Genomic DNA, 72,089 nt, shown 5'->3' on the forward strand with positions numbered 1-72,089 from the left:
TGCGCGTGTGCTGTTTCACCAAGACAACGCACCCGCACACCGAGCTAACGTTACGCAACAGTTTCTTCGTGATAACAACTTTGAAGTGATTTCTCATGCTCCCTACTCACCAGATCTGGCTCCTAGTGACTCTTGGCTTTTTCCAACAATGAAAGACACTCTCTGTGGCCGCACATTCACCAGCCGTGCTGCTATTGCCTCAGCGATTTTCCAGTGGTCAAAACAGACTCCTAAAGAAGCCTTCGCCGCTGCCATGGAATCATGGCGTCAGCTTTGTGAAAAATGTGTACATCTGCAGGGCGATTACGTCGAGAAGTAACACCAGTTTCATCGATCCTCGGGTGAGTAGTTAATTAGAAAAAAAATCAGTGGCCTTAGAACTTGAATGCACCTCGTATAGAGGTACCTGCGTGCGGAATTAGCATATTTAATAAAAATGAATAGGAGTGTGAGCAGGCAGAATTTACGAAGATTAATCATAAATATTAATTTTTTAGAAGCAGTATACCTTTGGACCGCGGTTATTCAAATAAATTTACGAATTACATATATTCATAAGAAAAGGAAATGCACTGATATGACACAAGTCATGGGACAGCGATGTGCACATTTGGAGATGTCAGTAGTATCGCTTATTGTTAGACAAGGTATGAAAGGGCACTGCATTGGCGGAGCTGTCATTTGTATTTAGGTGATTCACGTGAAAAGAGTTTCGACGTGATTGTGGCGGCACCACGGAAATTAACAGACTTTGCATGAGGAATGGTAGTTGGAGCTAGACATAGGACATTCCATTTCGGAATCCCGTTGGGGAATTCAGTATTCCGAGATCCACAGTGTTTTACAGCGTGCCGAGTATACCAAATTGCAGGAATTGCCTCTCACCACGAAGAGCACAGTGGTCGGCAGCCTTCACTTAACAACCGAGAGCAGCGACGTTTGCGTAAATTCGTCAGTGCTAACAGACGAGCAACACTGCGTGAAATAACTGCAGAAATCTACGTGTCACGTACGACGAACATATCCGTTATGAGAGTGCGGCAAAACATCGCGTTAATGGCAGCAGGAAGCCGACACGAGAGATGTTGCTAACAGGATGACATCGTCTGCAGCACCTCTCCTGGGCTCGTGACCATATCGGTTGGAGCATAGACGACTGGAAAACAATGGCCTGGTCAGGTGAGTCCCGGATTCAGTCGGTAAGAGCTGATGGAAAGGTTAGAGTGTGACGCAGACTCCGCGGAACCATGGACTCAGGTTCTCAGCAAACACTCTCCAAGCTGGTGGTGGCTCCATGATGGTGTGGGCTGTGTTTACTTGGAATGGATTGGATCCTCTGGTCCTACTAAACTGATTATTAACTGGAAATGGTTATGTTCGGCTATTTGGAGACGATTTGCAGCCATTAATGGACTTAACGTTCTCAAACAACGATAGAATTTTTATGGATGACAACGCACCACGTCTCGGGCCACAATTGCTGCGAAGAGCGTTCTGGACAGTTCGAGATAAAGATTTAGCCACCCAGATCGCTCGACATCAATCCCATCGAACATTTATGGTATGTAATCGAGATGGTAGTTCGGGCACAATTCTGCATAGGCAACACTTCTACAATGATGGACGGCTGCAGCGGCAGCATGGCTGAATATTTCTGCAGGGGACTGCCAACGACTTGTTGAATACATGCTACGTCGAGCTGGTGCATTATGCTGGGAAAAAAGAGGCCTGACACGATATTAGGAGGTATCCCCTGACTTTTGTCACCTCAGTATATATAAAATTGCACTTCTGTTCGGCATTACTGTATATAATAAAAATGATCAGAAGCGCCAGCACGAAGAATTTAAGGAAGTAAGTCATAAATATTTATTTTTAGAAGCAAAATACCTTTGGTCTACCGTTATCCAAACAGATTTACGAACTATATTTATTCATAAGTAAAGGAAATAATAATTTACCCATTGTTGTTATTGTTGTGGTCTTCAGTCCTGAGATTGGTTTGATGCAGCTCTCCATGCTACTCTATCCTGTGCAAGCTTCTTCATCTCCCAGTACTTACTACAACCTACATCCTTCTGAATCTGTTTAGCGCCGGCCGCGGTGGTCTAGCGATTCTAGGCGCTCAGTCCGGAACCGCGCGACTGCTACGGTCGCAGGTTCGAATCCTGCCTCGGGCATGGATCTGTGTGATGTCCTTAGGTTAGTTAGGTTTAAGTAGTTCTAAGTTCTAGGGAACTGATGACCTCAGATGTTAAGTCCCATAGTGCTCAGAGCCATTTGAACAATTTTTTCTGTTTAGCGTATTCATCTCTTGGTCGCCCTCTACGATTTTTACCCTCCATGCTGCCCTCCAATGCTAAATTTGTGATTCCTTGATGCCTCAGAACATGTCCTACCAACCGGTCCCATCTTCTTCTCAAGTTGTGCCACAAACTCCTCTTCTCCCCAATCCTATTCAATACCTCCTCATTAGTTATGTGATCTATCCATCAAATCTTCAGCATTCTTCTGTAGCACCACATTTCAAAAGCTTCTATTCTCTTCTTGTCTAAACTATTTATCGTCCATGTTTCACTTCCATACATGGCTACACTCCATACAAATACTTTCAGAAACGACTTCCTGACATTTAAATCTATGCTCGATGTTAACAAATTTCTCTTCTTCAGAAACGCTTTCGTTGGCATTGCCAGTCTACATTTTATATCCTCTCTACTTCGACCATCATCAGATATTTTGCTCCCCAAATAGCAAAACTCCTTTACTACTTTAAGTGTCTCATTTCCTAATCTAATTCCCTCAGCATCACCCGACTTAATTCGACTACATTCCATTATCCTTGTTTTGCTTTTGTTGATGTTCATCTTATACCCTCCTTTCAAGAGACTGTCCATTCCGTTCAACTGCTCTTCCAAGTCCTTTGCTGCCTCTGACAGAATTACAATGTCATCGGCGAACCTCAAAGTTTTCATTTCTTCTCCATGGAGTTTAATACCTACTCCGAAGTTTTCTTTTGTTTCCTTTAGTGCTTGCTCAATATACAGATTGAATAGCATCGGGGAGAGGCTACAACCCTGTCTCACTCCCTTCCCAACCACTGCTTCCCTTTCATGTCCCTCGACTCTTATAACTGCCATCTGCCTTCTGTACAAATTGCAAATAGCCTTTCGCTCCCTGTATTTTACCCCTGCCACCACTGGGTAAAGCTTTTGACAATGTTGACTCTCTTCCAAATTCTAAAGGTGGCAGGAGTAAAATACAGGGAGCGAAAGGCTATTTACAATTTGTAGATAAACCAGATGGCAGTTATAAGAGTCGAGGGACATGAAAGGGAAGCAGTGGTTGGGAAGGGAGTGAGACAGGGTTGTAGCCTCTCCCCATTGTTATTCAATCTGTATATTGAGCAAGCAGTAAAGGAAACAAAAGAAAAATTCGGAGTGGGTATTAAAATCAATGGAGAAGAAATAAAAACTTTGATGTTCGCCGATGACATTGTAATTCTGTCAGATACAGCAAAGGACTTGGAAGAACAGTTGAACGGAATGGACACTGTCTTGAAAGGAGGATATAAGATGAACATCAACAAAAGCAAAACGAGGATAATGGAATGTAGTCGAATTAGTCGGGTGATGCTGCGGGAATTAGATTAGGAAATGGGGCACTTAAAGTAGTAAAGGAGTTTTGCTATTTGGGGAGCAAAATAACTGATGATGGTCGAAGTAGAGAGGATATAAAATGTAGACTGGCAATGCCAAGGAAAGCGTTTCTGAAGAAGAGAAATTTGTTAACATCGATTATAGATATAAGTGTCAGGAAGTCGTTTCTGAAAGTATTTGTATGGAGTGTAGCCATGTATGGAAGTGAAACATGGACGATAAATAGTTTGGACAAGAAGAGAATAGAAGTTTTCGAAATGTGGTGCTACAGAAGAATGCTGAAGATTAGATGGGTAGATCACATAACTAATGAGGAGGTATTGAATAGGATTGGGGAGAAGAGGAGTTTGTGGCACAACTTGACTTGGTAGGACATGTTCTGAGGCATCAAGGAATCACAAATTTAGCATTGGAGGGCAGTGTGGAGGGTAAAAATCGTAGAGGGAGACCAAGAGATGAATACACTAAGCAGATTCAGAAGGATGTAGGTTGCAATAGGTACTGGGAGATGGATAAACTTGCACAAGATAGGGAAGCATGGAGAGCTGCATCAAACCAGTCTCAGGACTGAAGACCACAACAACAACAACCTTCAGTATTTGAATTTTGTAGTTGCTAATGGGTAAATTAATTCTTTCAATTTAGCCATTAGCAACTACAAAATTCTCAGGGTCATTTCCAGGCACTTTAAGTCGTGGTTGGTATGAGACAAACAGAACTGGCGGGTGGATGCAGATGAGAGCTGTAGTGCTTTTTATTGGCTATGGGCGCGGAGGAGGGCGCTTCGACGGTTGGCGCCTATCAGTAGCGGCACGTAGGCGGCGGCAGAAGCTGGGTGTCCCGCATCGGCGTCTCGGCGGGCGGCGCTCGGCATCCAAGAGTCATCGCTCGCATATCGCCAAGAGGTCTCCAATGATACGGCAAATGTATTTTCTCCCTGCTCGATTACCAAGGCGATCTCTTTGTGTGCTACAGAGCTACTTTATGTCCCTGACAGTAACCACACATTCGATTGGCTGGCTCATATTCTTCTTCTACCCAAGCACATTATCGTTCACTATCATTGTTAAACATTTTAGTACCGCCCACAATTTCTATATTCTCACGGTAGGAAAGGAGGACCACACACAGACTTTATAGTGACTAGAGCTCCTTGACTGGGCAAGGCCCACGTCGCCCGTTAAGAATAGGTATTTTGTGTCCATTCATTTGTTCTCCACCTTCTCTTCCTCCTATTTCTTCTTCTTCCTGAAACTTTCCTGATTAAGTAGGTCGTTCACAAAGCCCCTTCCAAGATTCTCTTTGTCCCACAGTCTATCATTTAACATCCCCCATTGCAGACCTGTTCGACTCAGTCATTCTTCACGTGGTCTCTCCATTTTGTTCGTGGTCCTCCAATTGATCTACGTCCAGATTCTGTCCATTCTAGGTCTCTTCTGGAGGTCTTTCCAGTCCCATTCTTTTAATGTGACTGAAACTTTTAAGCCCATTACTCCCCATAGTGTCTTTTAGGGGCTTGATCTGCAGGGTGTTTCACATTATTTCATTCCTTATCCTATCCCTTCTCCTCTTACCGAGCGCGCCTCATAGAACGTGCATCTCTGTTGCTTGTATTCTGCTCGGATCTTTCTCTGATCAAGAGGACCAAATTGGCATCTTGTACATCACGACATTTGCTCTTGCAGGTATATTCAAATTTCTAATTATATCCGACACACAATAATAAAATTTCCTACAATTTTCTATTCTCTCCGAAATTCCATCCTTGATGTTTCCATTCTTGGTTAATTTACTTCCTAGGTACTTGAAAACATCAACTTCTTTCGTAATTTTTCCATTGCAAGTTACAGTCTTCATTTTCTGCTTTTTTCTGCTAATTTCATTACATCTTTTTTGTTAATCTTGTGTCCATAAGTGCTTCTTCGATTACTCTGTGCCAGGTGTGTAGCTGTTCTTCCAGTTCCTGCTCATTTTCTTCCCAAATCATCACGTCATCTGCAAATACTATGATTTCCGTATCATCTGCTGTTGACCCTTGTCGAACTTTCCTAATAATGTTGTTGATGACTATATATTAAATCTCCTTCCACTTCACTGCGTTTTTCCCGCACTCCACTGGGCAACAGAGTACACGCAGACGCTAAAAGGCATTTGCAGTAAGCATTCTTTCCCTTAGCAAAGTGCATATCGTCATAGTTTCACATTACCGTGCCATGTTCTGCAGATGAATTCAATAGTCCCTCGTCTGGAACACTGCAAAAGTCTTATTTCCAGTTTTAGAAGATGTTTACGACCCTTCCAGTCTCTTCAAGAGCACAGAAAAATAATGTGTCGGAAGATATCTGCTCTGTCCGTCGGTGCCTGCCTGCCTCCCACACGGTGGGTAGTGATTCCGGAACGATCCACTGTTGTGCTTAGTCCACCTCGTCTCCACTCGTTCTGCAGCCCGTGCACTAGAGCCAACTGCTTGGGCGATATGTTGGTATAATGCTTCAAAGTCCCTGATACCAATTGTTTACCTTTATCGAAGTCCGAAAGATGGAAATAAATTGCACGTGCACCACATCTGGACATGCTGTGTTGAGATCTCCACCAGAAGACTTGCAATAACGTCAGAGGCACCCCATAGCAATCATATACTCACGCCATTCTTTATCGCATGACTGTGATATTTACAGATCTACATCTAACAATATAATAATTCCAGTTCCAAAGAAAGCAAGTGCTGAGAGATATGAATATTATCGAACGGCCAGCTTAATAAGTCACAGTTACAAAATACTAACACAAATTCTGTACAGAAGAATTGAAGAATTGGTAGAAGCTGGCGTTAGTTTGGGTCCCAGAGAAACGTAAGAACTCACAAGGCAATACTGACACTACGACTTCTCATAGAAGATACGTTAAGGAAAGGTAAACCACATTTATAGCATTTGTAGACTTAGAGAAAGCTTTCGACAATGTTGGCTGGAATACCCTCTTTCAAATCCTAAAGATGGCAGAGATAAAATACGGGGAGCGAAAGGCTATTTACAATTTGTACAGAAACCAGATGGCAGTTATAAGAGTAGAGGGTTACATGAAAGGGAAGCAGTGGTTGAGAAGGGAGTGAGACAGGGTTGAAGCCAATCCCCGATGTTATTCAATCTGTATATCGAACTAACAGTAAAGGAAACAAAAGAAAAAAAATTGGAGTAAGAACAATATCTAGGGAGAGGAAATAAAAACTTGGCGAATTGCCGATGACATTTTAATTCTGTCAGAGACGGCAGAGGATGGAATGGACAGTGTCTTGAAAGGAGGATAGAAGATGAACATCAACAAAAGCAAAACAAGGATAATGGACTGTAGTTGAATTAAACCAGGTGAGCTTAAGGGCATTACATTAGGAAATAAGACACTTAAAGAAGTAGATCAGTTTTCTATTCGGCCAGCAAAATAACTGATGATGGTCGAAGTAGAAAGACTGGAAGTGTCAAGAAAAGCGTTTCTGAAAAACAGAAATTTGTTAACTTCGGGTATAGATTTAAGTGCCAGGAAGTCTTTTCTGAAAGTATTTGTATGGAATGTAGCCATGTATGGAAGCGAAAAATGGACGATAAGCAATTTTAGAATAGAAGCTTTTGGAATGTGGTGCTACAGAAGAATTCTGAACCTGTCTTCGGACTGAAGACCACAGCAACACCACATCTAAAACATACTCCGCAAGCCACCTAATGGTGCGCTGCGGAGGGTACTTCTGGTACCATTAACTTATGCCCCTTACCTTGTTCCATTCGTGAACATCACGTGAAAAGAACGACTGTCGGTAAGCCTCTGTATTGGCTGTAGTTCCTCGAATTCTCTCGTCGTTTCTTTGCGCAAGATGTGTGCGGGAGGAAGTACCATGTTGTCGGCTCTTCCTGGAATGTGCTCTTCCGAAGTTTCGTTAGTAAACTTCTCCATGATGCGCAACGCCTCTCTTGTAACGAGTGACAATGGAATTTATTGAGAATCTCTGCAACGCTCTCATGCCAACTAAACGCTAACGTGCCGTTCTTCAGTGGATCTTCTCAGTCTCTTCTATTAGTCCTACCTGGTGAAAATCCCACATTGTCGAACAATACTCAAGAACCGGTCGACCAAGCACATTGTAAGCCGCTTCCTTCGTGGATGAGTTCCATTTCCTACGAATCTGCCCGGCATCTGCCTTTCCTCTTATTTGTTTTTTGTGGTCATTCTGGATAGTTGCTCCTAGATATTTTATGATAGATATTGTTTCTAGCAATTTGCCAGCAATTGTACTTGTACAATTACGGATTTCTTTTCCCATGTGTGCGCAGTATGTAACATTTATTTACGCTCAGGATCAACTGCCAGAGCCTGCACCATTCGCCAATCCTCTGCAGGTCATTCTGCAAATCTATACTCTCTTCTGGCGTTGCTACTTTGCTATAGACAACCGCATCATCTGCGAACAGTCTCAAAGGGCATCCGACGATTTCTACTAGATCATTTATATAAATTGTAATCGAGATATCCTGCAGAGATGAGAATAATGGATTGTCGGCTTGGCAGCGTTCGGTTAAGGTTTTCATCGCCTAATACTTTCTGGTTCTCTCAGAGTGTAACAGATTCTTTTTTAGGTTTCCTTACTTTCCATCGGTAAAAACGGAACCATTGTAGGATCACTTTATTGTCTGTCTGTCTGTTCTACTGTTAAGACTCCTTCAAGTATGGGTATAGGTATCAAGTTGAAATTAACGCCACATACCAAGGTCTGCGTGTCCTGGGCTGCGTAAGGAGTGTAAGCTTTTAAGTCAATGCAATCAACAGCTACAACCATTTATGTCATAGGCCGATGTTTCGATACTCGCAAATTCACTCATCAAAACCTACGTGGTACTTCCAGTTGAACTAAAAATTTGACAAGAATTAAGGTTTCACAGCAGAGGAAAAGGAAAAAAAAAGTCCCAAAAATTATTAATTTGTAATTATATCACATAAAAATATTTTGCAGTGAATACATGATGTCTCGTGGGGCGATCACTCTGCTTTTAAAATAATTGAAAAGCCACGATCGCTTCAATATTGTTTACTAGATGACCGGTTTCAGCACTCTGAAGGTGCCATCATCGGATCTGTGAAGGTATAACATAACAGGTTTGAGGGAGGGCTTACATGAGTTAACTATATACATTATGTGGTTCTGTAATAATTGTAATTTATATAGTTAACTCATGTAAGCCCTCCCTCAAACCTGTTATGTTATACCTTCACAGATCCGAAGATGGCACCTTTAGAGTGCTGAAAGCGGTCATCTAGTAAACGATATTGAAGCGATCGTGGCTTTTCAATTATTTTAATAAAAATATTTGTTTCCCATTTGTTGTACGTGTGTGTTTCTGTCTACCTGTCTGTTGAGACCCCCTTTTCTCGGGAACATGTAAAGATATCAAGTTGAAATTTATGTCAAATACGGTCCCTTGGCCGCATAAATAATTAACGCTTGCAACTCAATGCAGTCACAAGATATAGCCATGTATGTTACGTATTTTGGTACTCACAAATTCAATCATAAAAACTTATAGATGAAGTGTTTGTATATGTGCCAGGCCTGGTGGTCAATATGCCGGCACGGTAGCTCAGCGTGTTCGGTCAGAGGGTTAGTTACCCTATCTAACAAAAAACTGAGAGAACAGATCAACGGAGAACCTAAATGGGTGTCATCGGACGTCCACCCCGAACAAATTCAACGAACAATATAGAACAAAATGGAGTCGCCAAAACTAAGTAGGTCACCTTTGCCTGTTTAGATAAGTGGGGTAGGTTAGAGACACTCAAGTCGCCGAAGTGGCGTGCAAGGAAAGACTTCCACCAGTAAATTTAGTAACAAATAATAATAATAATAAACATTATTATTATTACTTCTTTCCTTCCTCAGACGTTATGTCTGGTTAAAAATGGAAAGTGACGCAAACCTTGATCAAGCGTGACTTCCTTTTAACTGTGCAATATATGTTACATTGCATTTAGGAACTTTCGGGTAATTAAACATGTATCAATAATTACAGATTTCTGTAGTTGTATATATACGTTTGGATGTAGCTGTATTGCGTTGATATACTGGTGGATATTGTGTGGTATGACTCCTGTAGTTGATAGTGTAATTGGTATAATGTCAACTTTATCCTGATGCCGCATGTCCTTGACTTCCTCAGCCAGTTGGATGTATTTTTCAATTTTTTTCTCCTGTTTTCTTCTGTATATTTGTTGCATTGGGTATGGATATTTCGATTAGTTGTGTTAATTTCTTCTTTTTATTGGTGAGTATGATGTCAGGTTTGTTACGTGGTGTTGTTTTATCTGTTACAATGGTTCTGTTCCAGTATAATTTGTATTCATCATTCTCCAGTACATTTTGTGGTGCATACTTGTATGTGGGAACGTGTTGTTTTATTACTTTATGTTGTATGGCAAGTTGTTGATGTATTATTTTTGTTACATTGTCGTGTCTTCTGGGGTGTTCTGTATTTGCTAGTATTGTACATCCGCTTGTGATGTGATCTACCGTTTCTATTTGTTGTTTGCAAAGTCTGCATTTATCTGTTGTGGTATTGGGATCTTTAATAATATGCTTGCTGTAATATCTGGTCTTTATTGTTTGATCCTGTATTGCAATCATGAATCCTTCCGTCTCACTGTATATATTTCCTTTTCTTAGCCATGTGTTGGATGCGTCTTGATCGATGTGTGGCTGTGTTAGATGATACGGGTGCTTGCCATGTAGTGTTTTCTTCTTCCAATTTACTTTCTTCGTATCTGTTGATGTTATGTGATCTAAAGGGTTGTAGAAGTGGTTATGAAATTGCAGTGGTATAGCAGATGTATTTATATGAGTGATTGCTTTGTGTATTTTGCTAGTTTCTGCTCGTTCTATAAAGAATTTTCTTAAATTGTCTACCTGTCCATAATGTAGGTTTTTTATGTCGATAAATCCCCTTCCTCCTTCCTTTCCGCTTAATGTGAATCTTTCTGTTGCTGAATGTATGTGATGTATTCTATATTTGTGGAATTGTGATCGTGTAAGTGTATTGAGTGGTAGGTCTGTGTTACTCCATTTCACTACTCCAAATGAGTAGGTCAATATTGGTATAGCATAAGTATTTATAGCTTTTGTCTTGTTTCTTGCTGTCAATTCTGTTTTCAGTATTTTTGTTAGTCTTTGTCTATATTCTATTATTATTATTATTATTATTATTATTATTATTATCTATACACTGTACTTAAGTAAGTCTGTATGGAACCTTCAGAGCGCGAGTGCCGTTCTCACTTGTCCGCTATTTTTTCTTTTTTTCGACAATACTTCCTCTATAAAGGTAGACACTTCAGAGTATGTTCTGCTTACCCTTTACACACAGAGTATCATCCAGCGGCAATATTGTGAGTTTTAGAAACGTGCTGAGTCGGAAAGCAGAATAGTGCAAACAGTGGTGCGCGGGAAGAACTCGAAATCCACAGACAAAATTTCGAAAGCTATCCAGGGCTATTTTCAAAGTATTTTAGTTTAAGGGACCCGTTGACTGCGTCATCGTATGAGAGTAATACATTAATTACAATTTCCTTTGTTTCTGTGATGATACCTTCAAAACAGCTACAAAGCTTGTAATAGGCAAACACGAAGAACTACCCATACTGCTGTGTATCATCATTAACATAAAACTGCAGCAGTAACAAATCCGAGGCAGAAGGTAACGGTACTGAATGCAAGTTAAAAGGCAAAGATTAAAGTGAGCATTATTTTTGTCACCAGAAAGCACCGTGAGTGAACTGAACAAATTTCTTTCCAAAGGACACACACAGCTCGTACGTCGACATTTGCACCGTTGTGAGGGTATTTTCAGAGCAGAACAGAGACAAATATGTTTGGGAGAATAAATAACGAAATGTTGTTATTCTGTAAGAAGGCACCGGAGACCACAGGTCTCTTAAAACGGGACTAAGAAAATATCCCTGAACAACTCAGAAATTTTATTGGTGGAGTTTGAGTTCGTCACGTATTTTTACGGTAGCGTACTGCTTGCAGTGAATGTAATGTTTCCAGTAAGCCACGCACCTCGAGACTTTGTTTGCTCCATTTGCTATGAACTCGCGTTGTAGCTCCAGGTTTGTAGGGATAATTGTCTGGTTTTTCAAAAGATTAATGGAATGAGACGATTCGTCGTAGGTGAAGAGAGCGGACAGGAAGTCCAAGTGGCTTTCGACTCAGGAAACAGCTGCAAAGCGCAGGGGTGCTGTTAAGAACGTCGAAGCAGCGTTTCTGTGAAATATCTTCAAGACAGGCAGAAATCAGCATTTTTCGGAATAAGGGAACTTTTTAAGTATGCATTTCTACAAATATTTGCTTCAAAAGGGAAACATGCGCACGCCGACGTTTCAACAAGTTTCAGCAACAACGAGCGTCTTTGGCAATAGCAGTCCCGTTTCCGGTGGATTTCGTTTAGCTGCTGGACGTAATGTTTTATGGGTAGCCGCAGTAATTTTCTCGCTTCATAACTCTTAGATCGTTCTGATCGTGACGTCTGACCGAGGAGCTTTAAGAGACGATGCCCCATTCATTTGCTCTTCTTATTATTACATAAGGTCAAGGAATGAAACGAAGCTTCCGAAAACGGGGAATAGCCTATTTGTTAGCTACTTTGTCGCCGTACACCAAATTGAAGAGAAAAGTGTCTACTAAAGAGCATTTATTCGTCGAATAGCTCATTAAAATGCGTTCATCTCGTCCCTTTGGTGAATAAACCAGAAACTTCACCTCCATAACACGGGGAGGGGTCGGACTCGTTTAAAATTCTCTTTATTTAATGTCTTCCAACTGCCCCCAGCTGTTGTGCACCTCAAAAACCGACAGAGTAACTCCGCTGCGGAAAGCATTCAATATTTTACTCGGCCCGAAAATTTCCCGAAACTGTAATTAAAAGAGGTTAAGAGGAGAGAAAGACCTGATCTGAAAGCCGTGCCACTTGGACGACAATGAGACCCTAACGAGCTGAACAATTACTCGTTAAAACCTAATGTTCGCGTGCTCTCCATACAGACCTACGTCCTAAGCGAGCACCAAAAAGAGTCCTGTGCTTCCATTGTGCAAGGGTTACTAAGACTGATGTATGCTGTGCGGATAAGTTGTTCCCCCAACACTACGAGGTCATAATTTATGACGATTTGTGGAAGTACACGAGTTTTTTTTATAATTTTTTAATGTCCTACGTATAAGAACAATTGAGGGACGTAATTCTACTGTGCTGGGAAATCGTACCACGGACTGACGTGCACGACATATTCTAACGTCTGTATAAATCCTTCCGCGTGGAAGCAGTCGCATATGGAACCCCATTTACAACGCATTAGATTTAAAGAGAAACATCTTTTTCAGCGCCATAGTCGAATTAAACAAGCCAACAGCAACAGCGTAAGCTGTTCTGCTGAAGAAAGCAGGCGCATAGCATCCTGTCTGTTAGTAAGCAAATTTTTCCTCGTCTTTCTTGTATGTACTGAGAATAGCCAAACACTCAGACGGAAAGGACTGTCTGATAATCAGAAGTGGGTACGGGGGTCTTGCTCAACTGCTAACTAGACATACGCCGCAGCAGAGAAGCAGCAGCCAAAAGCCATAGGCAAAGGGAGCCTACAGATCGGACTTGCAACGTTCCATTTTGCGGACGTGATCAACTAGCTTCGCTACAAAATAATATTGTGTAATGTGAACATACGGTACAGGGTGATTCGAAAAGAAAGAACAATTGTTTGTTACGCACGAACTATATAAGCTAGAAACGCACTGCGCATGTCACTGGATAGAGGAGGATTCAAAGTTTTATATCCGCGCAGACACTATACCGTACACTCAACACGACCACATGTGTTGCTCGAGAAATACAGATATGGTAATCCATTCCATTCCACACACGAATCAATAGGGCCTTGTTGACTGAATCGACAGCTTCAACAATTCGATTTCTCACCTCTTGAAGGGAAGTTGCCATATGTGGCACAAAGACTGTTTTTTATGTACCTCCACAGAAAAAAATCTCAAGGTGCGAGGAATGCACGTTGCACCTGAACAATGGATTGACTTTGCGCAAATTCCAACACACAAAATGATTTCTCTTGTTGTATAGTCCCCATGTTGCTACAAACACAAAAGCACAGCTGCGTCAAAACTTCGAACCTCCCTCTATCCAGCGACAAGCGCAATGTGTTTCTATCTTTTAAAGTCCGTAATAAACAACTGAAATCTGTTCTTTCTTATTGAATCACCCGGTACTGAACTGTTGTTTTTCTGCTCAATAGGAATGTGGATATTTTGTAGAAATAATTATTGTTTTACTGCTTCAGCCGCTTGACTTTTGCAGTAAGACTTGCTCGTTTTGTAACGATTGATACAAACAAACCTAAGATAACGACGGTCTGCGGAAGCGTGAGCGCGTATGTATGACAGCAAATGGACCAAGGAAGTTTTATGATCGACGTGCAATCTGGCAGGCTCCGAGTAAACGCGAATCTGGTAGCAGTAGCGGCTTGGAGAATGGAATGCATCCCACTAACATAAATCAGAACTGGCTGCTGCAATACAACTACATTATATACAGAAACAGGCAACAAGCAAAGATGAAACTGAATCAATTATTACACCACTAAAGAGTAAAGATCACCATAGGTATGATGAAATTTGAGGCATAATTAAGGAGATAAATGCAACATATTCTAGTTTTGTACTCCGTCACCTGCACAACGTTCCTTTCCGGTGTCGTCATCTTCCTGACAGATTTAAATAGTCGTTAGTGAAGTTATCTTATAGAAATGGCGAAAGGGCTAATGTAGGCAATTGCAGGCCAATGTGTTTGTTACCAGTGTTTTCAACAGATTTAAGAAGAGATTGTAAGTTATAGGAGAATAGTGGCACAGCTTGTTGCACATAATTTGCTGTCAGACTCTCAGTTCGGCTTCAGGGAAGGAGTATCCACGGAAAATGCAATTTATTCTTTCGCATGTGAGATACCAACAGGGCTAAAACCTAGGCTGAGGGGCAGTAGTTAGTTGTCTGAGTCAATGAAAGTATTTGACATCGCGGGTCATGCAATACTTTTGCTAAGTTGCGACATTATGGGGAAGGGAAAAAGCTAAACGATGATCCACTTCGTATCTGAAAAGTAGGTAGCAGAAGGCTGTCCTACTGTGTCAAGAAAAAGGAGAGTTGAATCTGACTGGTATGATACGAAGGGCCCGGGGTGGGGGATAGAGAAGATGTCGGTGCCACAGGGTTCCATTCTGGATCTGTTGCTTATCTTGATACATCCTCCTTAGTCATTATGTAGGTTATACGCTATATGCATCACCTCATCAACTAAATTTGCTGTGCCTATTTGTAGTGCATATTTGTAGCGTATACTTTGCACAATGTGCTTCCAGTGCAGCACTTGCTTTTCATTCTGCACGTTCTCGGTAGGTTCTGAAATATACCCTACAAAATCGAATAAGTGATTGTTAATTTCATCATAACAGGCGATACATTTTTATCCTCGTAACACTGGGTCTACATTCGGCAACGACCTATACTTTCATATATGCATGAGAAGTAAGAGTGTAGAGAAGAAAAGGAGGAATATGATTATGAAGATGATGCACTACTAATGAGGAAGCGCCCCAGAACATCAAAGTCTGCTCATCACCAACAGCAAAGAAGTAATTTGCCATGCATCTAGCTGAGACGATTAATAAGAGACAAAAAATTTGTTTCAGATGAGGGTTGTCCAAATGTAGCGTTTCACGTATTTACAGTGCACCAAACGCAAAGTATATCTCTGTTTCACTGAAAAAAGGAAGTAAATTCTGTAAAAAATAGCAGTACTGTAAAATAATCTTATTCTATTTTCATATATAAAATGAAATAAAATTTTGTCGTACTTACGTAAACGTCCTTATGAATTCAGTTGTCAATTTGTACATAAAATCCATAAAAGCATTTTATTAGGTACACTGATTTGAAAAAAGTCAAGGAATAGCAACGAGCCGGCGGCTGTGACCGAGCGGTTCTAGGCGCTTCAGTCCGGAACCACGTGGCTGCTACGTCGCGGGTTCGAATCCTGCCTCGGGCATGAATGTGTGTGATGTCCTCAAGATGGTTAGGTTTAAGTAGTTCTAAGTCTAGGGGACATGACCTCATATGTTAAGTCCCATAGTGCTTAGAGCCATTTTTTGAATAGCCACGTACACATATACGGATGGCGGTAGTATCGCATACACCAGGTATAAAAGAGCAGTGCATTGGTGGAGCTGTCATTTGTACTCAAATGGTCCTAAGAGACCAAACTGCTTAGGTCACCGGTCCCTAGACTAACACACTACTTAAAGTAACATATGCTAAGACCAACAAACACACCCATGCCCGAGGGAGGACTCGAACCTCCGGCGGGAGGGGCCGCGCAGTCCGTGACATGGCGCCTCAAACTGCGCGACCACTCCGCGGGGCATTTGTACGTGAAAAGGTTTCCGAAGTGTCATGGTCGCATGACGGCAATTAACAGACTTTGAACTTGGAATGATAGTTGTAGCTAGAGGCGTGGGACATTCCATTTCGGAAATCGTTAGGCAATTCAATATTCAGCGTCAGGTGAGTGAGGATAATACCAAATCTCAGGCATTACCACTCACTACAGACAACACAGTGGGCGACGGCCTTCACGTAACGATCGAGAGCAGCGACGTTTGCGTAGAGTTGTCAATGCTAACAGGCAAGCAATACTGGGTGAAGTAACCGCAGAAAGCAATGTACGACGTACGACGAACGTATCCTTTAGGACACAGCGGAGAAATTTGGGGCGTTTTTGGGCTATGGCAGCAGACTATCGGTGCGCCTTTGCTGACAGCATATCGCATATCCTGGGCTCAGGACCATATCGGTTGGATGTTAGACGACCGGAAAACCACGGCCTGTCCTGATGAGTCTCGATCTCAGTAGGTAAGAGCTGATGCTAGGGTTCGAGAGTGTCGCTGATCCCACGAAGCCATGGACGTAGGTTGTCAACAAGGTACTCTGAAGACTGGTTGGTGGTGGCTCCATAACGTTGTGGGCTATGTTTACATCGAATGGAGTGGGTCCGCTGCTCCAGCTGAACCGATCATTGACTGGAAATGGTTAAGTTCGGCTACCTGGAGACCATTTGCAGCCATTCATGGGCTTCATATTCCCAAACAATCATGTGATGTCAACGGGTAACATTTGTTAGCGATTGGTTTGAAGAACATTCTGGACAGTTCGAGCGAATGATTGGGCCACCCAGACCGCCCGAGTGAATCCCATCAAAAACTGATTGGGCAAAATCGAGAAATCAGTTCATGCACAGATTTATGCACCGACAACACTTTCCCAATTATGGACGGCCATAGAAGCAGCATGGCTCGACCATGTCAGGTCGAGCTGGTGCACAACACCGGACAAAAAGAGGTCCAACACGATGTTAGGAGGCATGCGATGACTTTCGTCACCTCAGTGTACGCCCTACATTATCAAGTAAGTGATTATTAATTTGATGAGAATATGAGATTCCTTTTTTTCTCTATGTAGCACTGGATCTACATTCAGCAACGACTTCCACTTTCGCACGTGCAAGAGGAGTAACAGAGTGAAGAAGAAGAGAAGGAATGTGGTGACGAAGATGTCGCGCTTCCAATGAAGAGGCGTCCCAGAACACCAAAGCTTTTTTTGTATTTTATCCATATTTTTCTGCTTCAAACGTGACTGTACGCAATATACTCGAGGTATGAATTAAAAAACGCCTTCAGTCACAATTTTTCGTGTTTTATTCAGTACACGATGCATTTCGGACCCTGTGGGTCCATCTTCAGGTGTAATTCGTCTTAATACATGCTTTATTTGTTCTCTTGAATGACATGAAATGCATATTCCTGTCACGAAAAGATTTGATATTAGGTTACGAATTTCGTTAAGTCAGACGCGGAAAATATGTGCCAAACAGCGGAAAAGGTGAAAAGAGTAAACTTACCAAATAATCCAAGAAAATCGTTTTTGACATTTCAGTTACAGCATAAGTTTTTTCCTCCAAAGTTTGTCTCATTGCCAACATCAAAGAAGTGCTATGCCACGCACCTACCTGAGATGGTGAATAAAACCTAGAGTGCATTAAATGCACACGATACTATGTTTCACAGAAAAAAAAGAAGTGTGTTACTGATATAAACATGTGTTTCAGTGATCGGTTTACAAATAAAATCCATCAAAGAGTTTTATTAAATTTATTATATTTTATTACTCTGACAAAAGACGTGTTTGAGGTCTGTTGTAGCGTATATGCTATATGCCCTTGTGATTCACGCCAATGTTTCAATGTTTCAGTCTTATGCTGTACCAGAACAACTCACTGATCACCAACATAAACTTTATATCCTTAACGTCTAAGCTCATGACAGAGAAAGATATCTATTATACGCCACTAAACGCGAGAGATGACTCAAAAAAAAATTTATTTGCAGTCCCTGTCGGGCCATTCAGATATGGGTTTTCCGCGACTTCCCTAAATTGCTTGACGAGGGGGCGGGGTGTACGTAAAATCTGCCTAATTATATATATATATATATATATATATATATATATATATATATATATATATATTGCGCCATACAGTTCTGGACCATGTTAGATATATAGTCTTCAATTTTCAGTGTTTAATCCATGGTACAAATGATGTAAGAACTATCTTGCTTCCAACAATCCACAATGCCACGCCCACTTTTCCGTAACCTTTTGCACTTGTTTGCAATAATTTACTATTTTCTGCCGTCAGAGAAGAGATCTGTAGAGCACTGAAGGTTAGAGCCGATTTACGATGCAATTAATTACGATTTATTAAAGAAACGCATACATGGCGGAAAACGAAACCCATACGAAACCTTCAATAATCCTATTTAGACATTTTGCTCATCTAGTATTGTTAACATTTCGGGTCAATTCTAGTGTCCGATTCCACACGTCGGCTTAGAGCAATGAATGACGTCTTACCTAAGGCAGAGACGCTACATAGAGACAATGTCTGAAAGGAACTGATCATATTCGTACACAAACAAATGGAACATACGATAAAATTACATTCACAGTTCAAGTGATTAATTACAAATACAGCAACACAAATTATATCGAAAAGAACTGAAGGTAACGAAAATAAATAAGAACAGAAAAAGAGAAGTATACGCGCAAAAAATAAACTATCGTAATTTATGCGAGTAAGGAAAGCACAGTGAACATATAAATCCATTACAGTATAGCGCATGATGAAGTCATAATATTGTGAAATAGCGCTAATTTTTAATAACAGTTATTGAATCTAGTGGGACTAGTAAAAGAGTAAGTAAATTCACAAAAAGTTGTGTCTAACGAATATTGGTATTGATAACTAGAGCTATCGATTCTAGCCATTCCATGGTACGTTATTTAGTTCGTTTTTCCACCAGGTATGTGCACTGAAGTATAATAAGTTTTCTGCATTTGTAATTGCTCTCTGACTAATACTGTAATCGGTAGCTAGAACTGACCTATACAGATTAATTCCAATTACCGATTCCAACCATTCCACGGTTCGTTATTTAGGCCATTTTAACAAAAGGTGTGAGCACTAAAGTGTTACAGGATTTCTACATTTGGTATTACTCTCTACACTCCTATGAAAAAGAGAAAAAATTTAGGATCCTTATCTACAATATTTGTCACTTTTCCTTAGTAGTTCTGAGATCAATAAGAAATCTAAAAATCCTACAAAACCACAGTCCACAGATTTACTGCCGAAAATTTCCAAGATTATAAACCATCGAAAAGTTGGAATAGGCAACTAGAACTGATTCCTATATAGGTCAACTCTAGTTACCGACTCCAATCATTCGATGACTCATTAATTAGATCGTTTTTTCAGCTGGTATGTGTACTAAAATGCAAGCTAATAGATTTTCTGCACTTGTAATTGCTCTCTGAACTACTGCGAAAAAGTTGTTAATATTGGAATCATTAACTAGAATTGACTTACATAGAAGGTCAGTACTAGTTACTACAACATACCCTTACGAATGATGATTAATAAACAATAACGTAAACCTTTTTCTAACAAACATTCAGAAAACGCTAAGAATCATTGTGTGTTGTAAACGTCACATGAATTTTATTTATCAAAATTTTGTAGTTAATGTAAACGTCAAAGAATAACTATATGTTAAATATGATGTATTTTAGAGTTACATTATAATAAAATCCGAGGTCATGCTATTTTTTCATTCTTAAGAAAAACGCTCCATTACAGACTTCTGTTTCTTTTCTGTTTGCCTTCAATGTTAATTGTCGAACTGTATCGGTTTAAGTAATCAGGTGTGTGTGTGTGTGTGTGTGTGTGTGTGTGTGTGTGTGTGTGTGTGTGTGTGTGTGTGTGTGTAAATTGTTAAATATTTTAATATATGATTATAGAGCATTTGTTGGAATTAATTAAGTACTGCAAATACCCTTCCATATTAAGTTAATTAAGATTTTTCAGCATTTAGCATTTGTAGCTGTTGAACTTAAATTAATCGTCCAAAGGTGCAGGACCTGAAATGGTTTAATTTAAGTTGTTACATTTTCAGAACAGCAGAGAAAATTCTAAACACTTTCTTACAGAATTTTGAGTTAAAGCCCAACTAGAAATTTGGCATCGACTAACGTAGCCATTTATAATATTTTTGTGAGCAGTAAATAGTTTGGCTATATAAACTAAATGAAAGCATTAACTAATATAACAGTAAAGTATTTCTCTCACAGTCAGTATTACTATAGATGCTAAACAAGTTCTACGCAGGTCTATGCGACAGAGGTATTTTATTACGCGATTTAAAAACAATTTGCAACAGCAATTAACAGTTTTCAAATCTCACATTATAGAAAACGGCATATTTCCGATTCCAATGTTTGTTATTTCACCGCAGTAGCCGTAGAGAGTAATTACAAGTGTAGAAATGCTATTATATTTCAGCGGATGCAGCGCCTGCAAAAATTATTTGCATATGGAACGGCTGGAATCGGTAACTGGAATTTACCTACACACGTTAATTCTACCTATCGATTCCAATATTCGTTCTTTTTGTAGATTTTCGTTAGTAGTGATCTGGCTTTTCTTTTAGAATTTAGTGTGTCCGTTTCTCCACATTTCCTGCTATTGTTTCACATTTGTTGTCATTCATTTCATTTCCCCATTTTTCTGTTATAGTTTTGTTTCTCCCCGCCCAAAACCACAACGTTCCTGCGCTTCTCCCATTAGATTGAGTAATTGATAGGAAAATTAACACCATTTTTTACAATAGTATGAATTCACCATGCGCTTTACTGTAACGCAATTTAAAGGTTCTCTGTGCTTTTCTACAGCATAAATTACGAAGATAATTCTTATCAGAAATGAAAATTTATTTTTTATTCTTGTTCTTATTTACTTTTGTTATCTTCAGTTTGTTTCGATGTAATTCATGACTAAGTAAATAGCTGCGTGAAATGTGATTGTAATTTTATCGCACACTACATTCGTTTGTTTACGAATATGATCCATTGCTTTCTTGGATCAAGTATACGTAGTGTCTTTGCCTTAGATATGACGTCATTGCTCAAACCAGTCAAGTGGAATCGGACACTAGAATTTATCCTAAATTTTCGCATATGATGCTTCTTTCGTGTTCAATGGTGGTAACACAGAAGAATCAGAGGGACACTAGTGCAGCAGGGGATACAACCCGTCGGCTTTGAACAATGACGTCACAAGTCGCCAGAGAGCATGTGTTACAGAGATGAAAGAGCTGAGGAGAATGTTGAGAAACAAAGGAATGCGAGAGAGATAAACATTGATCTTGTGAAAAGCATAAGTGTTTTTTGACTTTTTAAAAAAAAAATCTCACCAGATAGAATAAACTGATCCTACTTTATTAAGCAATATATTGTCAAAAGCCGAGAAGCGATTGTTCTTAATGTTCTAGCTCCCTTCAGTACGTAATAAGTGTTTTTTGATTTTAAAAAAAAAATCTCACGAGATAGAATAAACTGATCCTACTTTATTAAGCAGCTCCCTTCAGTACCTAATAAGTGTTTTTTGGCTTTTTTAAAAAAAATCTCACGAGATAGAATAAACTGATCCTACTTTATTAAGCAATATCTTGTCAAAAACCGAGAAGCGATTCTTCTTAGTGTTGTAGCTCCCTTCAGTAGCTAATAAGTGTTTTTTGGCTTTAAAAAAAAAATCTCACGAGATAGAATAAACTGATCCTACTTTATTAAGCAATAGTGTTTTTTTGGCTTTTTTTTAAAAAAATCTCACGAGATAGAATAAATTGATCCTACTTTATTAAGCAATATCTTGTCAAAAGCCGAGAAGCGATTCTTCGTAGTGTTGTATCTGCCTTCAGTAGCTGATAAGTGTTTTTTGGCTTTTTTAAAAAAAATCTCACGAGATAGAATAAACTGATCCTACTTTATTAAGTAATAATGTTTTTTTGGCTTTTTTAAAAAAAAATCTCACGAGATAGATTAAACTGATCCTACTTTATTAAGCAATATCTTGTCAAAAGCCGAGAAGCGATTCTTCTTAGTGTTGTAGCTGCCTTCAGTAGCTGATAAGTGTTTTTTGGCTTATAAAAAAAAAAAAATTCACGAGATAGAATAAACTGATCCTACTTTATTAAGCAATAGTGTGTTTTTGGCTTTTTAAAAAAAATCTCACGAGATAGAATAAACTGATCCTACTTTATTAAGCAATCAATAAAAAAACGAAATTGAAACATAACAGCAAAAGCTTATTAGAACACAGAACTGCTTTATTATCTATGCCTCGAAGTGAAGACATTACCATCTATGACTAAGGAATGACGTCATTGTTCAAAGCTGACGGGTTGTATCCCCTGCTGCACTAGACCCGAATCAGAACCCTATGAGACTAGGATTTTATGTACGTTGCTTCATTGAAAACCCACTGAAGAAAGTTGATGACGTACATACTGCTAGTTCTGAAATATCAGTGAAGAATATTGCCAAAAGGGCACGCCTGAAGGATCAGACTGGAAGAAAAGAGCTGCATGAAGACCAAACAGACTAAAAAATTGTTAAGGTCAACATTAAGGTACTTGTTTCTGGCATAAGTGATAGTAAAATCTTTTTTCTGTTTTTTTCTTCAGTGTATAAAGAACCATTGCATATAAAAAGGTGAAGCTTGCTACAGACTTTGTACCTACTATAACACAACTTCCTGTGTCACAAACTTTTTCAGAGTACATTACTGTTATTTTATTTAAATTTTTGTGAAATAAAAGTTGCTATAGATGACACGTAATTTTAAGAAATTTCTGCGAAAGTCCTAAGATGAGTATTAAAAAAGCAGGTAGCACACAGATTTCTTTATCTAATTTCAGAAAATAACCTGCCACATTATGAAAGTGATAAGCAAAATAATTTTTAAGAAAATGTTCGCCATGTGATAATATGGTTCCAAAAGCATCCACCAACATATTCATAAAAAAATTTCACAAATTTTTTATAAAAAATTAGGTTGTAAACAATAACATAATGACAACATGGGCACAATTTGTTTCAGTCAGCTCTCTAACAGTAAAAGTAATTCCCTTATACGTTCCCGCTTAAGGTACATGCCGGGATTATTGCTTTGAAAGGTCGGCCGATTTCCTACTCGATCCATCCCAAATCCGTGCCTGTACTGTGTCTCTAATGACAAGTTGTTGAGGGAACGTTAAACAGTAATGCTCGTTCCTTCTTTCATTCCTTCGTGTAACCTTTGTAGCTGACACAAACAAGGGCTATTATGGAAGACTTGGAGCGCAATACACGTAAGGGATTTGGCTAAATAACATCAGCACGTGGCTGACTTTCAGACAACAGGTCAAAGTTTAACTGCAACAAAACCCAAAACGTAGAGTTTCTGACACGGAGCTCTTGTAAATGCTAAAAATTATTGCCCCAAGATGGTTAGACAGTCAGTGAAGTTGACCATTTTAAATTCTTAGGACTGATGGTAAATGGAAGGCTCCGTCGAAAGTATTACGTGCAGATCTTGTGCAGGAGCACATTTTTTTCGTCTTTTATCAATTCTTTGTTTTGTTTGTAAATTTTCTAATAATTTTTTTATAAAGAATGTACTGACTCGTTCCAAGGCGAATTACCTTTGGCTCGCATGAGCCTGCGAAACACAATAAATAAAATAAACACTTAAATAAATTTCTTCTTAAAATAATTCGTTTTTGAAACGGACTACAAAGTGTAAAATTATTTCTCCTAGCCCCACACAGAATTCCAACCCCATACAGATAGTCCTGATTATTTTCTTTATCGCAGTCCGTTTTAACTACAATAGCAGAGCATTTAAACCATTAGTCAACCTATCTCTCCAATGTATATTGTTTCTCCGTATGTACAGCTTTAAACAAAAGTTGTATACACAACAATATGCTGTTTTGTTTTCTTCCTCGCAATTGCTTTTAATAGAAAAGCTGATTATCTGCATAAATTAATAATGTTGTATTTATGGCTTATCGGCTTATGATGAAAATACTACTGCGCTTTCTGAATTGTCTGAAGCTTTGTAACGCTGCTGATTCACATGAGAAATAATGCCATTTAAGCTACTATCCTCACAGATCTAGCAGCTGGAGAGGCCTCTCATCCTCAGTACAACATTATTCTAACCACCCGTTCAATTTAAGCGAGTCCAGGTTTCGTTTGCAGTAACAATGGAGAAGGCTCAAGGTCAGGCATTCAAATCGATTGGAACTGATTTATGATCGGAGAGATTTTCGCGTGGTCAATTGCCCTTTCACCAACTGGTAGTTCATAAAACGAGTTCATCCTCTTACCACACGATATCTAAAAAGAGACGAAAAGTATACTGTAACCCTACAATGTACAAAAACTAAAAAAGTACCTTCAAATCGATAAAAACAAAAAAGTAATGAAAGGAGTCTTTTTTATTCTTACTCCATATGATTCATTATCATTTCGAGTTTTACATCTTCAAAGTGTACTAAGTCGCAAAGAGGAGCTGAAAGTTGCGTTCTGACACAATTCCTAGGGAAACGTCAGACTAGGACATACTGTATATCAATTTCTGATACATATTTGGCAATTGCGAAACATTTCCAGGTTCGCTAGTATAACATATTTAAATAGCTATCGGTACTGTATTATTCAGAGTATATAGATTCAGAGAACGTAGAGAAGTTTCACGTTATTCTCTGGTTAGATATTTAACACATTTTTTCAACACAAAGGAAAGACTTCTTCTGCACCAATGTAACCATTTTGCACAAAACAACTACAGGTTGGCGCACGAAATATGTTACCATTTTGTTTTTGAATATAAACTTTATTGTCAATACAATCTGAAAGGAACATATACTACAATGAAGAGCCGTCCATGGAGATTTCTTCTAACTCAGCACATGCTCAATATGTCCACCATTTCGTTTCCCAACTTCCTTCAAACGAACACTGAAGTTAGTGATTACTCTACGGCATATGTCTTCCGTAATTTCACTGCAAGCTTGAAGAATAAGTCTTCTGAGCTCCATTAAATCACGTGGACTTTTCGGGAAAATTTTTTCCTTTAGGTACCCCCCAAGAAAAAAGGCATATGGATTGAGGTCTGGACTATTGGGGGGCCAATTTTGTCCGTCATTGAAGCGACCTGGAAACCTGAGTGAAATGATCCGCATGTCGAAATGCTCGTGTAAAAACTCCAACACAGTGTTAGCAGTATATGGACTTGCTCCATCTTGCATGAACCACTGCGTGTTGAAGGGCAAGGCAGTAGCAAGAAGCTGTGGAATGAAGCTATTGCGAGGCATGCTCAAATAACGCTCGCTGTTCACAGTTTCTTCAAAGAAAAAGGGTCCAAGAAGTCCGTGACTGGAAATTGCTGCCCACGCTGTAATCCTCGGAGCTTGATGTTGTCGTTCATGAAACACTTGAGGGAGTTCAGTAGCTCAAAAGCGTACATTTTGTTTGTTAACCACACTGCCTAAATGAAAATGCGCCTCGTCTGAAAACCAATCGTTGTTGAGAGTTTCCTCCCTATCCTCCGCCCAATGAGCAAACAGTAGTCTCTGCTGCTGGTGTTCTTCAGTGAGCTTCTGTGCACAGGTCATCTTGTATGGGTACATATGGAGGTCACTTTTAAGAATGCGTTGAACGGAGCGTCTGGATATTCCCAGTTGCACTGCTGCCTTTCTACACGATTTCCCGGGACTTCTCTGTACAGCAACTCGTGCCGCTTCAATATTTTCCGACGAACAAACAGACTTAGGCCGAGGTCGCTCCGCTTCCAATACTGTTCCTTCCTGTACAAATTTATCGTACAACCTGTGGATGATCTTCTTGCAAGGGATCCATCGTGTGTTAAATTGTTGTCGAAATGCCTCTGAGTCACAACAAGGCTTTTCGTTTCATGAAAAAGTAACACAATTGGCGATCGTTGCTGTGCCGTCAGTCTTCCATTGTCAGCCATTGCTACTTACTGGTCTCCTAGCGACAGTATCGTGCATTACACGTCATTTCGTAACTCATTTGTTTTTCCAAGGTCTGCTGGTACTGCTGTAGAGATCCCAGCGGGATATCTTATGTGCGTCGTAAATTGTGAAAGAAACAATTGGTAATACATTTCGAGCGCCACCCTGTAGATCTTCAAGAGATCAACTTTTTGAAACTTTATTTCTTTAGTTAGCAGTAGGTGTTCTGAAATATTTCAATTTTCTCTCAAATTACTAATTAAGTTTTTTTTAATAACACAGTTTACTTTCAAGAAATTATAACATTCTGCAAAACTAAACCTCACGCTGGTCAATTTGACCTCGCATTTATCCGTTTTCCACTCTTCGTTCGACTATGATTTTTCGAAAAATAATTTCCCTTTAATCACTAATTAAACTTTTCTTTATTAAACTGAATACTTTCAAGCTATTAAACCGTGTTTTGAGAAACCTGGCCTCACTCTGGTCAGTTTAATATGTCATTTGTCCAACTCTTTGTTTGACTATGAAAATTCCGACAAAAATCCACTGTGTAGTTTCTAGAGAGCCTTGTTGTCGGTCCGCTAGAACATTCAACCAAAAATAATATTAGAACAAGGAACCAAACTTCAAAAGTGTGATTTCTGTCTGTAACTTTTGTTTCACTACTGGATTAGGTGGTGAATGTAACGACTGCACTGAACTACAGTTGGAGCATCGAACAGGTATTACGGTAAGTAGCTTTGAGTGCTCAGTAGGGCAGTTATTAAGCTACAGTACAGCTTAGAACTACGCAACATAAAGTAATAAACGACATTAATTAACAGGACTGCTAACGGATATACAGCATGTAGGGCATCACAGTCTCTACCACGCTTGTTTCTACTTAATTTATCATTATTGTATTATTCCATGGAGAGAGAAAAAAATAAAAGAAAGGTGCAGGCAATTATATAATCAATGGTGAATCAGTAATATACCTGCTGGATAAAATTGGCAAAAGATAGTGGCGGTTCCCTTTCTTAAAAATGAACTTTCCATTTATTAAAAGTCAATTAATATCCTTAGATCCAGTTCAGTAATAATTCTGGTCGGATGAACCGCCCTAATAACGGGCCTTAAATAAAAATTCCCAGGAATATCTAAGTCACTAGTGTAAGAATCACAACTGGTGTCCTAAAATGCGCATCTGACTACATTCAATAATCTCTCCTGTCATGGTACCATTAACAAAAAGTGTCAAAGAGTAAATGTTTGTCAAAGCTTCACGCAACCCGCAACTGCACAGTGCAATAAACTATTGGGGAAAAATGAGAATCCTTTTACTTCAGTTCCTTAAACCATAGTTTGTTGAATTAAAAGCATAAAATATATTTTTTGAGTAGTGTTGCAGACACTTAGCAATAGGTTACACTCATTTCCATAGCATTGTACCTGAAATAAGTATTTTGGTGGGCAATAAAGAAAACCTACGTAACTGGAGCGTAATAAGATTAACAATATTTATACAAACACTGGTCAGCCAAAACATTATGGTCACTGCATGCTGCAAAGTTTGACGCCTCCCGGTGACGTTGCAGTAAGAGAAGTATGTAAGCCGAGCAGAGCCGAATGGGGGATTACACTAACGAAGATATGCACTGCAGATGGAGAAATCCACTGGGATAAGTGACTTTGCCAAAGGGCAGATTATTATTATGCTGAGACTGTGAATGGGTATCTGGACAACGGTGAAGCTCGTCGAATGTTAGTGTGCTACTGTCGTGAGCATCTACGGAAAGTGGCAGAAGGGCAGTGAAACTACCACTAGGCGCTAAGTGGTTGGACATCCACGACTGTTCATAGAACATGTGGTTTGGAGGCTTGTCTGCTCTGTAAAGTAGTACAGATGGCGATCCGTGGCACCTTTGGCGAAAGAGCATAATGCCAGAGGACGCACATGTGTTTTCGGAGCACATAATTCAGAGTACATTGTTGAACAACAGGTTCCACAGCAGACGAAACGGTGTGTGTTCACATGTTGGCCCAATGACATCGTCAAATGAGGACGCACATGTGTTTTCGGAGCACATAATTCACAGTACATTGTTGAACAACAGGCTCCACAGCAGACGAAACGGTGTGTGTTCACATGTTGGCCCAATGACATCGTCAAATGAGGACGCACATGTGTTTTCGGAGCACATAATTAAGAGTACATTGTTGAACAACAGGCTCCACAGTAGACGAAACGGTGTGTGTTCACATGTTGGCCCAATGACATCGTCAATTGAGGACGGACATGTGTTTTCGGAGCACATAATTCAGAATACATTGTTGAACAACAGGCTCCACATCAGACGAAACGGTGTGTGTTCACACGTTGGCCAAATGACATCGTCAGTTGAGGACGCACATGTGTTTCGGAGCACATAATTCGGAGTACATTGTTGAACAACAGGCTCCACAGCAGACGAAACGGTGTGTGTTCACATGTTGGCCCAATGACATCGTCAATTACGATTGTAGTGGGGTCGGGATAACCGAGATTGGACAGTGTGTCACTGGAAACTTACCGGCTCGTTGGATGAATCACGTTTTTGCTATACCAATACCAGTTACAGCAGTATTACGTTATGATAGACATCCTCCTGCGCTTGCGTGGGGCCTGTGGTAGTGATCGAAGAAACTGTCAGCGACAGACCACCTGCAGACCTTCATACTTGATGTCTTACCTGACGACGATGTCGTCTTTCAGTCACGAACCCAGAAACCAGAACCGTGCTACAGCGGTTCTAGGAACATAATAGCGAGATCACGTTGACGTCTTGGCCACTAAATTCGCCGGATGTGAATCCGATTGGACCCATATGGGTCGCTACCGTGCGCCATCACCGCGAACATAAATCAGCGACCAGTTAGTTACGGGAATTACATGACTTAATAGAGCGATGACACCTGGTGTCACATAGTTCCACAAAAATACCGACGAACTGTAGAATCGGTTATACGCTGAATCGGTGATTTATTGCGTTACAAAGATGGCCCAATAAACTATCAAGCAAGCTATCACAATGTTTTGGAAATTGGAAATTTGTGGTAAGGTCTTACGGGACCAAACTGCTGAGGTCATCGGTCCCTAAGCTTACACACTCCTTAATCTAATTTAAACAAACTTACGCTAAGGACGACATACACACCAGTGCCCAAGGGAGGACTCGAACCTCCGACGGGGGATCCGTGCGGACCGTGGCAAGACGCCCTGGACCGCTCAGCTACTCCGCGCGGCTATAATGTTTTGGCTCGTCAGTGTATATGTTAGGGAAAAATACTTTTCGCTGTAATGAAAAGAACAATAACATTCCCTACGCCCAGTAATAGTGACTGGTAAAATTGTGGAAAAAAAATGAGGAATAAACTTAGCAAATACAGCCTACAAAGTATACATTACAATCTAAAGCGGCCCCTAGACTGTCAATAATATTGACACTATTTCCAGATGTGCAATAATGTGAGACCGAGACGTTGTGCAGTAATACTGAGAACATCGAAAACTGGTAATATATTGAGCTGCCTGGAAATAATGATCGTCTCTGGGCAATCTTGACAATATCCTTGGCATACACAGACCAAGAACTTCAGTTTTGTTGCTTTTATGTAGTAAATGAGTTCAAAACAAGACGAAAGAACGTTATTATTAGAGTGCATCGAAATGTATAAATCATTGCTGGCACTGTGAGATATTAGGGCAGATGAGAACAATACCAGAAGAGTTGAAAATTTTAAATCCTATGGTTTGTTGCTCAGAAAATAAAGGATAGGCCACGAAAAAATGTTTTTATTTCATTAATGCACATGGAAGTATATATAGATATATATCTCTGTGTATACATTACTTACTTCGATACAATCCTTTAGTGACATATTATTGGAGGACATTTTTCCATAACTATGTCTCAAACACTGTAAAGTGAAACGGCACTTGCAAATTTTGAAGTCTTCGAAAAAATTGCCAGTAGCAAGATTCAGAGAACAATAAATAAACACTGACTCGCTGGAACTGTGTCTTTCATTGTTTTGTTTTTTGATAACGATTTTACGGGCGTCCGCATAAATTTGTGTGCGTGTGTGCGCGGCGTGGTGCGGGGGAGGGGTGGGACAAGTCCCTTCATCGTCCAACAATTCAAACGACAGTATTATTGCACAATATTATTTAACAGTCTAAGGAGAGCGTCAATAAAACTGCGTAATATTATTCACCGTCTACAGCATACGAGTTTTGCTTTTAATCGTAGATTTGCTTTTACACATGTTGTTTGTTTGTTGTGGTCTTCAGTCCTGAGACTGGTTTGATGCAGTTCTGCATGCTACTCTATCCTGTGCAAGCTTCTTCGTCTCTCAGTACTTACTGCAACCTACATCCTTCTGAATCTGCTTCGTGTATTCATCTCTTGGTCTCCCTCTACGATTTTTGCCCTCCACGCTGCCCTCGAATGCTAAATTTGTGATCACTTGATGCCTCAGAACATGCCCTACCAACCGGTCCCTTCTTCTTGTCAAGTTGTGCCACAAACTCCTCTTCTCCCCAATTCTATTCAATACCTCCTCATTGGTTACGTGATCTACCCATCTAATCTTCAGCATTCTTCTGTAGCACCACATTTCGAAAGCTTCTATTGTCTTCTTGTTCAAACTATTTATCGTCCATGTTTCCCTTCCATACATGGCTACACTCCATACAAATACATTCAGAAACGACTTCCTTAAATCTATACTCGATATTAACAAATGTCTCTTCTTCAAAAACGCTTTCCTTGCCATTGCCAGTCTACATTTTATATCCTCTCTACTTCGACCATCATCAGTTATTTTGCTCCCTAAATAGCAGAGCTCCTTTACTACTTTAAGTGTCTCATTTCCTAATCTTTTAAATATAGCATACATAATACGTTTCTGTATGTTGATCGTTATATATTTGGAAATATTTTGCTAATGAATGTGGTATGAAATTTACTTACGGCGTTTATTATTCCCTCATGTTTCGAGCTTGACAGGGTTTTCCATCGTTGGCAGTAAAGACAGTAGTCAAAGAAACGCGGTTGCACTATCACCTTTCGCAGTTTTCGTATTTTCGGAATCCGCTTTTTCTTTTGCTGCATTTAAGTGTTGTGTACTTCACTTTCGTAAATTTCAGACAAATTGCCTTCACAGATGTTTTATTATGATCTCACCTGTTCTCCATACAGCGCTATGTTTCTCTGTGTTCATTTGTGTGTGTTGTGAATACTAACAACATCTCAAATAATGTGTTTTTAAGCACACTTTCGTATGTGCGTGTGTGTGTGTGTGTGTGTGTGTGTGTGTGTGTGTGTGTGTGTGTGTGTGTGTGTTTGTTTGTGTGTGTTCGTGTGTGCGAGAGAAAGGGAGAGACAGAGTACGAAAGTGTGCTTAAAAGTAAACATTTCCGATTTTGGCAGAAGGGGAGGTCAGTGTGGGTTGGCCCAGTTTTGTCCTTGATTTTTTATTTATGTAGTGAAATGAAAATATGTCGTAGTTAATACTCAAAGTTTACTGTAACACACATTCCTACAATGTTTTGACAAAAAATGCAGTCACCAATTTTGTTATTGTAGTTACAAGAACATTTTGATAGAAAAAGTATGTACAAAATTTTCATCAATCGTCATCTGAATGCTCGACAGGATCTTTGCAGTGCAAACATTTAAAAAAAAAGTCCTTTCAATTCATTTTTAACCCATATAGATGAGCCCACCGCTTACAACTTGTGCATTGCATCTGCTTATCACCTGGACTGCTGTGAGAAAATCGTTTAAGATGCAGGGCATCCTCGTCTGTTTCATCTTGAAGAATCTTCTTAGGAATGCCTTCTTCCTTCCTGCGCTTTATTTGAGGAGTTTTATCACGTTATTTGGCTTGATCATGGCCCCTATTTATTAAAAAAGAGCTTATTATGCATAGTATCCATACTTCTCGGTAAAGTGTTTCCTTTTCTGTATGTAGAGGCTTGTTGATTGCGTTGTAACACGTCTTCCACTGGAGTGTGTGTCAGCATAGGTGAAATTATTTTTGGTTTGTTTGGTGTCTTTTTTTTCGGATAAGATTTCTTAAATGGCCTTCTTGAATGGCGTTGGGAACGCTACTGCTCGGACGATGTGACTAACTTGACAGACGTTCTTACTAACAACATAGGCCTATTGTGTTCTTCAACAGTTGAAGGGTCAGCTTCAGCAGCTAAGCCACAGCCAGGAACATTGGGATCATGTCTGTCTGTTACATATGAAGGCAGAATGTCGGTTCCGGTGAACATGTCCCTGATTAAGGTGGAGATGCCTGTCACTCTGAATCGAACCAGTGTGTTTCTGGGCGTAACTGCGTTTGGTAGTGCGGTTTCCACAATGCCTGAGAGGTCGCATATTGTCATTGGTCGTTAGTTTTCAATCACCCATGCGTCACACGCTGAGTTTACTTACCTTAAAGAGCTGTAAACACTTCTGTCTAAAGGCAGTAGATTGTGGCTACAGTGAGGCGGAAAAGGCGAAAATGTGACATCATTTTCCTTGAAAGAGTGGGAACTATGGTTGTCCATTAATACCAAGCAAAGATGTCTTTGGAACATCGATTATGCGATACAAAGTGTTGCATGTATTTCAAGAAGCTAGTTTCTGTTATTCACCCTCAGGAATGGGCACTATCCTTGCTCCCGACAGGACTGTCTCTGATAAGATGGAGCTTGAAGTTAACCCTAGAAATATGAAAATGGATGCATCGTATTTCCAATTGCACTAATAAGTAAAACTGTAGTGATACGTGATCCGCTTTAGCAGACGTTTCCCCCCCCCCCCCCCCATAGCTGACGTAATCCTCTTTGAACGACTATTATGTCAAACCTTTGGGCTCTAGTGTCATTTACATTGTGAGTGTGACCGGGGGTCAGTTTCACTCTTGTCAAAACATTGTTCAGGCTGTGGAGCTATTACAAAATGGTTCAAACGGCTCTGAGCACTATGGGACTTAACTTCTGAGGTCATCAGTCCCCTAGACTTAGAACTACTTAAACCTAACTAACCTAAGGACATCACACACATCCATGCCCGAGGCAGGATTCGAACCTGCGGCCGTAGCGGTCGCGCGGTTCCAGACTGTAGCGTCTAGAACCGCTCGGCCACCCCGGCCGGCCGGAGCTATTACATCGTGCCAAGCTAGCTGCCTGAGGAGTTACCAAGGAGTGTGTCCGGTGTCGTCCCAGAAATCCTGGAAACCAGTCAGATCCCACCGTTCCAAAGTCGGTTTAGTAGGGTACAGCATGTTATCCCGGATGGAGAGACACCCACGGATGTAAAAGTAACTACAGATGTGCTGTGAACTGTAAGATTCACCATTCTGCTAGCCCTTATTGGTTTGCCCAAAACGTGATTCTGGAGAAGCAGATCGGACGCGCCGTTTCCGAGAAAAATTGCCTAACGGAAAGTGTGAAGCATTCTGTATATACTTTAATACACTAACAAAGGTTGAATCAAAGTTCTCCAGGTCTACTACTACAGATTTTGAACTGCCTGATAATTGTCCCCTGAATATAATAATGCCACACAAAATGATATATTCATTGCTCTGCTCAACGAGGTGCATTCAAGTTCTAAGGCCTCCGATTTTTTTTTCTCCAGACTGGAAAGAGATAGAAACATGCGCATTGTTTTAAAATGAGGCCGCGTTCATTGTCAATACGTCCCAGAGGTGGCAGCACCGTACGGCAGATGGAATTTTACCGCCAGCGGCATGAATGAGAACTGTTTTAAATACTTAAAATGGCGACGTTTTCCTTACTTGAACAGCGTGCAATCATTCGTTTTCTGAATTTGCGTGGTGTGAAACCAATTGAAATTCATCGACAGTTGAAGGAGACATGTGGTGATGGAGTTATGGATGTGTCAAAAGTGCGTTTGTGGGTGCGACAGTTTAATGAAGGCAGAACATCGTGTGAAAACAAACCGAAACAACCTCGGGCTCGCACAAGCCGGTCTGACGACATGATCGAGAAACTGGAGAGAATTGTTTTGGGGGATCGCCGAATGACTGTTGAATGGATCGCCTCCAGAGTTGGCATTTCTGTGGGTTCTGTGCACACAACCCTGCATGACGACCTGAAAATGCGAAAAGTGTCATCCAGGTGGGTGCCACGAATGCTGATGGACGACCACACGGCTGCCCGTGTGGCATGTTGCCAAGCAATGTTGACGTGCAACGACAGCACGAATGGGACTTTCTTTTCGTCGTTTGTGACAATGGATGAGACGTGGATGCCATTTTTCAATCCAGAAACAAAGCGCCAGTCAGCTCAATGGACGCACACAGATTCACTGCCACCAAAAAAATTTCGGGTAACCGCCAGTACTGAAAAAATGATGGTGTCCATGTTCTGGGACAGCGAGGGCGTAATCCTTACCCATTGCATTCCAAAGGGCACTACGTAACAGGTGCATCCTACGAAAATGTTTTGAAGAACAAATTCCTTCCTGCACTGCAACAAAAACGTCAGGGAAGGGCTGTGTGTGTGTGCTGTTTCACCAAGACAATGCACCCGCACATCGAGCTAACGTTACGCAACAGTTTCTTCGTGATAACAACTTTGAAGTGATTCCTCATGCTCCCTACTCACCTGACCTGGCTCCTAGTGACTTTTGGCTTTTTCCAACAATGAAAGACAGTCTCCGTGGCCGCACATTCATCAGCCGTGCTGCTATTGCCTCAGCGATTTTCCAGTGGTCAAAACAGACTCCTAAAGAAGCCTTCGCCGCTGCCATGGAATCATGGCGTCAGCGTTGTGAAAAATGTGTACGTCTGCAGGGAGATTACGTAGAGAAGTAACGCCAGTTTCATCGATTTCGGGTGAGTAGTTAATTACAAAAAAAATCGGAGGCCTTAGAACTTGAATGCACCTCATATAACCGTTCACAATTTGCAAACGATGTCTTGTGCTGAATAAACTTACGAAATAGCTAGCTTGTTCCTTTACCTGACTGAAATGCAATGTCTTTCCTACATTTGAAACCATCAGAACTAGCAGTTTTGACTGACCTACTGCTGCGTCTATAACTAAATGTGACATTTCTAGTTAATTTTCACAACATATTCGTACAACAGGCACCACATACATAAAGCGACGTGGCCAATGATCCCTTCAGCGCAGATGCATACCTAGCATTTTTACGGGAATCGACGAGATGCGGCGAGCAATGAGGCTAATGAGCAGGGCCATTACGTCAATAATGTCTACTATAAGTTGAAAATTTGGGTCTGACAGGAGGCGTGCGAGCATAGTCCGTGCGGTTGTGGTGATCACTGTGTCCGGATGGCGTACTGGTCAGCGCAACTGCCCAGCAAGTAGGAGACACAGGTTCGAATCCCAGTCTGGCACAAATTTTCAACTTGCCCCATTGATATAAATCAATGGCCATTGGCAGCTAATACCTTCGTGTCTTGCATATGACTCAGCAGTACATCAACGACTACAAATGGAAGTACCGTCGTAGGGGCATGTAATGAACCCTGTAAATGGTTTGAGGATTTCTTGTTAGGGAGAATCCAGCATGTTATCTTGAATGGAGAGTTATCGACAAATGTAGAAGTAACTTCAGGCGTGCCCTAGAGTTTGTTGGGATCCTTTCTGTTCATGTTGTGTGTTAATGACGTGGCAGATGAAATGCACCCAGCTCCCACAATAGTATTATTGCGAACAGTTGGCTGATGGAGGAATTTTGGAGCAGACGGCATCTATTTTGCACTGCGAATTAGCTTGCAGTGGAGTACATTCAATAAATGTTTGCAATTACTTAACTTCGGCAGCCTTATCCCGAGGATGATATCAGCTGTTGCTCTGGTGTTAATAATGGTCCCGGTTTTTATCAGTTACTTGAATGAAACGCAAGCTTCTTTTTTCGTTGTTTATTGAATCACAGAAAAAATCTCTGGTGCACCTCTGACACAGATGATACATTCCATTTTCATCATAATATCAGTGAATTCAAATTTTCTTCTGCGCAATCCAAATAACCTACTGCTGTCCACAGCTGATAATTAACTGGCCTCGAGTTACAAACACACAAGAACAGTTCCTTCCTTACAGTTCCTTACGTACATGCCGACTCTAACATGCTTCTAAAGCGAAAGATACACATGTGCCAAAAATAGGCTTCCAAGAAGATAAATTGATATCAAAATCATAAACTGTGACATGAGTTTTTGTACATCAAAAGGTAGAAATGTATGTGTTATTGCAAAACACAAATTGTGTTAATATACCCCATTGTCATTTTCATTTGAAACAATTTTAAAGCCGGCCGAAGTGGCCGAGCGGTTCTACGTGCTACAGTCTGGAACCGCGCGACCGCTACGGTTGCAGGTTCGAATCCTGCCTCGGGCATGGATGTGTGTGATGTCCTTAGGTTAGTTAGGTTTAAGTAGTTCTAAGTCCTAGGGGACTGATGACCTCAGTAGTTAAGTCAAATAGTGCTCAGAGCCATTTGAACCATTTTGAACGATTTTAAATCAGATGTAAAGTAACTGGATGACTATTCTTCTCGGAACTGCAGCATTAACAATTTCGGAACAAATAAGGAAAAACACACACAAACTCAAAATAAAAAACGAGCCTGCAAATGGCCGAAAGTCGAGCGCAAACAATGGCCTCCGCTGCCAAAACCGAAAGGCGTGTACGTTCACAAGAAACGGTTCTATGCTAAAGTGCGTGTCATTTATGTTGGCGGCCGAGTTTAGGTTCGTTCTGCGCATCTGACGTCACAAAACACAGTCAACCAATGAACAGAGAACGACGTTGCCAGATCTCGACTGCAGTGCATAGCATTGACGAGTGTCTTCAGTTTTAGAAACGTTAAGTCATAAATAAAGTAATAGAACAAAAGCAATGTCTTGATAGTAGACTTTCTTTTATAGAAAGTTTTGAAAAAGCATTTTTTATACCAATTGCTTCATATTCTATTAATTAATTAAACCAAACAAGCAATAAGACTCCTAATTCAGGCGATAGCAAGGAAAGGTGTTTGTATCAATCTCACGAACCGCTTTTTCGCAATAAAGAACAGCGGTAATTGTTTATTTCCTATTGTATTTCGACGAAGCGTGAGTATTTCATAGTCATACCAACAGTGTTTGTCAGTATTTTGCGTGACGCGTTATAGTCCTCAAGGCGTTCTATAGTCAGAGGAGCTGTGTTAGCGTAACGGTTAAGGTGTTGGGCTTCTCTGCAAAAGGTTATGAGTTCAAACCTTGTGAGCTGCTTAATATTTTCATTATTTAAAAACAATATCTAAGTGCCTTACTTCACTAATTATATTCGTTTGAATGCAGTTTTTTTAAAATTTCTGGTGCTTTGTCTCTTCATTAACCCTTTCGCTGCTGCAGACACGTGCTCCCCGCATTCCGCGCTGTGCGCGATTTTGTCATCACTGCACTGCTCGCCTGTGCAGACACATGGTGTTCCCACTGCTTTGACACACTTATCATTCGATTTCACAAAAACTATTTGGCCCAAAAATTTGATTTTTACACGTCTTCTGGACTGATACCTTCCCCCCATAAATGACTTAATTTTGTTTCTATGTTCAACGCAGTTATTATGCAGTAATTATGAAGTAATTTTATATGAAATTTAGGTATCTTGTCCACATTTCATTCTCAACATTGTGGCAACTAAAATCGACCATACGGAAAGTATACTCTATGGACTTATACCTCTGCAAACTCTTCAAAATTTCGTGCAATGGTTTACAATATTTAATGCTGCATAATAACTACGTTGAACATCGAAACAAAATTAAGTCATTTATGGGGGGAAGGTATCAGTCAAGAAGACATGTAAAGATCTAATTTTTGGGCCAAATAGTTTTTGTGGAATCGAATGATAAGAGTGTCAAAGCAGTCGGAACACGACGTGTCTGCACAGGCGAGCAGTGGAGTGACAAAATCGCGCACAGCGCGGAATGCAGGGAGCACGTCTTTGTAGCAGCGAAAGGGTTAATGCGGCCGTGGTGGCTTTACTTCATGAACTGCGCGGTCCCCCCTAAACGTAAGCTTGCGAACTATGCTATACTATGGCGCTGCTTCTATTGGCGTGTGCGTCGTGTGCAACTGGCAACGCAGCAATCTCCCGCGTCTGGGCGGGCATGCGCGAGCCGCCAAGATAAAAGAATTGAACTATAGTGACAGAGCATCAGCCTACGATTGTTACACACACCTTTGGCAGTCGATGTAATTATCTGCGATGACGCAGTGTCTGAAACGAAGCTGTACCGTCATGTCTTCATAAGATTTCAAAGAAACTCCAGGATTGGCAACTTGCTTTAAATTTTCAGAAATGTTCTTTACAAAACTTAAAAATGTAGTATATTTTGACTACAGTATCAATAAATCACGCCCGCATCTCGTGGTCGTGCGGTAGCGTTCTCGCTTCCCACGCCTGGGTTCCCGGGTTCGATTCCCGGCGGGGTCAGGGATTTTCTCTGCCTCGTGATGGCTGGGTGTTGTGTGCTGTCCTTAGGTTAGTTAGGTTTAAGTAGTTCTAAGTTCTAGGGGACTGATGACCATAGATGTTAAGTCCCATAGTGCTCAGAACCATTTAGTATCAATAAATCACAACTGAAATCAGTAAACGCATGCAGATACCTGAGTAACAATTTGTAGGGACATGAAATGGAATGATTACTTCGACTCATTGGTTGGATTCTGGGAAAATATGATCAGTGTACAGAGGAGATTGTTTATAAAGCACTCGTGCGACCCACGGAAGAGCCTCTCTGGAATGTTGCTTCAAGAGAGGCGCTTAACTATCAACCGAAAGCCACTTACATAGTTTTGCGAGCCATTGCTGAATGAGTCGTCGTACCGTCGTCGTTGGCTGCAATTCGATGTCGAATATGATTAACCTCTTCCTGCATACGGTGAGCGTTTCAAGTCAGGTAATGACTGTGTTGCCGATTACTGAACAGATCAGTCTTGGCATAAAACATGCGCCCCACAAATCGCACTGAATAACTGGAGGAGGACGGGGTTGCAATTCTTTTTTTTGTATTATTATTCGCTTTCGGAACGTGCCCTTTCAACCATCCCAACACTGAGGTGACAAAAGTTATGGGATACCTCCAAAAACCTGTCGGACCTACTTTTGCCCGGCGTACTGCAGCAAATTGACCTGGCGTGGACGCTGCAAGTTGTTGGAAACCCCCTGCAGAAATTTTGAGTCATGCTGCCTCTATAGCCGTGCATAATTGCGAAAATGTTGCCGGAGCAGGATTTTTTGCCAAGCTGTCCTCTCGATTATGTTCCATAAATGTTCGATGGGATTCATCTCAGGCGATCTGTGTGGGTAAATAATTTGCTCGAACTGTCCAAAATGTTCATCGTACCAGTGATGAACTGTTGTAGCCCGATGACAAGGCGCATTATAACCCATAAAAATTCCTTGTTGTTTTGGTAAACGAAGTCCATGGTTGGCTACAAATGGTCTCCAAGTAGCCGAAAATTACCATTTCAAGTCAGTTATCGGTTCGGTTGGACTAGAGGACTCAGTCTATTCCATGTAAACACAGCCCACACCATTATGGAGCCACCGTCAGCTTGCACTGTGTCTCGTTGACAATTGGGCCCATAGCTTTCCGGCCCTCGCCACACTCGAACCCAACCATCAGCTATTATCTTCTGAAATCGGGACTCGCCTGCGATTCCACGGTTTTCTAGTCTTCCAGGATCCAACCGACTTGCTCATCAACCCACGAGACGTGCTATAGTCGATGTTGTGCTGCTAGCAAAGGCACTTGCATCGGTCGGCTGCTGCCATAGCCCATCGGCGCCAAATTTCACCGCACTGTCTTAACGGCTACGTTTGTCGTAAGTCCGACACTGATTTCTGCGGTTATTTCACACAGTGTTGCTTGTCTGTTAGCACTGACAACTCTACGCAAACGCCGCTGCTGGCGGTCGTTAAGTGCAGGCCGTCGGTCACTGCATTGAGAGGTAATGCCAGAAATTTGTTATTCTCTTTACACTCTTGACACTGTGGATCTCGGAATACTGAATTCCCTAACCATTTCCGGTCTGTTATTCCCGTCGTGCGGCCGCGTCGGAAACATTTTCACATGATGTGAACTTCAGGTTTTCGCGGCGCAAAGACTGCTCCATTAACTTTCGGGAATGCAGCCGAAGCAGAATTTATGCGGCTGCATTCCCGAAACTTAATGGAGCATTTTCACATGAATCACCCTGTACAAATGACACCCTTACCAAGGCACTGTCCTTTTATACCTTGTGTACGGGATACGACCGCAGTCTGTATATGTGGATATCGCTATCCCATGACTTTTATCACTTCATTGTACTGTTTGTTTTGTCAATTCAGTCTACACATTAGTTTAAGTTGTCCGCTGGTAGGAAGTAACACAGGCTTAAAAAGGACAGATATCGACACAAAACATACCCGCTATACTGAAACGAATAAGGAAGACGAAAATGTAATATGGGGAAACACAGAGGTTGTATACTACAAAAATACTGCTGGTAAGACAATAAGAAACGATAAACCGCCGTTGGTACACATCTGGGATATTCCCGAAGCAATCCATAATAATCACTATGCATCTAAATTAATAATAAATTGTTCTTTTTTACGACTTGCTAGAATTGTTTCAGAGGCTGCGGATAGAGAATTGAACATTTGTGAAGGTCAGTATCATCTATACAAAACGTAACAACACTGTACAATGACCAGATTTGCTTTTTACAGCCGTGCTTACTGTTACATCAGTATTCAGATGCATACATAGAGGAGGTACATAATGACATATTTTTAAAAGATGCTCAGTAGCACGTGCAAATACGGGGTGTTCAGAAAGTCTCTCCGCAGTGTTGTATGATTTGCTAGCCGCGCGTGCCGTATGCCGCAGTGAATATACCGAAATGAAACTCAGTTACTAATTTATTGAATATTCATTTTTACTTACAAATTTTCACATTAAATGTTGAATGTGCTCCCACCCCCCCCCCCCCCCCTGTTCTTGAATACACAATTCAAGTAGTCTAATCGTATTTCCAAACACAAACATATCTTCTGTAACAGAAGCAGTGAAATTGGATATTGCAGTTTTCAATTCATCGATGGATTTTGGACGATTTTTATAGACAGTCGCTTTCGCTGCACCCGAGAAGAAAAAGTCAGGTGCCGGCCGTTGTGGCCGTGCGGTTCTAGGCGCTTCAGTCTGGAACCGCGTGACCGCTACGGTCGCAGGTTCGAATCCTGCCTCGGGCGTGGATGTGTGTGGTGTCCTTAGGTTAGTTAGGTTTAAGTAGTTCTAAGTTTTAGGGGACTGATGACCACAGATGTTAAGTCCCATAGTGCTCAGAGCCATTTGAACCAAAAAGTCAGGTGGTGTTAGGTCAGGCGATCGTGGAGGCCAAAGTCCCTGTGAAATTATGCGATCACCAAAAACATCAGCAAGCAGTGACACTGAAACGCGAGCTGTATGCGCGGTTGCACCATCTTGTTGAAAATAACCGTTCAGTATTTCACTTAACACAAGTTCTCCTGTGAACGGGTACAGAATACCACTGCAGTATCGTTGTGCGTTAATTGTTTCGTTGAAACACCCGGGCAGGCGAACAATCATACGGCACGCGCGGCTAACAATCATACGGCACTTTTTGAACACGCCGTATAATCAGTTACTCGAGTTTTTTCTTGTCCTGGCTTCCAATTAAAAGGAGCAGCAGATTAGCAGCGCAAGAAGGTACTGTATATGTGTTGAGGAACTCGCAGAGTATACGTTGCTATGTGGTTGGATAGTAACAAGGTTTGGAGGATGCTTGGGAACTGATGATCAAGCATCCGAAGATTACTTATAAGGACGCTGATATGGTACGTGTTCTGACGACATTATAGGAATATGTGGTTTGGGTAGTATTCTTCTTCACAAACACATAGAGGCGCTTTGGTTGAGCCGATACAGGTGTATGTTGAACTTCCAACTGCCAAACTTCAGCCGTGCTGTAATTTTCACGAAGCTCCTCAATGTTTGTTATTATATCATGGTACTCTTGGAATCGAGGGATGAGTTAGTGTGTAGTCATTGACTTTGATTTCCGATGTCCTCGAATATTCTTCTTGCAGACTAATCGCAACCGCTTTCTGAACATGGCTATCATATCCGTGAGATAAATTATATTTAATAGCCCCGTGTAGAGACACTTTCTTTGCTAGTACCTCTACTTGTTCATTACCGGGTATCGAAGAATAGCACATCATCCATATCATCACGATGTTGCGATACTTCCTCTGCACTCGAAACTAAAAATCGATAGTTGCTGCAACTTTGGGGTTGGTGCAACTATTATGACGGTTTCTAATCAAGCTGTCGGGCTGACATACTGAAATTTAATAGTTTTTACTTCAACTGCTGAGTGAAATCGACTATACTGTCTCTTTGCTATTTTATCATTTCAACACTGTCACACAGAATTTGCCCTGAGAAACAGAACTCAAACTTTTCCTATTCATTAATTACTCACAATATTCAACGGTAACGCGATCTGACTGCTTTAAAATTAACTCAAAAGAATGGCCCCGAATTACGAGTAGAAGAAATCCTAACAATATCCCATACATATCATAAGTAACTTATCTGACAGAGAATCTTCATGACGAACTACAGCAATGCATCAAACACCAATAAAGCCAGCTAAATAAAAGATTCTGACTACTGTAGCCTCTAACTAATAATAGGCATGTGTTTAGCAAAGGAAAGATTTTGTTGCACAGCAAACAATGTATTTGGCAGACTTTACCTTAATCAAGTGACAACCAGTCAAAAAAAAAATATATATAAACTCATCAGTAATAAATTTCCATGACGGATACACATTCAGACCGTCCGCTCGCGCTAATACTGCAAACTTCCAACACTGCTAATTATTAACCTATAACCTCCATCACTGCTGACTACTCACTCCCAACTTCCATCACTGCTGGCTGTTCACCTCCAAGAGCTAGTCCGACCAGCCACATAGTCTCTGTCTTACAGAGAGCGCACAGCTCAGTCACAGATTTTGATGTACTCTAAAGCGCTGCCAACATACAAACACATACACAGCCTGGGGTTGGAATTAACAAAATTTTCTTACTTGTCGCTTGGCCTCTTCGTGTCTGCGGCACTCTTCTTCAAACAAGCTGACAGCTGTGGAAATAGTGCTCACCTACAGTAAACTATCAACAGCAAATTCTTCCAAAATTTGTGTATTTGTACTAGTCGTCTTCATGATAAGTTTGAACTGGTCCTTGAAGCGCTCAAGAGGGCTCCATGAGGTCCATTGCCAGAGCAGAATGCGCCATAAAGGATTTGACGGAGAAGATTAGTATCATTCATGAGGTAAGCACGACCCAACCATCTCAGTTGTGAGCGATGATGGTTAGTGCCTCAGTGCTGTGTAGATGCGCTTTCTCGAGAACCGCAATATTGGCAACATTGCCCTCCTACTTAATGTGCAAGATGTATCTCATTTTTTGGTGGCGGAAGCGCTCAAGCTTTTTGATGACACGGCGATAGTGTTCAAGTTCCATGGGCATACAGGATCGTGGAAACGACTACAACTCAGAGTGCGATACGTCTGGATGTCTAGGAGTATACTACCCCCCCCCCCCCCCCGTTTCCCCTCCCTGTATCTTTGGTTCCCGTGGGGGACCTCTGTTATATTAAAAGACTAGATTGATTACAGCTCCCACAAGGGCATTCAGGCAGCCACTTTCCCGTTCTCCATACCAGTCTGGAACGGGAGGAAAACTTAATATGTGGTACAATGGAAACTACCCTCTGCCATGCACTTCCGAGCTGTTTGTAGAGTATTGGTGTAGATGTACAAGGTGAGTCAGTGTATCGCCGTCAGCTGACACGTCAAGAAGGGCATGAATTCCAAACAGTGGCCTTGTATAATTCCTGCCCGTGCATAATTTCTAATTATCGACTAGCTGAAACCAGCACGTTTGCTTTCGAATTAACACTGAGAAGAGACCAAGCCTAAACCTTAAGATACGATGTAAAGCGTCCGAGTTGTCAGTCTGCAATTACCTCCTTGGTGTTTTATCGTTAGCTTTCATCACTTAGGAAGGAAATACTGATTGCACAAAAGCGAAATTCATCATAAAGAATCGATAGCAATGTGTAAATAATAATAATTATAATGTCACAAAAACCTTTGATCCCTTATCTAATAACTACAATTACTGACTGGTAACAAAGCAAATTTTAAATGTAACCTGATAATATTTCTTCTGGACAACTTCTATTCCACAGACGAATGTTTAATTCAACAATGGTAGTACGTGTATCGGAGTAGAAAAATTAGTTTACTTAGCTTAATTGCGTGTTGCAACATGAGTAATGACAAAGAGTAGTAAGTTCGATTTTCATTACATTTAGGCCACTGTATAATTCAGAAATCTGTAATTACCGGCATGCAACCCTTGACTGCCTCTCAGGGACGAAATAGTTAAGTCGTGTTAATTCCGTGGAATCCTATAGTCCATATGGAAAGAGAGTATCCCTCATAGTTACAGTGGTCTTCGCGCGACTGCTCCGAACGACCAGTCACTTACAGCGAATTTGCTTACGTTTCTACGGCAACGTCTCAGTGTTGCCGCAGTGGTAGGAAGCTTTTGCTATCAGAGGGTTTTGCGACAGCCTTTCGCACTTCGCCGGTGAAAACTGGCAACAGCGCATTGTAGCTGTCAGCGATCTTTCGCCATTGAGGGCATGACCTAACCGCATCAATTTGAATCCTAGTTTTGGAAGAAACATTCCATCTTTGGAATCAGGCCGCGAAATAAAAAAGTAGCCACAGAGTACAACAAACTTATTTACCGCCCCGGTAGCTGAGTGGTCAGCGTGACAGACTGTCAATCCTAAGGGCCCGGGTTCGATTCCCGGCTGGGTCGGAAATTTTCTCCGCTCAGGGACTGGGTGTTGTGTTGTCCTAATCATCATCATTTCATCCCCATCGACATGCAGGTCGCCGAAGTGGCGTCAAATCGAAAGACCTGCACCAGGCGAACGGTCTACCCGACGGGAGGCCCTAGCCACACGACATTTCCATTTTTACCAGATTATGGGCAGTGCCGATGGCGATGCAGATACAGGCTCAATGGTGTTATTCTATGGGTGTAAACTAGGTGCCATCATCAGTCCTTTTCCTTTAATTAATATACTCGTCTGCTAGAACCTAACAGCAGCTCTATAAGATTTTAAAGGAGTCTCTCATAAGCTTCAGTTAAAAATGTGAAAGCTCGAACATATCAGAGTAAGGGCGCTGGGAACCATGTACGAGGTATGTTCAAAAAATTCGGGAACATTCGGAATTTCGCACCAATGGCGTGTTCGAGGAAAAAGCGGTTGGCATCCCTATACACACCTGTTGTTAAGGCGTCACTGCCGGAAGTTATTGTTCAGTACTGTATTGAGTATAACGTCGTGTCGCACAGTTTGTGAATTTCGGACGGCAGAATTAGACGAGCAACGCATCTGCATTAAATTTTGCGTGTAACTCAAGAAATTCTTCACAGAGACACACCAAATGATGCAGGAAGCCTGCGGTGATGAGTGCTTAAACAGCACTCGGTGTTACGAATGGTCCACACGGTTTAAAAGTGACCGGACGGAAGCTAAAGATGACCCTCGTTCAGGACGCCCTTCGACGTCTGCTGACGACGCTCAAGTCAGGGTCGTGAACGAAATTGAGCGTGCAGGTCGAAGACTGACTGTCCTAGAGATTGCAGAAGAATGCAGCATTTCAGTTGGATCATGTCACGAAATCCTCACGCAGCATCTTCGAATGCATCGTGTTGCCGTCAGGTTCGTCCCACGGCTGATGGGTCAAGATCAGAAAGACCTTCGGCACGCTGTCGGTGAAGAGCTTTTGGATCGCGCAAATGAGATATTCCTCAAGAGAATCATAACGGGTGATGCGACGTGGGTCTATGGTTATGATGGTTGAGACCTTCACAATGAATAGATAAACGTCCTCGAGAGAGAGAACGTTTATCGATCCATTGTCTCTCTCTCTTTCCCTTTTCTTATTATTATTTTTTTAGGGCTTCGTGCCACAGGGAGAAACTGTTAATCGAAGGTACTATCGGGACGATATGTCGCGACATCTGCGAGAGGGAAACGGCCTGAAACGTGGCGAGACAATTAATGGCTCTTGCATCATGATATCGCTCCCGCGCATTCATCACTATTGGTGCGTGACTATTGCACAAAAATTCGAAATCCTCTGTACTCTCCACCCCCGACCCCCTGCGGGCATATTTTTTATTCCCGAAGTTTAAAGGACGCAGATTTGCAATGATAGACGAGATAAAAGAAAATTCGGAGGCGGAGTTTGGCGCGACTCAGTAAGATGCTTACCAAGACTGCTTCTGGAAGTGAAAACGGCGTTGACAGCGGTGTATCAAGTGTGGAGGAGACTATTTCGAATGAGACCATGCACAATAAGTAAAACGTAAGCGTAGAAAAATTCTGTGGGCTTGAAGTTTCGGAATTTTTTGAACAAACCACGTATACAAGAATAATGACGTTAGCAACGGGAAGGATCAAGATGACCTGAGAGTAAGACGTTGGGAAATATGTGCACGAATCATGACATTGCCAAGATGGGGATTACCTCTTTCTCACAACCCTCAACCCGTTAATGCACTGGTTCATTATAACCCGCTCTGAAAAGCATCAAATCAAGATAAGGAAATATTTTGTGGTCCGTGAGATTAATGTGCGCCAGAGGCAAAGTGAGAGGAAAGGAAACTTCGAAATTGCCACAGTGTCATCAAATACCCTTGTACCATAACAATAAAAACGTGTGGAACTGCCAATCCGCATTTTCAATGAAGAGACCAACAAAACAGATAACGGCCCCTTGCAATTTGCTTTAAGTTATGAACAATACTGCTTCTCGTATTAGTACGAAGGAAGACCATCGGCGCCATTTTAACATCCTTGGCAAGTGTGGAAAAGGAAGAAGACAGTAGCCGTTTGGATGGAACCATCCCGGTGTTCGCCTCTAGTTCTACCAGTAAACAAACACAATACATCGATCTGAATAGAAAGACATGGTCAGAAGCAAAGAATCATCTGGTGTACCTGAATAAATTATGCTAATACCTCTACTACTCGTGATACACAAATAAACAAGGCGGACATGGTTTTCAACACACTGATGCAGTACGTAGGTGACACAGATGTATACCGGAATATTACAAACTAATTACGAATGCAATAATCAGCGTTTGATGCAAAAAGAGACAACTTAATCCACGATATAATATAGTGCAGTGTAATGTGCGTAATTAAAGGAAAAGTCGGCTTTCAATCGCTGTCACAATCGTATATCCCTGAGTGCCTTGTGCGAAAACATTAAGGCAGATGCCAAATCGTGATTTCCTGATTATTGGGCCAGCAGTAAAAATATGTCTCGAAAGGGCACTGAAAGCAATGTTCCAGTACCACTGCTTAAAACATTTATTGATTATTACGACAGCTGTTTCGAAGTATTTCCATTTCCAAGTACGGCAACGTTCTCTTGACGTACCTATAATATATGGTGTGACTGCACAGAATCTACGTGAAACATATTTTAGAATTTCACGTGACATATAACGAGAACAGTTACCAGATACAGTCACACGAGATGTAATACAGGGTATCCCACTCAAATCTCCCTGATTTCAAGGACCCAGGAGCGAAACACCACAGTAGATACGACAATGAAAAATGCACCACATTGTAGAGCAACTCAAAGAATTTATATTTCCGCGTCAGAAGTGCCAAGTATCGTCGCCCGAGTGTAGCATGGTCGCATGAAGTGAATATGACAACTCCACAGCAGCGCGCTCAAGCAGTAATGTGGTTTGCAGAAATAAGATCACCGATTACAGTGCAAAGAAATTATCGCTGTGTGTATGAAAGATCCACCTGATGTAAAAACAATTAAGGAATGGAATTGGAAGTTTCTGGCAACAGGAAGTGTTCTGAAACATTGTAGCACTTTCATCTATCTGGAAGGGTTAATAGGCTTAATGTTCGGATTTGGGGTTCGCAAAATCCGCACGTTGTCATTTAACATGTTCGTGGTAGTCCCAAACTAAACGCCTGGTGCGGGCTAATGCACGACAGGATTGTTGGACCGTTCTTCTTTGCGGTAACAAACAGTGAATGAGTAAGTGTATCTGGACATGTTGGAGCAGTCTGTGTACCCTCAGATACAAGACTTGCAACCGACATCATTTTTCAACAAGATGGAGCTCCACCGTTTTGGTCAACGGCTGTTCGCAAGTTCCTGGATAGGAAATTTCCCAGTCGTTTGATTGGACGCGGAGGACCCATTGTCTGGCCACCACGTTCACCCGACGTACGCCGCTTGATTTCTGAATGTGTGGATTCGTGAAGGACCGCGTGTATGCGACCAAAGTGGACGATATTCCTACCCTGCGACATCGTATCACTAATGCGATTGCAACAATAACAGAGGAAATGTTACAAAGAACTCGGCAAGAAATTGAATGTAGACTCGATATTCTTGGTGCTACAAATGGTTCACTTGTAGAGGTGTATTGATGTTAAATAAGTAAATTCTTTGAGATGCTCTACAATGTGGTGCATTTTTCATTGTCGTATCTATTGTGTTTTTTTCCTGGGTCTTTGAAATTAGGGAGGTTTGAGTGGGACACCCCGTATATACGTCAGGGGAACGAAGACGTACTTGAAAATGGAAATTCTCCGAAACAGTTTTCGTGATACTCAATAAATGCTTTAAGCAGTGATACTGGAACCTTACTTACAAATTCTGATTTATGTGAATAATCCACTCAACCCAAGGAACACAATTACACGACCCTCTTTCGGCCAGTCTTGAGCATTGTTAGTCGGTGTTTGACCGTTAAAAAGTTGTGCTGAAGGGGCAGAGAATATTGAGAGAAGTACAGCACGTTTCGTTAGCGATTTACTTAGCGCGAGAGGGTGTATTGTGTGTGAACTTTCCCGTCACGTGTTCTTTCTGAACAGTACCACTTTCCGTTGAGTATGAGCGTACTCCAAGAGGGAGTAACATTCTAAACTTCCCTTCTTTGGCATAACTGACTCGGTGGGTCTGAAAAGTAGTCGTGCTGCAAGAAGTAAATTGACAGGATTTACCACTCCTTTACCATTTCAATAATTAATTTCATGGCTTTGTCGTATTTGTGATAAGTAAGTTTCGTGAAGATGGTTGTAATTGTTACGGAAAATATCAGTATTTCAGTATAGTTTTCGAATGATAGTCTCTTTCCATAATTCAGTAGAAGCAATATTCTCCACGTGAAAATTTGGATTTTTTAGTGTGTGTCGCCGCATTGCACTCTGTGTAACATTGTTGCTAAAGGTTAGAATAGTCATATGTCCTCGCACTGCACCGCGCAAGGCTTTCTTCCATTTTAGCTGGTTTGCTGCTGCGCTGCATTTTTCCTTTCATCACTTCGAGCGGAACCAAGTTTTCGTCGCCACAGGTAAGCCACGAAAACTAGTTAGGACCAGCAAAACATAGTAAGTTCATTGCATTCAGTTAAGCATCGCATTTCAGCATTATTATCAGGTTCAGTTTAAGTAAAGGCCAATGCAGATTTTATTTACTTTGACAGTGTTACATTTGCATGTGTATCAGTCAGTGTCTGGAATTTTGTTTAATCAAGAAACGTAGAATCGCAGGACATTTTTTACTTAAGCATTTTGTTTATTTATTCTTTAAAAATTCGTTTTGAAATTTTATGTAGTATTTTTTATTCTGCAAGTTTTTTGTGTTGGAATTGCAAGTCACGTATTGTGACACTACACTCTATAGTACTGCACGATACAGAATTCCACAGGATAGTTCTTTAATTACACTTTAGGTTTTCTAAATAATTTGTCTGAAGCTAATGGCAACAGCTGTACAGTTTGAGATATATTTGGCGACTCATTCTTATCAAATAGAGTTTTTCATAATTGCCTCACATACATTGTTCAGGATTACAACAGACACGCACAAAATTAAAGGCAAGAAACCAGTTCAGTTCAGTACATTTACAGATCACAATATAGTATTTATAAATTATTTTTATTCAGAAAAGTTGCAACTTTTAATGCAGATTGTTTTGATACGTAAATGGGAAGCATATTTCAACAGTTTATGAAAAGTCCATCTTATAATATTATTAATAAGAATATGAAGGGCGCATTGTTGATTCAGCGATAAGCAAGTACATCCTTATACGACTTAAGTCCAGGGTTTTCAAGGAGCTGTGAAATATAGCTACATATTCACAAAAATTATTCATATTCCAAAAACTTTAGGTTGTCGCTGAAAATTAAAAATATGAATCATAAAAAAGAATGATTGATAAAACCCTGGTGGATAACAACAAAAATAACCACATTAACTCTCCTCCAAGCGGAGGAACGAAATAAACTTTAAAAAGCGCTTATTCAGTTTGGTGATAGCCTATTTTACGCAATCAAAGTTCTTTTATAGAAGCTAAGACCCCGCTCTAACATTTTTTTATAAATTGTGTCATAAAACTACCTCGTACATTATCAAATATTTTATAAAATGCCTCTAATAAAGCATCTTTGCCGTAGTTATTTTACGATCTCTTACATTCCTAATACTGTTGCTTAAAAAATTTCATATTCGATTCCGGTAATGGATTTGTTTGATTACTTCCATGCTTCCTATTTTCAAAGTTAACTGGCTAACTTAAACTGACCAAAATGTATTTTGAAAGCTACATGTTTTTGATTGGTTGAGTAAAGCATAACCTAGCCCAGTATACGACGAGATGGGTGTGCCAAGTCTCCCAAAACCACCCCCACACACTGGTCAGCAGAATCGATTTTGAAAAGCCTAGGACTGATACAAGGCAGTCCTCCTCTCTTCAGTTTGTAAGTTCATTGTGCAGCCTTGACAACTGGACTGTAGACTCCGTGTCTCTATGACTGTATGTGGGGCTGTGTTGCACCCCACTGGTTTTGAGGAGGTTCGTCGTAGAGAGGATTTTTGTTTTTTACCCTTAAGCTTCACACTTTCCTCTGTTCTAGGTTAGAAAACTTTTATTTTGTTTTTTCGACTGATGTTTTACAGAATAGCGAAACAGTGCTATTCAGAGTTCACTACAAAAGTGCTGCCGTGTAAAACAGTATCAGGAAGCCATCATGTGTCATCTTCATCCACAAGTACACGGGTCGACAATGCTGGACGTGCTCTCATATCGCTGGAATTGGGAACATGCAGTGCATCGGAGAATATGGTCGAGTTTGAACTTTTTGGTGGTCCAGGTATCAAGATGTGAGGAGACATAGTGTTGCAAGGGCGTACTGACCACCAAATCTTCGAATACGATATACTCACCGGTCAATGTTATTGTGACACTGTACTCCTTCCCCACATGCGTGTTTTAAGGGGTGTATTCGACCCTGACGTCAATTTTAGGTTTCCGTACCTCAGTTGGTAAAAACGGAAACCTTTTTCTTATCCGTCTGCCTGCCAGTCTATATGTCTGTCTGTCTGTCTGACTGTTCAAAACCCTTTTCCTTAGGAACGGGTTGACGTATCGAGTTGAAATTTGTCACATATTAAGGTCTACCATCGTTTGGCGATATAAAACAGTGAAGCATCTAAGTCGATGCAGTAAAAAGATATGGTCATTTATCTCACATATTTCGATACTCGCAAACTCACTAATCAAAACCTGTAGTTTAGTTCCCATTGGCGTAGAAACATGAAATTTAGAAAGAAGCAAGATTACACTGTACAAGTAAAAGAAAAAATCCTAAGAGTGTGAATCTTTAATTATATCACACGACAGTAATTTTTCTTTTGCCATCTGTTATCCGATTTCAGAATTGAAATTAAAACATTCTCGAAAGCCTCGGAATACGTGAGATCGATATCTTGTCAGTATCAATGTCGATAATAGGGAAAAATCGTCGAGATTCTCGATTCCTGGATGGATGAACTGTCTATATATATATGTATATAATTAAGTTGTTCGAAACCCAGAGTGTGCGAATCCTATCGCACCTGGTGCATCGAACAGCGCAGGTTCAGGAGAGAATATTCGGCGAATGGACTTAAGTCCCATCGAACACGTATGGAATGCGTTGGGGAGACGCGTCGCAGAACAAATTGTTCAAATGGCACTAAGCACTATGGGACTTAACATCTGAGGTCATCAATCCCCTAGAACTTAGAACTACTTATACCTAACTAACCTAAGGACATCACACACATCCATATCCGAGGCAGGATCCGAACATGCGACCGTAGCAATAGCATGGTTCCGGACTGAAGCGTCTAGAACCGTTCAGCCACAGCGGCCGGCATCATTGCAGTACATTCACGTGCACTACCAACCAGCCGTTGACAACCGCGGTGGTGGAGGTTTAAAACGCCCAACCACAAAGAACTTCTTACGAACCTGGTGACGAGAACTGGAACACGTTGTAGAGCGTGCGCTACCGTTTGTGGTGATCACACGACCTGTTACGTACGTATGGTGCAAGTTTCATCGAGCTATGTTACTTGGTAGTGGAACATCATGTGAAAGTTACTTTCGTCCTTGAGTTCTGCACACCAGTGTACAATGCTGCCATGTTTATGATGTGCTGCGAACTGTCGGGATTTGCGCGCCAGGATATTGCACCGCTCCTTTCTTGCTGACTCGATAATGACTCTTTGATCAGGTTACTATTTCGAAACGGTTCGCATCCATCCTGACTGCAAAACAGTCATTGCGTAAAGGAATAGAAACAGTTTCCCGTGACAGGAAGCCGAAGATATGTCAAGCAGTCAAAATAGTCCCATAGTCAGGGAAAAAAGCTTAGGGGAGGAGATGCCGGAATCCTGCACCGCATCCTGGACAAGGTCCTCACGGAGCTGGTTTGCCATTGTTTCCCGCCGACCTGTGTCAAGTTTGTGTCTGTGCCGTGTGAATGACTGTGATGCGTGGTTGTACAGTGTGATGATGTGTTTTTGTTTTTATAAATGACAGGAAGGGAGAGGGTGAAACCCGTTGCCGGAACTTTGCCAACTTCTCTCGAGCAGGACTTGCCGAGTGTAGCGGCCTCATCCGGAAGACGGATCACTATCAACAGTGTCCAATACTGGGAGTCTGTTTGGAATTTAATCTGAGACAATGGCACGAAAATTGGTAATCGGAAAGTATACCCTACCATATCTCCTCCACTTGCTGGCTAAATAATGGCAGTGCAAATTTTCCACTATCAGTTTTCGAAACCACATATCTATGAATCGAGTGCCACCTCTCAAGTGTCCGTTAGCGGACTCTGGTACAGAGGCGGGTCCAAAATGTATAGTGGCCGCTAAAATCATTCTATTTCCCGTCGGCCTCAGCAATTTTAAACCGGCACTGTAGTAGAGTGACAGGCAATAATTGCTAGTAATATGTGAAAACTCTCTAATGAATTAAAATCTTCTATTCAGTAGATTTGTTTTTGGAGAGGGCCCGCCTTTACCAAACATAAGTTTATCTTTCCTTTTATTTCCCAGACACATTTTGCTGGAGTTTCAATATCGTCAGTGGGCGTTTAAGCTCTTTCTGTTAAACAGGAAAAATGCTCCATACTACTCGTATACATAGGAATGGAAATGAAGTCCCATGCTTCTTGACAGAGCGTAAGGGAACGATGCGGGAGACCCGCACCGCCGTACTAGGCAAGGTCCTAATGGAGGTGGTTTGCCGTTGCCTTCCTCCGACCGTAATGGGGATGAATGATCATGATGATGAAGACGACACAACAACACACCTGATCCCGCCGGGAATCGAACCTGGGACCCCGTGCTCCGGAAGCGAGAACGCTACTGCGAGACCACGAGTTACGGACATATGTATACTGGTACATATAAATTTCAGTTTTTTAAGACAGTATTTACAAGTTTAAAAACTCTAACTTATTTGTGTACAAGTAATGAAGAGCATTTTTCCTGTATAATACAAAGATAACAATAGCCCATTGATGATGCTGGAACTTCAGCAAAACATGTCTGGGAAATGAAACATAAAAGTTATGTCTTGCTTAAGGCAGTTCCTCTCTAAAAACAAATAGATTTGTTAGCAAACGCAGTCAACCGCAAGATGATTATTCTTTTATCCGAGTTTCAGGAGGTGGAAATTGGCCCTTCTTGGCCTCTTACGCCTCTCCAACCTCCTTGTACTTCTTTTTGTTCTCTCCTTACCTCGTACAGTACAGTATCCAACACAACTTTGCCTTCAAAGGCCGAGAGAGATACTGCTAAACTCTCTTAGACCTTCTCACTGCTGCAGTCTGAAAGATCTGCCGCTCGTTCGTTCGGTCGTGGAATTTCAGGGATATTATCAGATGCACAATATTGCCCAAAATAAAACACACAAAGGCACTTAAGCAGATCAAAACGATATACTAGGTACAGAAAACATAGGTACAGAAACGGGACTACGAAACAGCCTTTATTTACTTTAATATAACGGGATTCCGTGTCCACTTAGCAAAATATAATCGAGTATTCGCTGGTACTGGAAACCTTTTTGAATTGTTGCGCATCCATCTCCAGCCTCAAACTGAAAACTATGCCATTCAGTGCTCTGTTAATAGCTCCCTCCCTACTCTACGATGCTTTAGTATCTTCCACATATCCACACTCGTCTACATTGGATGAAAAGAGTCAGTATTTTACCTTTGCGGTCGTGGGATGGTTGCTCGATGCCCAATACTGCACTCTATCACCACTACAAAAGCGCCTCTGTTCCGCATGTACATCACTTCTCCCCAATTCACATCCAAGTGCTTGGCAGAGGATTCACAGAACTACTTTGGGACCATTTCTCGACCATTCCACTCTCGAACAACTCGCGGGGAAAGCTAAATCTTAGCATGCGAGCTCTGACTTATTTCATTTCGATGGTCGTTGCTCCCTTTGTACTTGGGAGTTAGAAAAATATTTTCGAATTGGGAGCAGAAAGTTGGACATTGAAATTTTGTGAAAAGATCTCGCTGCAACGAAAAACGCATTTGTTTTAGTGACTGCTACACTCCCTCCCACATTTAGCGATAATACAAAGTGAGTTGCTCTTGTTTTCACTTTTTTGATCTCCTCTTTCAATCCTACCTTGTAACTATTCCATGACGTTCAACAATAGCAAAGACGGAGAAGTGAAGTGTAGGCAAGTCTTTAGTAAATTTGTTGAATTTTCTAAGTGTTCTGTCAATAAAACGCCTTCTCTGGTTCAAAACGCCTTCTCTGGTTCACCTTCCCCACAGCCTTTCATATGTGATGGTTCCAATTTAAGTTGTTTGCAATTCTGATATACAGGTATTCAGTTCAATCGACAGTCATTAAATTTTTATTCTTTATCATGGAAGATTGTGGTTTTAATGCTGCAGGTGTTGTACACAGTCTTCCTCCACGTGGGCACTGCGCACAGAACTTTGTAGAACAATATGAAACTGTCACGAGAGACCTTCTTTGGGATGTTGTTCAACGCGCGAGTCACATTCGCACAATCTTTGGTCTCAGTGAACCGTCAGAGACGTTCTCTGCACTTTGTCGTTTTGTGATAGTTTCATATTGATAACACCAAACCTCGGCATCAGTGATGACTTTTTCAAGAAGAGAATTGAGTACATTTTTCATTTTAATCAAACCGCGGGAAGTGTCCACGCGACGTCGTTTTATGTTCGGGAGTCAAGCTGAGGTGCAGTCACGGCCTGTGCGGCTGGTTCCGGCGTAGGTTCGAGTCCTCCCTCGGGCATGGGTGTGTGTGTTTGTCCTTAGGATAATTTAAGTTAAGTAGTGTGTTAGCTTAGGGACTGATGACCTTAGCAGTTAAGTCCCATAAGATTTCACACACACACATCAAGCTGAAGGTGACAGACTTCGTACACACTTCCACATTCTTCAAAACAAAATGGTTCAAATGACTCTGAGCACTATGGGACTTAACTTCTGAGGTCATCAGTCCCCTAGAACTACTTAAGCCAAACTAACCTAAGGACATCACACACATCCATGACCGAGGCAGGATTCGAACCTGCGACCGTAGCGGTCGCGCGGTTCCAGACTGTAGCGCCTAGAACCGCTCGGCCACTCTGGCCGGCTCATCAAAACATTGTGGAGAATATCTTGAACACTTGGTTTAGATATGTTCAGTTCGATACTCCGTTGAGATTTGTGACACAACTTTGACACATCACTTTTGGGCCTTCACTACTTTTCGTTACCAGCTCACAACCGATTGGTCGAACGCACATCTGTTGCTTACAGCTGTTAGTTCAAGACGCCATCCTTATACGCCAGGAATAAATTCACTGTCGGGCCTTTTACGACAGACAGTGTAGCCTAAGATACACAACGTTCTCATTAGGTAGTAATATTGATTCGGGCATGTGTAAAGTTAAGTGCAATGACAGTGATAAACAAAGCATCAACAGATAGGGAAGAACATCGGGGCGAGGGCACACACACTCTCAAAATAAAATCTCTTTTGGGGCACATAAGCAAAATTAAAAACTTCTGTTACGAAACATTCATCGTAACTTGGACATCTTAACCAGAGATCAAGAGGGCAGTTCCTGAACGTCTTAGAACAACTCGAAATTTACGGTCACAAAAAACAAAATGCCAATTAATGAACACAGCAAATTTCATCAAATTGTCCGTTTCAATATTTATGAGAACTTACTAAGATCTTTAAAATAGTGTTTCCATAAGGTGAGGTTCAAAAGCCATGAAGTATTTTATAAAATGCAGTTTAACCAACAGCTGTTTATTGTTCGATACCGGTTTCAGTTACTAAGAATCATCCAGGATGTAGCGTACAACAGATTAGTTTAAAGCATCTCATATTTGTTTAACCTTTCTATAGATTACCTTACTAGAACGCATCGGGTAGACTGAGAACAAGTGTGAACAGAAATTTCTCCTAAAATCTAAACTATACCCAAGAGTGTACCCATGCCAGATAAGAGCAGTTGCAAGCAATCCCCCCCACACACACACAAGAAGAGGATCCCGTCACACAGACAGATCTGAAGACACCCAACAAATGGAATGAATACTTACTCCTCTCCAAGTGTAGTCAGAGCCATCTGTCGTGAAATCTCAAGACTATTATACGTTCGTCGCTAGTCTCTTTACAACTGAAAGGGGAACTAGATCTGGGCTTTACGATCTTCCAGTAGCGTTGTGCTTTCTCGTATTACTATCCAGTGTCGAAACTATTAAGAATGTGAATATAGAAATTATTCGTATGAATATGTAAGTTATCTCTGTTTGTCAACAATAGCAGAAGTATCATACGACTTACAATGTCTCAGTTATGTGCATTGCTGGTAGCAGGTACCTATTAGGAAGTGCATCCTAACCACAGCGTCTGGATAAGATATATATTCGAAATGGGTACTATCTGCTGCCTCATGGAATGCCAATACCACCAAATAATATTTTACAAAATTCTTTATAAATACAGGGTATCCTAGGAGGAAAGGTCAGTATTGAAGGTCATGACAGGAACGGTCATTCGAATGGTTCAAATGGCTCTGAGCACTATGGGACGCAACTGCTGAGGTCATTAGTCCCCTAGAACTTAGAACTAGTTAAACCTAACTAACCTAAGGACACCACAAACATCCATGCCCGAGGCAGGATTTGAACTTGCGACCGTAGGGTCATTCGAAGCAAAAAGTCTAGTAAACATAGGCTCTACAACTGATATCTTAAGTTGAAACTAGAAGTAAAATCTTCAAATAGCCAAGATCGCTATACTACAGTACAGCATCCTGGCTGTTGAAAGTTTTCACTTCTAATTTCATATTAATCTAAATCGCCCCCAAAGTAGAAGAATGTCAAGCATAGACGATACCTTAAGAGCTATGAGTACTTCTTCATTTTCTACTGAACAAGTGCTCATAGCTCTTAACGTGCGTACTTTGAGGCCCATGTTTACTAGAAAATTTTCTCTTGTCTTGGTCCATACTACCTCCTCCCATAATATGGAAGCTTACTGTAGAGGAGATTTGTTTCACAGTATCGAAGATGAAGAAGTCCTCACACATCTTCAAGACACGCGTTTTAGAGCCAATAACTTTCACTTCAAATGATTGTTCCTGTACCGCGCGAGGTGGTGCAGTGGTCGGGATGACGACGGTTCAATCCCGTGTCCCGCCATCCTGATTAACGTTTTCCGTGATTTTCCTAAATCACCACAGGCGGATACCGGGATCGTTCCTTTCATAGGGCATGGCCGATTTCTTTCACAATGCTTCACTAATTCGATGGGACAGATTACCTTGCTGTTTGGTCCCCTCTCCAAAATCAACCACCCAATCGTTTCTGTCATATCCCTCAGTATTGACTATTTCTCCTGGGAGACCCTGTATAATGAAACATATGATGTGTTTCTCAAACAATGTACTGTCATCACCGAGCGAGGTGGTGCAGTGGTTAGCACACTGGACTCGCATTCGGGAGGACGACGGTTCAAACCCGCGTCCGTCCATCCGGGTTTAGGTTTTCTGTGATTTCTCTAAATCGCTTCAAGCAAATACCGGGATGGTTCCTTTGAAAGGGTACGGCCGATTTCCTTCCCCAATACAATGGGACCGATGACCTTGCTGTTTAGTCCCTTACCCCAAACCAACCAACCAACTAACCTACTGTCATTATGAATGCCCAGAGAGAGGTGTTGTCAACATTCCTTTCATGACCTAATACGATTCATATATATGAATATATTGAGAAACAGCGTAAACCACAGCCTTCGATACCATCCATTGATTTTGCCAAAATATAAACATCAAATACAGAATCGTAGAAATTCTTTATGCTAAATATTGAAGCTACCAGGACAACCGCGAGGAACTGGTGGTTTTTGACTAGATCAAAGTATAATCTAAAATAACAAACGCCAAATCACAATAATAGCAAAATATCCGGAGAAACACGACGCAATGGGTGATTCCAAAGACGCAAAAAACACAAAATAAGTGTGAATCATGCATAACATCACTTAATCGATATAGCTCAATATACAACAGCGACACCAATAGAATAAGCCGAAAACCGACAGCAGTACAAAAAGCATAAAGATGTTAGCAATACATATAGACAAATATCACGAGAACAAACGAAACATGCTATCGAAAACATCACTTGACCTCAGTAGCTCAACCTAAAACACCGATACCAATTCTAAAAGCCAAAAAACCGATAGCACTAAGAAAAAGACAAACGGCGATATTAATACACATAGCAAAAAAAAAAAAAAAAAAAATTACCAACACGTGCATCCAAAAATCAAAAGCCAAGAACCAACAACATTATAAAACGCCAAAAAGCAGTACCAACATACGTAGTCAAAAATAGAGGCAATAATCAAAATAGAGTATGGAAATATAATTTGAACGAAATAATTAAATAAAAGTAATAAACAAACTCTTACGATTTAGATTTAAAACCAGATACAACGCTTGAAGTGTCAACTATCAAGTAATTTAAATCGGTTTATAGTTCTGAAATATCGTGTCTGTAACCCCTATAGGACAATAATGCAGTATGTGATGAAAAGTATGTGAACACCTGGCTGAAAATAATTTACAAGTTCGTGGCGCCCTCCATCGGTAATGCTGGAATTCAATATGGTGTTGGCCCACCCTTAGCCTTGATAACAGCTTCCACTTTCGCAAGCATATGTTCAGTCAGGTGCTCGAACGTTTATTTGGGAATGACAGCCCATTCTTCACAGACTGCTGCAATGAGGAGAGGTATCGATGTCGATCAGAGAGGCCTGGCACGAAGTCGGTGTTCCAAAACATCACAAAGGTGTTCCATAGGATTCAGGTCAGGACTCGGTGCAGCCCAGTCCATTATAGGGATGTTATTGTTGTTAACCACTCCGCCACAGGCCATGCATTATGAACAGGTGTTCGATCGTGTTGAAAGGTGCAATCGCCATCCCCGAATTGCTCTTCAGTAGTGGGAAGCAAGAAGGTGCTTAAAACATCAATGTGCCGGCCGGTGTGTCCGAGCGGTTCTAGGCTACGGTCGCAGGTGCCTCGGGCATGGATATGTGTGATGTCCTTAGGTTAGTGAGGTAAGTAATTATAAGTTCTAGGGGACTGATGACCTCAGATGTTAAGTCCCATAGTGCTCAGAGCCATTTAACCAAAACACCAATGTAGGCCTGTGCTGTGATAGTGCCACCCAAAACAACAAAGTGTGCAAGCCCCCTCCATGAAAAACACGACCAAGCCATAACATGACCGCCTCCGAATTTTGCTGTTGGCACTACACTCGCTGGCAGATAACGTTCACCGGGTATTCGCCGTACCCACACCCTGCCATCAGATCGACACATTGTGTACTACGATTCGACACTCCACACAACGTTTCTCCACTGTTCAATCGTCCAATCTCTTCCTGTACCTACAAAATAGGCAACGCAGCGAGCAATTGGCGCTTGAGAAATAGCTACGATTGGCTAACGGCTGGACCCTACGTCGTAGGGCGACAGAGGAGCTCTGCCAACTGGTAGCATTATTTATCGAAGTGCGTTGCAACTAAGAATTTCAATCGCTGCTGACGTAGTATTAGGATAATGGCTAAAAAAGTTACCAGGTTTTAATCAACTTGTGAAAAACTTTGGCAATATGAAGATTAAATAGGAAATAGAGGTAGTTGAGAATTACATCGAAACAAACGAAATAAATCATATTAAAATAATCGCGACTGTGGCAATAAATTACAGTGGAAAGACCAGATGTCACTAGATCGCAGGACGAACGAAACGCCAAGAACAGAACTGAATTGTCATTGCGATCTTTTATTTATTTACTGGTTGCTGTTTTTACATGTACCCTGAAAGGAAAGTGACGCCAGTCAAAACACAGCAGTTTCTAGGTCTTGTCTCTGAAATATACGTGTGAAGGGTCAAAATGTGCACGAAAAACGTCACATTTCTATCTCGCAATTTATCCAATTCAGGATAATTGTGTCAGTTTTGTTGCAGGCTACTTCATGATACGCTACGGCAAGAACAGTGCCACTTCAGCGTGTGCATGGATCGTTCAAGAAGAGCGACACATTCTAAGTTGCGAAATTTTCATGTATAAGGTAAATTGAATGTAGTTTTTAACAGTATTGATTATAACGACGTCCGTGGTTATACAGTATCTGCATCTTACATTGCAATGTCCTTCAGCTATACATGCAGGTCTGAAGGAACACTGTTTTGACGATTACAGCTGTTGTAAATATTACGAGATTTCAAGCGTTGCAGCGGACAAGAGAAAAATGGAAATTTCTGCTGCAAAGTAAGTTCGTGTTGAATCGTTTTTATCGAGGAAAAGTATTCCTACATTACATATGCCCGCTTATCATATTGTGTTTTCCTAAATTCTTTTCCTTAAATTGCACCTAATAGTATTTCGTTATTACATTGTGTTAATGTTTATAAATTACAATTTTACATTTGTATTTTTCTAAATAACCGATTTCGAGTTTTTTCATTTTTTAGCTTAAGTGCTAATTTGGCTAAAGGAGGTTCGAATATCATATTACATTACAGTAAATAAGAAAGGAATATATTATTTATGGTGGAAAAGTAGAAAAAGTATTATATGAGGGGGCATAACAAGAACAAAACAGTATTTATAACATCAAGAAAAGTGACACAACTCAAAGAATTAATTAATAATTACCCAATAACACCAAACATTCGACGAGTACAGAACTACAAGTGCATTTTATTGTTGTGTAGACTATAATTTACTGCCAATATTACTTACCTCAAATTTTAAAAAACAGTAATTTCCAAGAATAATTGCCTATCGATATCGTGAGCTACCTACGATATACGTATATCGAACGTGCGACTCTATGTCGACCAGACGACTCTGGTTTCGTGAGTCATGGATACTGTTTACAGTGTTCACTAGAGCTACGACAAAAGACGACCGTCTACTAAGCTAAAGTTAATTATAAATGAAAGTAGTAACATTACTTACTTTATTAGTGTAGCACAAGCCGCCGGCAGCAATCCTTGTTTCCGGTAACTTGGATACTCCTGCTACGTTGTTCAGAAATATCGGGAGAGCATCATGAGGGTCAATTTTTCGTCCTCTCTTTTTCTCGACGATTTCAGAGATTTCCACAAACAGTCGATGTTCAGTGTGTGGGCACATAGATCATCCGATGACGCAAATTCAACAGAATGATTTACAGATTCATGTTGAAACCCTTCTTACTGTACGAAACACGAACTATAAAGCACTTGTGGGAATGTCTTTCAATTCCGCTAGATACTCAAATACGGTCAATCTCTCTGGTCCTCTCAGGTATTTCCTAGTAGCTGTGTGCGATTCGCTTAATTCGAAAACCTTGTTTTTTCCACCGATTTGGAACAATTCCGTTCGTATGACCTAACTGACTTCTCGGCACAAACTGCAGTAGTCGCACACTGTTTGTGGACAACTGTGTTTCAGAAGCTGTCCCTTTTAACGAATAGTCTCTTACCCAACAAGAAACTAAAATGATACTCTTCTCGATGGATAACTTGGAACCGTCAAACCATGTGCTCTTTCTTAAAGATGTTCTCTTGTGACACTGGACGCAGTACAATTGCATTTTTCTCGCGAATTTTCACGGGGATGAGGCCATGACAGTCTATAGAATTCCTGCTATCCTCATTTGGAAGCAATCCTAAATTACAAAATTTCACAATATTTTCTACACTATATAACTGAGGATATAGACTTCGCCGTGTGAGGGTATCAGCACTCGAAAATGCAACGCTTTCACTTTTTGCTATTCACAATCGAGAAAGATAATCTATGCTCCCCCGGCAACGCACTAAGTATTTACCATAATTCGCGCCACCATAGTCGTGTAGTCGACATGAAGTCGCACGTTCGATATACGTCGTTAGGGATTCGCACGCACGATAGGCGATCATTCTTATAAATTACCAAAACGCTTATACCATTTCAAAATAAGTTTTACAATATTCTTTAAGTCGATTTTTCTCAAGTATTGTGTTTCTGAGTAGTGTCACAGTTCTTGCCCGGGGTGCGTTATCATCTGCTTCCTGAAAGAGATTACAGTAATTTCCAAGAATGATTGCCGCTCGAAGTCGCCGGGTCCAAGCGATACATATCGAATGTGCGATCCTAAATCGATCACGCGACTCTGGTGGCGGACGTTATGAGTATGTTTACAGTGGTCACTACAGCAACGACAAAAGAAGAGCGTTACAAAAATACTTGTCATTACAAAGGAGACAACTTACCTCTCTCGTCGACGGTGTTGTCGTCATGTGAAAGTCCATATGATGTGTATGCTATGGGAACAATTCCCTTTTTGGCGAAGAGTTCTCGGGCTTCCAGCCGGGTGGCGGTGTCTTCAAACTGCGACGTTTCGACGAGTGGCATACTCATCATCTTCTGGCGAAGATGTCACTCGTCGAAACGTCGCAGTTTGAAGACACCGCCACCCGGCTGGAAGCCCGAGAACTCTTCGCCAGCTGTATACGCCGGGAAAGCATACATTCACAATTCCCTTTTTGCCGTTAATTCGCGGAGATGTATAACTTAGAGCAACTAAGAGAACGACGGAAAACAGGCAAAAGTGACGATCACAAGTAATTGATCATAACGCTCGCCACCAGAGTCGCGTGATCGATTTAGGATCTCACTTTCGATATGTATCGTTTGTAGCCCGCGACTTTGAGAGGCAATCATTCTTGGAAATTACCGAGATTACAGTCCGCGTTTCACCGTATTACTGAAGTCTATAGTACATTAATAAGGCTAACTGACGTCGTACAGACAGTAGCAACAGAAGTCGCTAGATCGCGGGCGCTCGAAAGATCGAGTAGAACCAGAGATTTCTAGAGTCGTGACGTCAACTGCTCAAACAGTTCGAGTCATCCTCAAGCGCAGCACTAGAAAATACAAGGAAACGGATAGGACGTCTCTTACCATTAGAATGTTATGACCGAAAGTAGGGGACAAGTACCAATAGACTGTCCTCTGCTTCACACTGCGCTAATCCCGGTGACAGTATGGGGTAAACTGTATGTTGTAAAAGTTTGTATTTATTTAAGCGTTATGTTTATATACATACTCTCCGTGAATGAGTGTGGACAATAACTGTATCAACTTTCGAACAGAAAAGATTGACTATGCACTATCCTCCGAGGATACTGCAAGCCACCGAGGAGACAGTGGACTTGGTACACAGCAGTGCCAAAGGCCTGTCCTAGGGAGGAGGGTATGTTGGACGCGTCACCGGCAGAGTTGTATTCTGCGGGCTGCATACCAGTATCAGACCGGGGGAGGATGGAGGTGCCGGAAGTACGGGCCCTCCATATACGACCGGAATGAGTGCAGTAGCGCACAGAACAGCAGAGAAGCAGAGGAGAGGCAGAGGACGATGCACTGCCATCGCGCCTTTCGTCCGGGGCTGATCTGACCTCCAGCGGACCGGTACTCCAGAGACCGTTCCAGCCGTCGCTCCAGTAAGCGTCGCAGCGCGTGGCAGTGGCTCCGCAGCCCGATGGTGGCGCAGTGCGTCGCTTCCAGCAGCGCTTCCAGCAGCTTCTCCAAGCCGTGCACCGCCTCCAGCAACCCTTCATTCTGTGCCCGCAACACACATACGTTCTTCTCGCTCTGTTCCAGCAGCATCCGTAGCACGTGGTTCTGCCGCTCCAGTAGTCGCTTCTGCCTCAGCTGGACGCTCAGCCTCGTGAACGCGGCGTCTATATACTCCCGCGTCCGTTTCTGCTCCGCATCTGGACATAGCCCTTTGTCGTTCTCGCTTTCAAGCTCGCAATCTGTTCCGCCGTCCGGCTGAAGTCTGCTTGCGAGCGGATCCAGTCGTTCTCCCTGTTCAGTTGCTGTAGCGCTTTCAACCCACTTCGGGGCTTCAGCTTTCAGAAACATTTGCTTACAACGTCGCTTTCAAGAATCACAGATGTTAAATGCAGCTGTGCGGAGGAATACACAACACAAAATATCACATTAACGTACAAGCCGCCGTGTCGTTGCCGCAGAACCAAAGAGTAATACACACGTTGCACTACTCCGTGTCGTCCAGGAACAGCATCTCGAATTCCTTGTCACGCTTGACGCAAGGGTAACACTCATTTCACAAGACTTTCTACACAAGTGACATCATTTTGACGTCACGCGTAATATCGACAACGGCAGGAACTCCTATCGACTTTCGTTAGTGTTCGAGAGAGTCGTCGGGTCTAGTGAAGCAGGGATACATCCCGTCGGCTTTGACCAATGACGTCATACATTACTCATAGATAATGAAACACGTATGTAACATAGCAGCGATGGCGAGGCATTGTAGCATCTGTGACCAGAGAGTTTGCGCTTGACCGCGCGAGTGTTGCGAGCGGTTCTCAGACTGTCAGTAGTCGTTGCGAGTCTGTAGCTCTGTCTAGTTGTCGCTATGCAGAGCAGTACTCTAGTAGTAGGCGTGCAGTGCAGTACGCTAATAGTCGTCATGCAGAGCGGTCGGTCAGTAGTAGCAGCCCAGTGCGGTTGTGTGATGTAGGCGGTCGGCAACACTGGTCAAGATGCTGAATGAGGTATACTGTTAATTAATATAATCATTAGACAATGTAAAACTTATTTATTGTAATCAATCTCTAACAAGTCCCCCCAATAATAATTTTGATCTCAAAAGCATTTTTCAAAAATTTTATTTTTTATTGAACTAAAGATTTAATTGCACTTCCCATTTCATTCCACTTCTTTTAAAGAAAATTTTCAGTAAAATCACAGAAAAAAGGAATATTATTATTTGCAATGCAGTTCCTCCAAGCCGTGCGCAAAGATAAGAGCAGAAATTTGACATCCAGTTATTCTGAGGTAAGACTTTAATTCCGATTGTTTTGCACAGGGCCAAAGACCGATATTTCGGTTTAATTGAATCATTATTATCACTGATATTTTCTTGTCACTGAATGGACTTTAATTTTTTATGAAAAACTTATACTTGACTCAGATTGCGATTCTCACTTTTATTGTCATTAAATTTAATTGCAGGGAGGTTACGTTTGGCTCCCATTTCTATTAAGTATTGTCATTAAATTCCTTTTAAATATTTTGTGGGGAGGTTACACTTGGCGACACCCAGTCCAGGATCGTATTTCGTTGAGAGTCTTTTGAGCAACAGTCAGATATCTGCTCTTATTTGCTTAGATATAATTAGGATTTGGCGCAACGCTTTTATTAACTTGTGACTTTCTTTCTACAGGTCAACGGCAATTCTTTGCTCTGTTGTATTTGTGTGTTACTTTTGCATTGTGCTTATTTGTTTTGTGAATAATTTTGACTATTGTTAAAATGCCGCGAAAGACTGTGAATAGTGTATCGCGAGGTATTTTGAATGAAATTACCGACTCAAACAACTTTACCGATAGGACATATGACACGCAGTGTAATCATGACAATCCTGCGTCCACTAACAATCAGTGCATTCCAACAACTAGTGATGACTTTTACCCTGATAATGAACAAACGAACTCAATTGTCTCGTCTGTTAATTTGACGACAATTGATGACGCAGAACGCTCTATTGTAATGAGCGCTGCCCAGCTTAACACACCCGATTCGGAAAACTCAAGTAATGTACAGACAAATCTGTCTAATGAAAATGAACAGATCACACAAAGTAGGACAGATGTATTTAATTCAGAAACAATGACTGATAGTATACATTTGACTGACAAACCTTTTTGTAAATTTCAAAATGACCAAATGGTTACAGAAAGTGAAACAATTCCATATCCACTATTGAACAGTACAGATAATAGAAATGGTAATTTTGGCTCGGATCCAATTATGGCAATACTGCTACAACTTAGGGAAGATAATAAACAACAGAGTGAAAATTTCAAACAACTTAGGGAAGATAACAAACACTTAAATGAAAAACTTGACAATAATGACAAAAAACAAGACAAACTTAGTGAACAGGTCCGACAACAGAGTGAAAATTTCAAACAACTTAGGGAACAGAACAGACAGCTTAGTGAACAAATTAGAGCTGTTGCCGCGCAGTGTCATGACACTAAGGAACAGTTGCGCGTGGAAATTGAGGCTTGTTCTCAAAAAAATAGCGAAGAAATTAAGTCTGTTGCGCAAGAATTAAGAGAAATGCAAACAGCCGCAACAGAAACACTCAGAGACGAAATTAGCGGAGTCGCTAAACAATGCTCTGAAAAAGCTGCACAATTACGGGACGAGTTTAGAGCAATGACGGTAGAACTTTCGCGCACTATGGACGCAAAGATAGACGCGAATTTCGAACAGCAGAACACTCAGATTAACGAGCGCTTTAATCAGCACATACAGAACAGTGATACGCGTTTCCGCAGATTTATTCAGGATCAAAGCAAAGTAAAACGACAAGTCATGGAAACAATCACTGCACAAAGACAAGAGGACAAACGTAAAATATTCGCGAAAGCGAAGACGTATGTAGACAATAATATTACTACAGTGTCCGACAAAATTAATACCATAGAACAATTGAACGCGGAATTACGGGATGAAATTTCTGACCTTAAATCAAAAACAGATACACACACAGTAAATATTCAAACAGTGACAGATAGATTCGAACAATTAGATCTAACACAGGATTGTGATGTTATCAAAGCTGATGTTAAAAAACTGAGCGAAACTACGCGTAAGTTGCAAAAACAGATTAATGCATCTGATTCTAAAACCGATGATCAGGTTAAAATACTGACTGAAAAATGTGATGAATTGGGCAGTCGTATTGATGTTATCGAAAATACTAATGACAATAAATCAGACGATACTGCACCGGTTTCATTTATCCAAACACCTGAATTTCAAAATTTACAGCAGACAATTAATGAGATCGATTCATCTAACAACACGTTACGTAGGAAGTTATCAAATTTACAACAAGAAGTAACAGAGATGAAAAACATTTCAGTTAATAACATACCACAACAGACGCCACGTTATGAACATTTGTCAGAGTCACGCAGCGTGTATAATGTGAACAATTTACAGAGACTACGCGACTTAAAATCCGAAAAGCCACGCGACTTAAAATCTGAAAAGCTACGCAACTTGAAATCCGAAATGACACAGACAAACAGATTCACACACAAACCCGAACGTGTTTTCAGATTCAGTGACGAGAACGTAGATTATGAGCAAATTTTATCCGCCAGAAAATGTAAAGAAAGTAATAATGACAGCGTACAGGCACACGCTTTGCACTGTATACGACAATTTATCTTTGTACATTCACCGCTATTGCCTGTAATGCAGAAGCTAGCTTTGAACCAGATGCGACAATTTATTTTTGCATTTTCATCAGCATTGTCTATAATGCAGAAATTTGTATTAGCAAGAATACAACAATTTGCTTTTGAATTTTTACCGCTATTGCTTGCAACGCAAAAGCTAAAATTTATTTGCAGTGCGTAAAAGACCTCAGGGGATTCATTACGCTTTAATGAATATGTGCCGTAGCGAGCATAGGGCTCCGAGCTGTAGTAGTGCTATTTCATCTTTAGTTTTCTGCACTGCTGCCTTCTCTTCTACTATCCTTTATATCTATCCAAACAGCTCTTTAACTATTGCTCTACCTAGTATTAAGAAACGAGTAATGAAAACCCGATGTGACAAACTTTTACCGAATGTGACAATTTTCAGCAGGCACTCCCGTAATGACAACTACCGCCGTAACTTTATTAACAGATAAAATCGTAATCATCAGTATGTACAAAATTTTCGGCAGTCGCAACCACATTTTTGTAACAATAGATGTTTTTCACCACAATAGCATGAAAGTCAACCGCTTAGCATACCTAACCAACAATGCAGTCTACAAGGTCAACCAGGCTTTAATGTTTCGCCGCGTGCACGTATGATCCCTGATACAACAAATGGTAACGCATGGCAGCAAAGAAATAACTACGTACAGACAACACTCTATTTCAACTCGTATCGCAATACACCGTATAGGAATGACTATCACGACAGACGTAAAAATAATGAGCACAATTCTCGGCGTACATTTAATAACAGTCGATTTTATGAGCAGCAACAACATCAGCAACAACATATTATCATGAATGAAACAGACAATAGGTGTCATCCATAGCGTAACACGTCTGTGAGAAATAACAAAGCAGTTCATATAGTGGATATGCCACAATATTCTCCCGTAAATAACAGCACGTACGATAGATTTTAACCAGATACAGCACAGATTGCATACTACAGTAACGCAAACATTACTTTTGACACGCAGAATTTTGTTCACGAGAATGTAATTTGAAACATGCTCTGTTGAATGCTCCACTGTTATCGCACCCAGATCTTACTAGAAATTTTTCCATTGCCACCGACAGTTCTAACACCGCTTTAGGCGAACACATTTTCCAGGAAATTGAAGAAGATGGTTCTACAGTAATTAAAAACATCGCATTTGCAAGTCGCATTTTGTCACCTGCTGAGCGAAATTATTCCGTTACAGAACTTGAAACATTATGTGTTGTATGGGCTTTTATGAGATTTAGGCACTTTCTTTATGGCAGACATACCACAGTTTACACAGATCACAGAGCGATACAATTTTTACTTTCGGCTAAATTTACTCATGACAGATTAAGTAGATGGAAACTATATTTACAGGAATTTAATTTTACAATAGTTCACATTCCCGGCACGCAAAATGTTATAGCAGACGCACTATCGCGTTCTCTCGGCAACAATCAGCAAGACGTAGCAACCAACTTCTGCAAAACAAATTTCAGTGTCATGTACATTCAGCAAGTTGCATTTGAAAACTTTATTTCATCGTCATTACAGGACATAGCAAAGGAGCAAAATAAAGACAATGTGTGGAAAGAAATTAAACACCTTTGGCAAGATAGAAAAAATGTTACGATTAGAAACCATTACACTGTACGCAATGACGTTCTGTTTCGCCGCTCTCATCCTGACAGCAACAATTGGTTATTATGTATTCCTGACGAACTGGTCAACAAATTAATTTGGTACACTCATTTAAGCTACGCACATTACGGAGCACGAAAATGTTTTCTTATACTGAGACAGAACTGTTATTTTACTAACATGGAAAAACGTATACGACGAGTTTTAGCGTCTTGTAAAATTTGCCAGAAAGCTAAATCAGACACCACTTCACATATTCCTCCTTTATATCCCATTATACCTGTTAAATTAAGACATATGGCCGCAGTAGATATTTTTGGTCCGATTCCGAGAACTAACAGAGGTTTTTGCTACATTTTTGTCGCTGTTGAGCTCACTTCAAAATTTGTTACTTTCACTCCGTTACGCAAAGCTACTGCTAAAACTGTTTCTAAAGCATTTGTAAAACATTTTCTATTTCATGTAGGGCATGTGATGAAAGTAATTTCTGACAATGGATCACAATTTCGTAGTAGCGTATGGACACGCATGTTACGAGCTAGAAACATTTCTCCGATCTATATATCCAAGTACCACGCTTCTTCGAACCCCTGTGAAAGATTAATGAAAGAAATTGGTAAGCTGTGCCGAATATACTGCCACAAAAGACATATTGATTGGGATACATACATACTCTCATTCCAAGATGTAATTAATTCCATACCAAATGAATCCACTATGCTATCTCCGTCTGTTATACTGCAAAACGTTGAACCACCGAACAAAATTAAAGAATTAGTAAAATTACCCAAATGTAGGCGACTAAGACACCACGAAATAATTGACATTGCGCTGAAGAACATCAAACGTGCCGCAGAGCGCCGGAGAAGACAGCAAAAACAGGTTTGTACACGCCGCGACTTTCACGTTGGACAGAAGATATTGATACGTACACACTATTTATCCAGCAAATTAAAAGGTAAGTGCAGTAAATTTGAACTTCTATACGCAGGTCCGTATCGGATTCGCAGCATCCCTCACCCCAATGTTGTACACGTCGAAACTTTGAGAACTAGAAAATCGAAAGGCAATCACCATATCTCAAACATTAAACCGTTTATTGAGTGAAACCACTGTATGATTCAACACACTATGATGCCATTTACTAATGCAATTATTTCACGTGACTAATTACTGATGATTATCGTATTTTTTCTTGGCAAGTGCCCGGCAAGGTAAGGTTAGCAGGTCGCTTTTCTTGTCGTTACACATCAGACCGTGCATATTTTTCTAAATGAACTTACGTATTTTATGAATAATTATGCAATTCTATGTAATGACGTATTAATTTTATCAAATTCTCTCTCCATTAAAGTCTTTAATTCTCGCCTCGATTAACTACACTACATACAAGCTGAACACAACGAACGTCACATTTTGTCTTTTTATGTATGATTGTATTCCAGTTTTGTTTATATGCACTGTGAAATAGTTAAGATATAACACACACCAGTCGATTTTGACTTTTTTTTTTTTGGCCTATGATATCTCAACATCGTGACTGTTTTACATTTTTCCTTTTGCTGCTGCATTGTGATATTCTGTGTACATTTTTGCATCTGAACACTGTCAATGTCTTTGACATATTACGTTTTCTGTCATGTTATGCTGTATGCTTAAGTATGTTACCATAAACCAGTCCTTATTTAGTGGGTATATGATTTAAATGCAGGACATTAATCTCTGTCATCAATTTCAGAAAGAAATGATGCATGTAAGAAATAAATTCAACAGAAATGGGAATTTCACCTACGGGATAAACGAAAGG

Source organism: Schistocerca serialis, chromosome 1, assembly GCF_023864345.2.
Source record: "Schistocerca serialis cubense isolate TAMUIC-IGC-003099 chromosome 1, iqSchSeri2.2, whole genome shotgun sequence".
NCBI lineage: Eukaryota > Metazoa > Arthropoda > Insecta > Orthoptera > Acrididae > Schistocerca > Schistocerca serialis.